Here is a 72089-nt window from a genome sequence, read left to right as displayed (position 1 = left end):
GCGAGCTCTCGAAGATTATTACCGTACGACCAGCGATGCCAAATTATAAGACTGGAACCCTATGCAACAGAGACGCATCTACAAGCAACACATGTTCGCTTTCGAGGTACTAAGCAATTGTATTGACAGCCCTGATCTACTACCTAAACTTCTACGTGCCAGCGTATTGATTACGCCAAAGTTCACTGTTCATCGAGACATCGAATAATATTCGGACAAAACCACCCGCTGGAGAAATGTTTTAATTTATTAAATAATACCGATGGTTTTGATTGTAATAAAACTAGACACCGCTTTAAAATTAGCATAAGATATAACTAGTTAAGGTCAGTCTATAAAGCTTGACCTGAAGATGAAGTGAAATAAATGAATGAAGTGTCCGCAATAGGAATTCAAGTTCTCCCATTTTCGGCCACCGCACCCCTTGGATAGCTACGGCTTTCATATTCACCTTCCGCAGCTCTCAAGTCAGGGAACCTGTGCGTGCTGGATCTAGTATAGTCCTTATCGAGTTTCCAATAGCCGTTGTCCTTTTTCGTTCGCCTAAGTCTATGCCGGTTATTCCGTTTCTTATTATCTGCCATACCAAGTCTCGCGACATGACTACCGTCTTAGATATAACTGGCGAGGTACCGCATTTAATGGGTCAGCCGCCCCGTTCCGGATCAGACGCTGTTGTACGTCGCCCCTAGCATGGGGGCACACCTCACTGCAACCAGAACCGTTGCTCTTTTGTGAGGTATGTCAATTTTGTTTGTCAATTGAATATGCTTTTAAAAAAACTCACTTTTGAACATTGAAGTGTATGATAACAGAATTTGATATAATTCTGTACTTTTTATCATTCTGGCATATCAAGAATATTACAGGATTTGTTATTCCTATCAAGTTCAGATATATTTGTTATACCCGTTTTTTATAATCCTTTGGTAGGGATGCTTATTATGACTTGTGTGTAAAATTACCCATCCTTTTACCAAAAACATCGTATCAAGAAGAGTGGGAACTCTGCCTGAGATTGAGCGACAGTTTTAGCAACGCAGTCTTTTGAGTAAAAGTGGAACTGTCGCATGGTGGTGTGTGTGCTGACGATGCGAACGCAAGCCGAACGCACAGGCTGGACCACCACATACGCACACCTTGTCTTCGCAGCGATGTAATTACCAGCATTCTCAAAGCAAACTTTCACCTTTAATAGATGGAGTGCGCTGTTTGATTTGACGCTTGTCATTTGTATGGGATCGATCCAGAGATGCCAGTCTTCTTGATATGATGTTTTTGCTTTTACACTATACCGAGCCTCGTCCATCCCTCTAAATATCGCCAATTATAATTCCCTGGAGAAGTTTCGTTTGGTGTCCTTCTGGCCAGTTTTGTTATAAGAGGGACCTATTTTGTATGAATTGTATTATTTTTATTGTATTATTTTTTTTAAGGTAGCGGGGAAATCTGCGAACAGACACCTGAGAAGAGAACTCAGGGTGTGGGGATGAGACTAGGGGAGAGATGCTAAGGGGAAGTTACACTCCCCCAAACACCTACTGGTCCCTGTCCCGACCCACTTAAACCCCTCCAGTCTCCAGCCCTGCTCTTCCGATTAAGCATTACGTCGGGGAGTGGCTTTTGTGCGTGATGCACCCTCTTTACTCTTATAACCTCCTAGCTAACTACCTAGAGGCTGGTAGTTAGCTACCATACCACTGGCGTGTTGGCTGTTGACCCGCCACACACGTTGCAGCTCCAGGACAATCTGGGAGGCGGCCGCACTGGTCGTGCTCCAGATGTCCGGGTCGTCGCACATCCTCCGGACTAGATTGTCCGGAGTAGTGCCAGGCCCACTCACAGCCATCATGTCGCTCCTCGCTCTTACGAAACGGGGGCATACGAAGAAGACATGCTCAGCAGTCTCCTCCACCTCCATGCATTCGGGACACATGGGGGACCCCGCGTGTCCGAACCTGTGGAGATATTGTCTAAAGCAATCATGACCTAACAGGATCTGTGTCAGATGGAAGTTCATTTCACCTAGCGCCTTCTGACTCAACCGGATATCTCCGGAATAAGTCGGTGCGTCCATCTGCCCTTTGTGGAGTTAGACCATTCCCGCTGCCAGCGGATCATCGAGAATGACCTTCTGGTACCTCGTATGCCCCTTGTGTCACGTTGGTCGTAACTTTGTCCTCCTTGATGGCGATGCTGATAGGTATCATGCCGGACAAGACACAGATTGCATCATATGACACCGTACGATACGCACTCGCAATTCTCAGGCACATGAGCCTGTAGGTACTTTCCAGTTTACCGCGGTAACTGTAAGTACCTAGCGCTTTGGACCACACTGGCCCACCATACCTAAGTAAGGACGAAACCACGCTGGCAAGAAGTCTTTGCTTGCTGCCATAAACCGCTGAGCTTTTGAACATCATACGAGATAGTGCTGCAATAGCCGATGAGGCCCTCTTACAGGCATAGTCGACGTGACTCCCGAACGTGAGCTTATCGTCAACCATAACCCCCAAGAGCTTCAGAGATCGCTTTGAAGTGATGGTGCAGTCACCGACTCTGACCACCGCCTGTTACTCCGATTTCCGGTTGTTCACAACCGTAACCTCCGTCTTATGATGCGCTACCTCCAGTTTCCTGGAGTGCATCCAGTCCTCGACTATGCGTATACAGTGCGCGGCCGTCAATTCGACCTCCTCGATAGACTCGCCGTAAACCTCCAGCATTATGTCATCTGCAAAGCCGACGATCACAGGGAACTACTGGGAACTTGAGTCTCAACACCCCGTCGTACATGACATTCCACAACACCGGATCCAGGATGGAGCCTCGCGGAACTCCTGCGGTAATTGGGATGCACTTCTGACCCTCCTCCGTGTTGTAGACAAGTACTCGATTCTAGATGTAATTTTCCAGAATCCTTTACAGCGACACCAGTACATGGATGCTCCTGAGCGCGAGCGCTATTGAGCCCCAACTGGCGCTATTGAACGCATTCTTCACGACGAGCGTGACGATTGCGCAATAGCGTATTCCCCTTCTCTTGCGCTGGAGTGCTACCTCCGCCGTCCTGGTGACGAAGGAGATGGCATCCAGCGTGGACCTGCCTTTCTGGAAGCCGAACTTGTTACTTGCCAGACCGTGTACACCCTCTGTGTACCTCACCAATATGTTGAGGATAATCCTCTCAAGCACCTTGCCCGTTGTGTCCAGCAGGCAGATGGGCCTATATGGCGGTTTCCCAGCTTTCGCAGTAAGACCAGTCTCTGCCGCTTCCACCTTTCCGGAAAGAGACAGTTATCCAAGCACCTCTGCATAACTGCCCTGAACAGCCCGGGGGCCGTTTTTATCGCCAGCCTGATTGCCAGGTTAGGGATACCATCTGGTCCCACCCAGCCAACAATTTGGTCCGTATATTTTAGTTGTTGTTGAGATATAAGCACCCTTGTACAATCTGATAAAGTCGTATATAACGTTCTATATGCAATATACGTACCAAAATGGTTCGCGCAGGTAAAGATATACAACTTTTTATTCAATTTTTTACAATTCTATAACAATTACCTTTTGCATAAAATCTGAGGCATGAACAACTCTGTTTGCTACTTAGTACGATACTTAGTACGATTTTGTATTGCTATAATTCAAGCATACATACAAATCCGTTTCACCCGTATTGTGATTCTACCACGATGCTCTACGAACTGAAACGCAGCAGTGTGTAACCTGTACTGCGAATAAATTTTGCATTATTACAACTTAAACTTTCCAAATAATAAAAAAACATAAGTTTGAGTAGCAACACAATTTCATTTATATTTTTTTTAATGAGAAGTACGCGTGTACCATTACATTTTTTTGGTATATATTAATTATTGAGGTGGGATGCGGCATTTTTCTCTATTATATTTTACAAGGCTGTGTTCAGCCTCGAACCCCCAACGTTCCCCGATCACTGCTTTTATTCCCTATCCTCAGAGTCATTTTACGATGCTGCATGTCAACGAATTTTATCTAGTACTGTTGAATGCCTCAAATCGTATGAACCTGTAAATCGTATATACAGTCAAACCTGTTTTTGTGCGACTTTTTTGTGCGAAATTTATTTTGTGCGACTTTTTTATGCGATTATTTTTTTTGTGCGATTGGTTTTGTGTGATTTTTTTTGTGCGGTATATGAAAAAGGACCACTTCCGACAACATTTCCAGCCATTTAGTTTTTCCGATTCTCGAAATGAATGTCAACGCATTACATGAGTGTTGCGTCAAAAAATTACTATTTGAGCCAGTTTTACGTAGGAAAAGTCAAGAACTGCTAGCCTACGAAGAAAAGCGGATGTAAGGATTAGGGGCCATCCACATACCACGTGGACAGCTTGGTCCTTACAAAAAAAAAGAAATGATATGGGCTTTTGTCCAGGTGGGGGGGGGGGGGTGGTGTGTAGGTTAAAAATCGTCAAAAATCTGTCCACGTGGTATGTGGATGGCCCCTTAGTACGTTTAAAAAAGTTACGTTTATCAATCCGATGTTTTAAAATTGTTCTCATAGGTATTCTAAATCAGAATCAACAACTTTCGAGTTATTTTTAACTGAGAATTTTTTTATGCGGTCCCTATCCACCGAATAAAAAAAGTTTTTTTTTCATTAATGTTGTGGAAATATTGTTTTGAAGCTGCACGTTAAGTTTCAAATGATTTTTTTTTATGCGATTTAGTTTGTGCGGTCCCTGTTCCTCGCACAAAAACAGGTTCGACTGTAATGTCACTTATTGTCTTCAACGTTGCCCCAAATCTATTTATAGACTCTGATGTCAATGTGTAACTCAATATAGCCTCATATACGGAGGAATAATAACATGCGATCTGCATCGACCTTCTTTTTAACTGTTAGGCGATTCGAGCAAATGCAATCAACAAAGATTAAAAATCATTCAAGGCGTTGCCCATGTTTATGTGAAACCCGACTGTATGTGCCATTTTTTTTCGGGTGATTTTTCTTTTAGTCAAAACTGCGTTCATGATTTATACCCAATTCTTCAAATCTTTTAGGAACTAGATTTTAAAAACCAGAGTTGCTGAAAGGGACATTTTAATTTAAATTAAATTTGACATAGAAATGGTATCTTTCTATACTATTCAACGATTTCGTGTTTCATAATAGACGATTTTAACTGTAACGAGATAGCAAATTGTATAAAATTCATTATGCAATCTTCTTACAACTGTTATAGGAGTTTTCAAGGAATATGAATATCAACGTTGATCACATAAATTAAAAATCCTACAATTTTGCACTGCAATTGAGTTTAGCACTGTAGACAACTCTACTGCGATGAAACCTGATTTTTTTTGTGTGCATTTATACGAGGAACAATATGCAGTCATATATCACGGACTGTACGACCCATATATGATGAAAGATAACTTGAACTGGTTATAACATGAACTTTATATAATTTCGATTGGAACTGGATGTTTATACGATTTTGTATTGCCATTTTTATACGATTTCTGGTTATCTGGGCAGTGCCTTGCTCACCTTTAGGGATTTGGCGATCACGATGAGTTCCTCATTCGTAACCCTTGCATCCTCCTCAACCTCGACACGGCTATCGTCGCTCACGGATTGGATGTTCGGCAGACTAACCGACCATCCCTGGTTTATGTCTGAGATACTGGAACGTCGGACGTGAGACTCGACCGCCGGAGGCCAAGGGCTTGGCTCGTGGCACGGAAATAGTCCCTCGATGATACGCTCCAGCATCGCTGGTGATCGCTCTGCAGGCGCCTGCGCGCCTTTGGTCTTAGCCATTACGATCCTGCAGGCGTCACCCCACGGATTCGTGTTGGCACTCGTGCATAGCCTATCGAAGCAGGCCCTCTTGCTAGCCTTTATCGCACTCTTAAGCATCGATCTGGCAGAACCGAATGCTGCGCGCCGCTCAGTTCTCTCTACTTCGTTTCGCGCACTCTGCATGCTCCGTTTCGCACGGAGGCACGCACTGCGAAGGTCGGCTATCGCGTCCATCCACCAGTAAACCGGTGGCTTTCCATTCCTAGGTTGACGAGTCCTAGGCATGATGGCGTCACACGCCCGCGATAGCATGGCAACTAGTTGGTCAGCAGTCGGGCGGAGCCAACTGTCCCCCTCGCGCTCTCTTCTCATTACCTCTTCGAATACCTCGGCATCGAAGTGTGATGTCTTCCCCTCGCGGACGGTCAGAGTGTTGGCTCTACCCGTCGCTTGCCGCCTCTCGTTGTTGTCTACACTATAGCAGACCGGCTGGTGGTCGCTAATAGTGTAGCCATCGTCTACCCTCCAGTTCTTGATCAGTCCTGGGCTGGAGAACGTCACGTCAATGATCGACTCCGCACCATTTCTGCTGTATGTACTTTTGTTCCCAACATTGGCCAGATCTAGGTTAAGCTTTGCCAAAGCCTCCAACAAGATCTGACCCCTCTGGTTCGTGAAGCGACTTCCCCACTCGACAGCCCAAGCGTTGAATCGCCCGCCACCACCAACGGTGTTAGGTGCGTTAGCTCCATGGATAACAGGTCGACCATCTGTGTGAACCTTTCGATAAACCAACGCGGCGGAGCATAGCAACTGCAGTAGAACACTCCGTTCACCTTAGCAACTACGTACCCTTCTTCCGGATTGAGACAACCTCCTGAACCGGGAACTTGCTCGTCGTACATATGGCCGCCATACTGGACTTATCCGCAACCCAGTTGCCGTTTCCGGGAGGGATGCGGTAGGGGTCCGATATGATATATATATATATATATATATATATATATATATATATATATATATATATATATATATATATATATATATATATATATATATATATATATATATATATATATATATATATATATATATATATATATATATATATATATATATATATATATATATATATATATATATATATATATATATATATTCTGCACACAAGTAGAATTACTTTTGCAGTTCCTCGTTTTTATAAACCTTGAGTTAGAATGGCTCAAATATCTGTGGAAAAGACACGTGTCCTCTAGTCGCAAGTGAACACATCATTAGGATCCAAATAAAAATTAACATAAAAAATGTTCGCTTCAAATTGCAGCAGTTTCAGAACGTTTTTCGTGGAACTACTCAACAGGCAGTGGTCTAATTCAAAAGCAACCACTTCACAAAACACATTTGAGTTGTGTAACCTTTTGCGTCAGATAGTTCCGATGGGGAACTCGCTAGGTTCCGTTGTCGGTTGTCCGAACAGACTGGCCACTTTGCAACAAAATACCGTGAATAGTGATTTTTTCCTCTGCTCCCAGAAAAAAGCATAAATTTGCGCAAGTATCGCTCGCAGCCAGCGAAGTTAATAATTTTCCTCAAGCATGCTGGGTGAAGCGAGAGCGAGAGAGAGAATATACGCGCAAAGATCACAGTCGGACTTCCCACGCGAATGGACGGGTGCGGTTCGGAAAGCTTTTATATCTACCTTAATTTTTCTCGCTTGTTTCGCTTATTTTTTATCGTTTGTTTGGGTTTTCAGCTGTTCTTACGAGTCACTCAATTTGGTTCTATTGTGGTTCGTTTTTTTTTTATTTTGTAAACTTGCATATCAGAGCGCTACTTTTTCCTTACGATTCATGCGATTCCACTTTGCTGCTTCGGAGGTCTTGAGTGCTTCCTGGGGAGAGTACTGGTGGGTTCTGTTTTTATTTTTGATTCGTTTACTCTTGGACTTTTTTCAGCCTAGTTTGAGTTTACAATTAGGTTTATATTGGTGGCAGTTTTGCTGTTTCGTGCTTGCAAATAGTTTCTCTGTAATTTATATTCCTGGTTGGCTCTCTATGTTGAACCACTTTTAACGTTCTTTACACCGCTTTCTACAACCGGCGATGGTAATATACGTATGCATAAAGTCGGTGTTACTGGAGAAAAATAGCTGAAAAGCTGCATTGTTCTCTGTTTCCTTCTATAAGAAGCCGGCACATCACGCATGCATACATTATCTTGCCGGGCATTCAACAAAGCTATTCGTGGAAGGATTGCTCTGCTGATGTACACATCTTGGCACCGGGATACTAACGGTGGATGAATACTGAGAGTTTTCTCGTAGATTTTTCCTAATTCTGCTATGTTACTTTTACGGTATTGTCTTCGAGTCGGAAACACTGAAGCTCGAAACTGTTTTCTATTCGTAAGTGTTCTCTGGGTTCCCGGATCACTGGGAATTGGAAATCTATCCGAGCTAATAATTTGGGTCTGGGAACGGATTCGATATCCGAACGGTGATGGATTCACCCACCGAGTCGACCTTTCATGAAACCCCACTGCTTGCTGTTGATTCCTATCGCTTGGCTCGTACATACGGAGATGAGCATACCAAGTGGGAAAACACCTGCCTTGGAAAACCAAAACCTCCCCAGAAAGCAGGGGTAAAATCACGGCACAGTAAGCAGCAATCAGTTATGATTATGGAGCAATATCTTCTTGTCTGCCAGAGCTTGGTTATTGTGTAGAAGATTTTTGTTTTGCATATTTTCCTACCTCTTCCGCAGCAGCGTTGCTTCGCCCCGGTGGAGCTGCTGCAGGCGGGGAAATTCAATTTTGCGGTGAAAATTCTGTGCGAATGAATAAAAATTACCCCTCCGGCGCGTAGCGGAGTGCAAGTTCGAAGAAAGTCGCAGATTCTATTTCTGTGACGAAACAATAGATTCCACAACAAAGCGGCTACCGTCGCTTTCGGCTATGAGAAGCAATTTTTTGTTGCTGTTACCCTCATCCGAGCTATTGAGCCTCGACGGAAGAGAAAATTGACTTTTCAGAACGAACGTCGCTATATTTCATGAAAGCGTGAGAAGATTCTTTAAACATCGCATACTTGATACGGGTAAGTGCATTTGGATAAGGACAAATGAGTGCATTATATAAAGATCCAACGGTGTTGACGACATTTGTTTGCCACTTCGTGGTGCCCGAATCTCTCCCTCCTCTTTGAAGGGAGGGCGATGTCAACATCTATTACGACAAAATAATTTCTGCTTTAACGACACTTCCCGACTTGTTGTGCATAAATTTCCAACACCCTGCTCGTTTGGTTTATTTTTGCTGCATGTTTTCCGAGTGCTTCCAGAAAAAGCCACTAGCTGCAATAAATCACTTGCGGCTAGCAAAATTTCAAATTCAAACAAACTTTGGTATATGTACTCCACCGCCCGTAATAGGACGCGGTTTCTCCGGGTTGTTGCGAGAGAGGGTTAGAGCGAGGGAGGAATTGATTATAAAGTAGCGCTTGAGACGACGGCGTTACGTTGAGATGTTTTTGGGGATGATCGAAATACTTCTGTCATTGATTCTGATGTAACTTGATTTTGTTTAGTTGAAATATGAAAAAACAGGCAAGAAATAAAAGGTAAAAGGTAAAAGGTAAAAGGTAAAAGGTAAAAGGTAAAAGGTAAAAGGTAAAAGGTAAAAGGTAAAAGGTAAAAGGTAAAAGGTAAAAGGTAAAAGGTAAAAGGTAAAAGGTAAAAGGTAAAAGGTAAAAGGTAAAAGGTAAAAGGTAAAAGGTAAAAGGTAAAAGGTAAAAGGTAAAAGGTAAAAGGTAAAAGGTAAAAGGTAAAAGGTAAAAGGTAAAAGGTAAAAGGTAAAAGGTAAAAGGTAAAAGGTAAAAGGTAAAAGGTAAAAGGTAAAAGGTAAAAGGTAAAAGGTAAAAGGTAAAAGGTAGAAGGTAAAAGGTAAAAGGTAAAAGGTGAAAGGTAAAAGGTAAAAGGTAAAAGGTAAAAGGTAAAAGGTAAAAGGTAAAAGGTAAAAGGTAAAAGGTAAAAGGTAAAAGGTAAAAGGTAAAAGGTAAAAGGTAAAAGGTAAAAGGTAAAAGGTAAAAGGTAAAAGGTAAAAGGTAAAAGGTAAAAGGTAAAAGGTAAAAGGTAAAAGGTAAAAGGTAAACGGTAAACGCTAAAAGGTAAAAGGTAAAAGGTAACAGGTAAAAGGTAATAGGTAAAAGGTAAGAGGTAAATGGTAAAAGGTAAAAGGTAAAAGGTAAAAGGTAAAAGGTAAAAGGTAAAAGGTAAAAGGTAAAAGGTAAAAGGTAAAAGGTAAAAGGTAAAAGGTAAAAGGTAAAAGGTAAAAGGTAAAAGGTAAAAGGTAAAAGGTAAAAGGTAAAAGGTAAAAGGTAAAAGGTAAAAGGTAAAAGGTAAAAGGTAAAACGTAAAAGGTAAAAGGTGAAAGGTAAAAGGTAAAAGGTAAAAGGTAAAGTGTAAAAGGTAAAAGGTAAAAGGTAAAAGGTAAAAGGTAAAAGGTAACAGGTAAAAGGTAAAAGGTAAAAGGTAAAAGGTAAAAGGTAAAAGATTAAAGGTAAAAGATAAAAGACAAAAGATGAAAGATAAAAGATAAAAGATAAAAGATAAAAGATAAAAGATAAAAGATAAAAGATAAAAGATAAAAGATAAAAGATAAAAGATAAAAGATAAAAGATAAAAGATTAAAGATAAAAGATATAAGTTAAAAGTAAATATTTATAAATAATTAACTCTTTTTATTCGGTATATTCATGTCAAATGAATATTTTTTCCGTTCTACAAGTTTCTTTAAAATGTCAAAGTTTCAAAAATCACATGACATTTTGAACATTTACTGACCATTCAGTTGGCTGTTATTCATTTGCACATTTCGGGTGTTTGTCATGCCAGTGAAATTATCCAAACTTAAGCGTTTATTTTTGTCTGCCTCACTTTGTGGTACAAAGTCTTGATAAAAGGCCACAGTCTTTACCGGTTCTTGCCTAGCGCTAACAGTAGTTTCAGTGGCAGCCTACACTGAGGGTGGTGAAATTTATTCAAGGAAGTGAAAAATTAGAAAACAGGCCCACCAATCTACATCACAATAGCAAACTTCTTGTGCATTAAGTTCGTTTAATTATACATGCACACTTTTCCGCCCTGTTGTGCGGAAAATGCAACCATAAAACCCCCAACCGTTGCAGAGTTTTCGGAAGTACAAATTTCTGTTCGTGGGCTCAAGTAACGGTGCCTTGGGGATCCGATGGTGATATTCAAGTTTTTATGTTATTCTGTGTAAGATGTGGGGTTATTGTATTGTAAGCTGGTAAAACATGGATTGTAGTTTTAAGTTTGAGGAACAACTAAGACTTAGTTTCATCTTATTTAAATTTTTAATAAAAGTAATTTCGAAGTTTTAGGTTAAATAACTTCAAGAGAAAAAAACCGCTCTGGTTGGTTAATAATCGTGTCATGCTGCTGTTATCACTACCTGAGACCTGTTTCCACTATTTCAAGCGTTTATTCCAGACATGGAAGACTCAATCTTGGTAGCATCTGCCGGTAGTTGGCACTTTTTGCGCTCATTCCAAATGGTTGCAACGACCACTAACGCTTGTCCGCCGGCTGGCGAAGAACTTAACAGACTGGTATCACCTAACGATCGACTCGAAAAATTCCGCTGTTCGACGGAGCCAATATGTGCATACTGAAATCTGTTCGCAAAGTTTCGTTCTCTGCGCCCCCTCCCACCTCCAGGATCAGACGCAGCTTGGACCACATGTGTGCAAATGAGGAAGAAAATTTGCATAAAAATTCGTTATGTGTCGTCACACCAACGGGGCGAAAAAACGAAAAATCCTCCAAAGACATTTTCCAACCGAGATCTTTTTTTCTCTTCCACCCGTGCTTTAAGCGGCGGCACAATGGATTCACCATAATCCGGTCTGGATCTTTTGTGTGTTTTTCCCGTGATGTCGTTTCAGGGGAATGTTTAATATCGTTTCGGGCCTTGTAATGACGATAACGATGCAATATATGAATAGACGAGAGAACACACATTCGGCGGCAGAGCCACTCGCATATCGACGGCAGAAAATCCATCCAGAAAGAATCATGCCGAAGACAGCGGAGAAGATTACCGTCACGTGTGTTATGATAGATATCAGGAATCTATCCAATTTGCATGATATCGACAGATTTGTTGTGTTATTCTCGAAACCAATCCTCCTGAGCAACTCTTTCCGGTCGGTGGAAACGATTTTCGTGCAGATTTCAAGGGGTATTTTGTTTTCGTTGGGTTGTCTTCGTGCCACTTTCTATGGTAAGCTGTGAACAGAAAATATGACAGTGATGTGATTTGCGATAGATGAAAGTGACCAGTTGGATAGATGAATATGCTTCAGTTGCTCTGACTAGACTGACTAGATTGAGTTGAATTTCGATTTAACGAAAAAAGGTCCTGATTAACAATTTTTGTATGCCTACTAAACTTAATTATTTCATGAATATATGAAAAAATGCAATCCAATTTTAGTATTTATTTTTCTACCCAACGTACTGCTGATGTTTGTAATTGTAAATAAATTCCCTTGACAAACACGTTAAGCCGGTGATAAAGCAAATTGGAATCAACACGGACTAGGCATATTGCGTTCTCCGATCAAGAAGCAAGTGCAGCAATAATGTATTACCGTTTTAGAAATTATCGCAGTCATTTCACGCTAACACATTCCAACCGTTTGCCGTTAATTGGAGTTTAGCGAGACCGGATGCTATGGAGGCAAAAGTGGCACAAAAGAGATCGATATTCCGCCCCTGGAATCTCTCCGTTCGGGATGATTGCTATTTATGCATGTGGACCAGTGTTGCGATCGACACAAGTGCTGCCTTCACTGTTCGAACGGGCAGCCCGGTATTGTTAGCCGGTACACGAACTATAATAATAGACGCAATAATCGTCATTGATCTATGGCCAGTAATTAATCAAGATGCTCCGGCAATAATCGGATGAAATTAAATTAAGCATAAATTTCACTTGTTCAAGAATATTTCGTCCTTGTACTACTGCCAGCTCCGAGCGTGTGTACCACGGTGAGAAATGGCTGCGGAAAGTGGCGAAGACGTGAAATTTATTGATGTGCACTTACTGCACTCCGAAGTTCGTGTACATGTAAGTGGAATCGAAGGAATATTTGGGTTTGGGGTAGTTTCAAGTTAGGAGGTAAATTCTCTTTTTTTAAATTTTTCGGTTCTTCACTTTTTTCTAGTTTTTAATGTTTTGTGTTCAGAGTTTGTCAAATTCAAAACTAGACGCTTGCATGCCATCAGACTGTTATACTCTGTAATTTTCTAATAATGTCTCGATTTTGCAACTTTCAAAAATTTTAATCTTAAGGTAGTTTAACATTTACATATTTTAATATTCTCTCATATTTCTGGAATTTTGATTTTTTGATAGTGACTTTTTCGTTCATTATTATTATTTCTTCACGACTCAAGACCTCAGAACTTTAAGACTGAATACTACTACCAAAGTTTGAATTTCAACTCTCCGACTTTTTACCGTTACATTGTTTGACTTTTAGATTTTTTGACTTCCTGAACAAAATCTTTTAGACTGGTTTATTAGATTTGTTATTAGCGTCAACAGTACGATATAATATCAAAATAATAAATGTTATAAAAGTTATTATTGAAAAAATAATCAAAAAGTCCACATTTAATTTAAAGCAATATTATTCAACCAACCACGAGCACACTTCCCATACACAGAGAAATGTACCAAATATTGCCTCTAAACCTCGTTTCTTCATCGTTACTACGTGATTGGTAGTTTCAACAATCATCCAACTATTTCTGTGGAAGAGATGGTCTTATTTGCATACACGAAAGAAGCACAGGCATGCGGCTCGCGTTCGTTTCCAATCTGGAACCATTAGTAGAAGTTCTTAAATATCTTCCGAGAGATGATGCATATGCAGCACATACAACTATACAACTTTTTCAAGTTCTGTCATTCTCGCTTCTACGTTTACGGAGCTGGTCGTTTTTTCTCTAAGGCAGTGAAAACGACAAAGTGAAAAGTGGCTGCTGTGAAGGCAGCAGGAAAAGTGCTCATTAATTACTAACCGAAAAGGTTAAAGATTGCTTCAAAGCAAATACTGTCCTCATCAGGACAAACAAATCTACAATTGAATAGTTATTGGGTTTTCTCTTTATAAATACATGTAATAGTGGAAAAATTGTTGGAGAATTCCCAAGTAACAAAATTGGTTTTATCAAAGTTTTATAGCGCTGTTTTGGCTGTATTAAGCGCTATAAACCTTTTATAAAACCAATATTGTTACCAGGGTTAATCATCTTCATTTCTACGAAATCTTTAAATTTTCTCCAATCTTTATTCTCAGCAAAATACGCCAATTTTCAACTGTAATCGGATAATGTTTCTTGTTATATAAAGTGAGCACGCAGCGGTTTTGCAGCTCATTCATTCAAATGCGAATGACATGGATGGTTTATTTTTATTCCGATGACTGGTGAATACAAATTTTTTTTTTAAAAATCGAAGTACATGCGTGCGAAGTACGTTCGTGTCCGCCGAAAGCGCCTCCGTCAGGAGCAAGGAATAATTCCTGCACCTGTTAAAAAAAGACTTGCGTTGACTATTGAAGCGGTGATGAAATTAAAACCAATTACATAGCAAGTATCAATTAGGTGGTAGTTTTAGTTTTCTACCCTCTTGCTCACTGTGTTGTATATGAATGTTCTCGTTGTCCTACGTCAATAATGCGGTAGTGTGGCAGATATAACATTCACCAAATTTAGGTTTTGGATATGACACTTCTAATTTTTAACTTTTTTAACTAAAAAGAATTCATAATTTCTCGATATTTGACTCTTTGAAGCTTGTAATTTTTGAATATTTCCACTTCTTGATTTAATGATCTCATTTATGGTTTTTCGATTTCATGTGTTTTCGATTTTATAACCTTCTCATCTTTCAGCTTTTGTTACTTTTTAAGTTTTAAACTGTTAAGTGTTTAAATTTGAAATTTCTGATAATAAACTTCCATTAACATTTTCACTGTTTGTTTTTCAGATTGTTTGTCTCTTTGTGGATTTTTGACATTTTATTTTGGCTTTTTAATTTTTTGATAAATCGGCTTTCATTTGGATTTTAAATTGTGGCCTTTGACTTTTTCAACGTAATGATTTTTTGAATTTCTGGCTTTTTATTTTTTTACGTTTTCGCTCTTTGATTCCCAATTTTTTTGTTCTTTTAACTTTTTGACTTTTCGGTTCACTGACTTTTGAATTTTCTATTTTTTGGTGGCCTGACTTTTTTATCTTTCCTAATTATTTTCTGTTCGGCCAATTTTTTTTATTTTGAAGTTTGGTTGTTTGACTATCAACTTGATAACTTTCGTTTTTTGGCTTTTGTAAGTTTTGGTTTTTTGATTGGCTTTGTGATTGCATGACTCTCATTTTTTTATCATAATTCGTTTTAAAATTTTTGATTTTTAAATCATGGACTTTTAAACATTTTTTCAACTTGTTGGCTTTCTAATTTTGATTTTTTTCAGTCTTTTTATCGTTTTGACAATTTTAATTTTTGAATTGTTGATTTTTTGACTTCTTAACTTTTTGACTTTTAAACTGTTTTATTTTTTGACGTTTTGACGTTTTTAATTACAAACAACGATATTTGACGTTTTGACTTTATTTATTTTTTATCCTGCTTCTGAACTTTATGGGTGCATAGATATATTCCCCTCTTTTGACCCTTTCCTTACTTTAAATTGAAAAAAAAAATAAAATAAACACTTCCTCATTAAAATTTTATATATTTATTTCGTCAAACTAATCTAGACTACATTCAATTACAATTAGACTACAATGTTTTACTTATGTGCATTATTCCCAATACTTAGATGTTTACTTACTTACTTACTTACTTTTACGGCGACAGACCGATTATCCAATGCCGAATCCAGAATAAGTCGCCATGTCACTCGGTCTTGGGCTGCTATCCTGCAATCTCTCCTAACATCTATTTCTCGGGCATTCTCGTCGATAGCACACATCCAGCGAGTGCAGAGCCTGCAACGGCCTCTATCAGGATCTCTGCTAAATATAGTCTTCGCTGTTCGTTCTTCCGTCATTCTAGCTACATGCCCAGCCCACTACAATCTGTAGTGTTTCTAGTTTGCTGCAAACACCATTTTTTAGTTTGCCGCCAAGCATTGATTGGAAAATCCTACGCTCAAAAATCCTAGAACTCGCCGATCCGGCCTCTTTCAATGTCCATGCTTTATGGCCGTAGAGGGCCACGGGAAGAATTAGTGGTTTGTAGAGTGCAAGTTTAGTACGGGTTTGCAGACTGCGGGACCTCAGCTGGATACGCAGTTCATAGAAGGCCTTCAGCACCTCAGCACCAACATCCGTCGGACTACCACGCTCTCTACCAGGCACCATGTATTTCGTTTTGGAAGAGTTAATGATGAGTCCTATTCTCGCAGCTTCCCTCCTGAAAGGTCCGAAAGCCCCTTTCACTGCTCTACGGTTGATACCAATGATGTCGATATCGTCCGCAAAACCTAGAAGCAAGTGAGACTTCGTAATGATGGTGTCGCTTCTTTGCACGCCGGCCCTCCGTATTGCACCCTCCAATACGATGTTGAACAATAAGTTTGACAGCCCGTCTCCTTGCTTCGAACCATCCAACGTCACGAAGGAGTTTGATATCTAGCCGGCTATCCTGACGCATGATGTAGAGCCTTCAAGGGTGGCACGTATCAGCCTAATTAGTTTTGTTGGGAAACCATGTTCGAGCATAATTCGCCATAATTCATTTCTCTTTACTGTATCGTACGCTGCCCTAAAGTCAATGAACAGATGTTGCGTTTGTAGGTTAAATTCTCGAAATTTATCGAGGATCTGTCGCAGGGTCAACATTTGGTCCGTAGTGGAGCGTCCCCCTCGAAAACCACATTGGTAATCGCCAACAAAGGACTCCGACAACAGCCTCAGTCTGTGGAACAGAATACTGGAGAGAATCTTGTAAACGGATTATGAGAAGGGTTATGCCCCGACAATTACTACAGTCCAGGTGGTGGCCTTTCTTGTAGATCGGACATATGAGACCCTCCAACCAGTACGAGGGGACTTCTTCATCGGACCACACTCTCAGCATGATCCGTCTTAGATATAGCTGGCAAGGCACCGCGTTTCGTAATTCAGCCGCCCGTTCCGGGTCAGACGCTGTTGTACGCCGCTTCTAACGTGGAAATACAGCCGCGTACGATCCCGCTTCCCAGTCAGCATACGACCATAGTTTCCACCGGGGGTTGGTTGCCCGATCCCCGCTAAGGTTGTTCGTATCCCGTTCGACACAAGGCCAGAAACAACGTCGTTGATATAGTATTGCATTACTAGTTTACGGCGTCGGATGTTTAATTTAGTTTATAGAGCGTATATAAAGAAAGAAATAATAATGTGGTCCCCGTGGCTCTGTGGTTAGCGATGTCGGTCGGCTAGCTCTCCCACACAGTTGTGATATCGGGTTCGATTCTCGAATTTTCTCGATTCAGCACTGGGGCACGGTGTATCGTTGTACTTATCCTACACATGCAAAATATGCCAAAAACAATATCGATAACGAATTCTCTCAACTATAATCTAGTTGATCGAGACCGCTATTAGCTCCAAGGTTAAGCGTGCGATATTGTTTGTTTTATAAAAGAAATTGTTTCGCATGGATTCAATGCGTTCTTCGTAAGTGGCTGTGTATGGGTTCCATACTACATTGCAGTATTCCAGAATTAGTCTTACGGATGTTACGTAGTATAATCTTATAGTATATGGGTCCAGAAAATTGTGACTAAAGCGTTTTATGAAGCTTAGTGTGCTGTTTGCCTTGTTAACAATTGTGTTGTAATATTGTATTGTCCAGAATTACTCCTAATTACTCCTAACTCCTATTTTGCATTTTTGTAGTTCTCTTATCGACCGTAAGGACGTAGCCGGCGCCGTTATCGATCTATGCATCCTTGTTGTACATTAAAGACAGTAAATTGATCCCAATTTAATGCATACCACATTAGATCAAACAATGGTCGCAGTGGTTCAGTCTTCTACAAGAGAATCCCAAATTAGCCATCTTACGGTAGTTATTTGTGCAACTTCAGAAGCTGAGATCCATCACGGAGGAGCAACTACGGAATGTGCGGTCGTTTAAAGTCAGTGGTTATCAAGATGGCTTTCAAGCAATAAGTGACTTGGCCAAAATTATGGGTGCAGTCGTCGAAAATCCAGGCTGATCGCACAGGTGGATCGCGAAATAGATGGGAATCTACCATACGACCGTGTCCCGTGTGATAAAATTGTTCAAGAAGACCCAGACGACCCAGTAGCGAGCTGGCAGCGCAAAAAAAGCGAAGACGACCGACCCCGAGCAGGTAAGGAAGGTCGATTTGGGAAGTGGCCAAAAGAATCAATTCTTTTGTCTGATTCTTCCAGAAGACAATCAATCGGGTCGGACTGCATGTCTTCAAGGTAGAAAGGCGCCTAAACGAACCGATGAACAAAAGCTGTACCGCCAGTGGTTGGTGCAGCCGAAATGCATCGTAATTGATGACGAAACGTACATTGAAGCGGACGTCGGCAAGTCCTTGGAGTTCCGGAAGAAGGTCTACAAGTTTGCCAAGAAGTACTTTTAGCGGCAGGTGATTTTTGGGTACGGCGAAGTCAGCAAACCGTATTTAATGACCGACACCATCAACGGCCTCATAGATTTTCTGTGAGAGACTGAACCACTGCGACCATTGATAGTAGATCAATTGTGGTAAATAGATAACGAAGAATGTCTCCAGAAGCGCCTGCTGCCCTTCCTCTAATCCCACTCTGTTTTGACCGGATCTTTTATCGTGCCTTTTCGCGAAACCGGTATTGGAGTAGTACGAAGACAAAGATGTTGTTTATGTGCCGAAGGAGGCAAATTTATCAAACTTGCCAAGACTTTGAACAATAGTATAATTCTGGGCCAGGCTTGTTACTCTCCTTTATTTGTGAAAAGAACAGCGTTAGTTTTCTCCGCTTACTTCTAGTCCAGTATGAGCGCAGCTTCTTCTTCTGTTTTGAACTGTGTTTTTGCTGCTCATATTAAAAATATTACACTTACTGTTTACACTACAACTGAGTGAAACAAGAGTGGTGGATCACTCTAATGAGAATACACAGAAGTACACCGCGGTAAGCACTTCTGAGATAAATTCTAAAGCATTTCAAGAGCAAACATTCGTGATGGCCGACTGCATTTTTTTCCAGTTTCGGGATACAAAGCAAACAAAGCAAACAACGCAATCTACTTTTCTATCTAGATGCTACCCTCATTTGATATATGCTTAAAGAAACACAGAAAAAACACTGCAGCGAGCTCTGTTCTGTAGTTTTTGAGCGTAATGCCCTTTCGCGTGAGAAAGCTCAAACCAGTTTATTATCTTTCTGGAGAGATATTTCAGATTTCACCGCGGTGTTTATTTTTGCAAGCTCCTCAGCTACAAACGATTCGCTGCTCTTTTTAAGCAAGTGCGTCGCTTTGCCCACCAGTGTGAGAGCAGTTGTTTTCGCGTTGAAAGATATTCTCCTAGAATCACTGGGATTCTCTGAGGAGAAACGACAAGCCTGTTCTGGGTTATAGAATAATTTTTAAGGGCATGCTCTGGAAAACATGGAAGGTCCATAAAAATGACCAGGATTGGAAGAAGCAGTCGTTTGTCTTTAGCAAAGTTAATTATTTCTTGTAGAAGTTGCAATTTTGTGATTAATCCACTTAAAAGTGAGAAACGAATTTTATTTTCCTCATTTTTGCATATAAAAAATTGTTTAATGTAATTTTCTCAGATGATACGGCTCCAAAGTAAGTTTTTTCGGGTCAAAATAATTTCGATCACGTTTTTGCAACTTTGGAAACAGTGCGCAGTAACCACTGGAATATTTTTCCTAAATACGTATTGTATACTTTTTTATTTACCCTAATAAACATCGTGGTCGTAACTAATTTTGACGAAAAATCGATCTTAATGGGCTGAAATTTATCCCAAAAGAGGAACACGTCGCGAAATTTCGCTTTTTCTATTTTGCATGGGTCAAACTATGCACTCGTGTTGTCAAAAAAGCATTGATTTGAACAGTTTGAAGTTTATTACGTGATCTTTTATGTTATGTACTTTTAGTGATTTTATTAGTTTTTTTTAAGAGCAGGTGATATGAAGAATATAAAAAAAGTTCATATAAAATGTTTTTCTGATGATCACTGTTTCTGTTGCATTTTTTTCGAATACGGGCTTTAATTTTTTGTTCGGTCAACTTGTTAAATTACAAATTTAAAATGCGACTTAAAATTTTTTAGACGTAGGGTAACTGACGGCTTCGTCAGGTAGTATGCATTGTGGGCAGGATTCAGTTTACCAAGCTCTACTGCATTTATTCCACTTAGAAACTCAATGTATGTTAACTTACCTTAAACTTTTAAGTTTTTTTGTTCGCATGGATGAATCACTTCATTAAAAACTGAAACATATTTATTGGTATTTAACAAAAATTAAACTGCAACTCTAACACATCCAGAAATTTCACCCGGCCGAAGGAAACATTCACGAAACACATCTTCGCCGCTAGCAATATTTGGTTACGATTTTCTCGAGAAATATACACTCATTTACTCTCAAATATCCTTAGTTCCGTCGCACTCGCGAAAGCAAATGACTCATGCACTTTGAACACTCACAATTAATGAAGGATACGTGATGAATAAAACTCAAATTTATCTAATACATCCAACAGGTTGGTTTACTTCGTCAGCAGACAGCACGGCTGGCTTTTTACGGTATTGCCGTGTTTTTGTTGCCAGAACAAAAGGGAATTGTTTTTGTTGCAAAACGTACCGTATCCTTTTTTAAATAGAGTTTATGACATGTGAAACCATGTTTTGATGTTTATTGCATTGCAAAAACTCTTTTTGCTATTTGCATATTCCTACACAAAGAAATTACTTTATAAATCAAATAGATAAAGTAATCAGATTTAGAGTACAAACATATTTTGCGGTAAATTTGGAGCCACTGCACACGCAGCGCACTGCGCAAATATCTCGATCTCTTTTGTTCTCTCAGAGTAAACGACAACATGTATCAATCCCTCGACAATCGTGTGTACAGAAGCGCACACAAATACATATACAAAAATACAAATATGACATCACTAGTATTAATTTGCTCGTACAACTTATGGCGTCAGAATTCTACTTATACTTTGAATGGTGGCATAACGAAGAACGTTTATTTGCAATTCATAGCAATGAAACTAGATGAAACGAGTATAGTTTTACAAGTTTTCTTTCTCTCTCTGCTGCTGACGAACTAAACCAAATGTTGACTAAAATGGAAATGGCTTGACCAAAAAGGAACTGTAAGAGTGGCTTTTTTACAATTAAATTTAGAAGCTCCGTTCAACTTTGAGTGTCTTTTCTTAATTTTCCCAATAAGATAAAAAGTAGGAAAGTATGAAAGAAAAATAATAGATGAAATTAGGCAGCTTACTAAAGAAGGATGACAGTTTAAAACATTACAATCGACATAGACTGACGAGAATTGGTAATTTACCCTATTTCCCTTTTTAAATTTTTAATTTCTCGAAGTTTTTTAATTTTCGACTTTGTGATGTTTAGATTTGGCTTTTGAATTGTTTTACATTGAGACTTTGATTTTTCACTTATTATATTAATTTTATGCTCTTCGAATTTTCGGTATTTTGATAAAAAGCTTTTTAATTTTTTTTACGTTTTGTTTAATGATATTTGTTTCACCTTTTTGATGTTTTGCTACTCTAACTTTTTAAGTTGTTGTTGTTGAGTTTTTATTTTTTTTTACTGTTCGACCTCTTGAATTTTTGATTTTTTGGAAATACGCTATGCTATGCCCAGGGCCGGATTGGGGGGTGCTGGTGCGTCCGGGGCATTCTCGTGGGGCACTCCATTTAAAAAAAAAGTTCGCTGGAAGGTGACGAGCAAAGAAAAGGACTCACTTTATCTTCAAGTCTGCTTCCGGACTAGGGGGCCCCTCGTGTCGAAAAGCCCGGGGCATTTGCCCCCCCCCCTCTAAATCCGGGCCTGTCTATGCCCTTGATTTTTTTACCTTCATTCGTGGTTTTATTTTTTCCAGTCTTTGAAAATGTAATATTCTTCTTATTATTTGTTTTACTTTTTTGTGTTTAGATTTTTGGATTAAAGTTGCGATATATATTAAGCGTTCGAATAGCAATAAATTTTTGGAATGTGACATTCCCAGATCTTTTATTTTTTGTGACCTGCGCACAAAGTTAACCGATTGTTATTGGAACGTCTGCAATTTTGCATCGTCACTATATCAAATGTTGAGCCTAGTCATGAACCAAATTTAAAAAAAACATCTGTCATTACTATCACTTACTTGTTGACAATATAAAGTTTTACCAAGAGGCTAATTTTTACACCAATTTTAGATGGAACAAAAAACGCTAGTATGTACTATAAAATAACAGACTCAATGCTTCAATAATCTATAATCTTAAGTCAGGTGGCTTCTGGTATTTTCAAAGGACATTCAACATGAAACTGCATGTTCAAAATCCGACGTATACATTAACTCAAATCTCAAATTTAGAAGAATGGCTCAATTTGTTTAAAATGATGATAAATGTTACGTTACTTCTCTGTGTATATGCTGAAACTTGAAACTACTAACCAAGCACATACGCACACATTCTGACCCGTTACCGGCACAACAATTTTCCGCTACATTTTAAAACCATTCTAAAATTGTTTAGTAACAGCTGTTGAATGCGGCGCAAATTTGCTCAATGACAAAGTTCCGATAGGACTAAAACTCTCTCACTGCTAGCTTTAATCGAGACCACAGCCACCACCTTGTCACATCCATAAAACAATTAAAACTGATTTGCCCGGTTGCTGTCCGAGGCGCTAGCGGATGTTGTTTTTTTGTTCTGCTTGGTTTCGTTGAGGGAAAAGTTAGTAGCATTTTTCCGTCTCCGAACGCTCTCGACTTTATCTGCCGACACTGACTGAGAGGAAAGCACATCAGGAAAAGTTCACCAGTAAACCATTTAATGCAGCGTTGCTGTCGTTTTCCACTCAACCTCTGTCGGTAGCGGCAGCAACGTCAACATCGATTGCACCAAAGAGGAGTGCTCACCCAGGATGGGAAATGGAAGATAAAAGTTCATCCTGCACCAGGAACACAGACCTGACTTTTTCTCTATCTCTCTATAGTCCAGATGGAGATGCTCTACATATGCTAAAAGAAACTACGTTTGGCATTAGCATGAGCATTATCAAACTATTTCGACCGAGGAAATGTTCCCATTTCCCCACAGTTTACCCCACCAGTTCTGCATCCCTAATGCGGCAACGGAACAGATTTGCAGATCCTCCGGGGGTGGGTGGCCAAACTTTCAGCAAAAAGCCCAAAAGTAAATAGTTGAAGCATATGAAATATGAAGAGCACATAGATAAATTTGCCTTTCTGAAGTTAGGAAGCGAAGTTGAACCTTGGCCACGAAATGGAAATGTTCAGATTCAGCGAACAAGGTTCGGGAAAATATGTTTACATGTATAGAAGGGGAAAGTTTGAATCCGTTGGAGCGCAAAGGCAACTACGCTCTTACTCATGAATGCTTCAGAAGTTCTGTGTTGATGGAATTCGCACCACAATTGGGTTATGCTAAAGACGAGTGAGCAATCGGTATTACCGGCGTGCAACAAAGAGTAAAAAGTTAAATAGATTCATGATAGGATAAAAGGAAGCTGTTGGTCTGAATAATGATATGTAAAAAATTAAAATCAGATTATTGTTATTTGTAGAGGTCTTACAGCAAAATGTGGCCACAATGCCAATATATGAAATTAATTCACATTTCATTGATAACCAATGCAAACCACATAATCAAACCGCCAATTCTATTTGGGTGTGAGTATGATATTGTACAATAAATTACCCTGCGAAACCTCGCGTGGCAAAACACACTAGAACAGAAAAACCCGAACATACCAGCAATGAAAAAAAGCAGTTGCAATCTACTAACCACACTGTTCACAACCCTTGTAGCTATGGAGCAGCGGGCAACAAAAACAGAACCATAATAAAGCACATGAGATATCACTTCATTTTCCAAGAGCACTCTTCAGTGCTGAATGCTTGCCAACATAAATGCAGTGCTGTAGTAGAAGAACCAACAGCAACACCAGCAAGGAATGCATTTTTCACCAGCGAGCGCCTTACACTGCGGTAGACATCCACACGGAGCAGTACTCACCAGCCCTCCCGCCACTCCGGGAGGGTGGGGGGTGCTATGTACCACCGTCGGGCTCGTAAATACCAACAAGTACATAGCACGTTCACCAAAGAGTGTCATCAACACTTTTGGAGTGGTGTCAATCATATGCAAATTTAAATCAAAATGAAACATCAGTCAAACCGCAGCAATTTGAAATATTTTCATCAACTTTTAAAAGCTAGCACGCTCAGGCTTGGCTTTAGGGAGTTGGTTGTTGCCGCTGGCTTCCTATTTTCCTGGCTGTTCTGGAGCAATGTTTTGCCTCCGTTCGGCAGGCGGAGAAATTTTCGGCATCTGAAAGCTATTCAACTGTGCCAACGCAGAAACAAAGAGCAATTAACTGCTGGTTGATGCGGCAGCCGGCCTTTATCACGAACAGAAACTGTTTTGCTTGCCGTTTGAGTTGTAAGCGATTTGGTTCGCTGCCCCAAAATAATAAAAAAATCTTCTAAATTTCATTATCATTTACAGATTATGAATTCATCTGATACATCTATATCTTATAAAATTACCCGTATTTAACCCTCTAGTACCCAGTGCCGCCTTTAGACGGCCTTCAGTTAAACCTCTAAACAGCTTCAATAAAAACTTAAAAAATGTTAATAAAACTTCATAGTGATTTTTTCGAAGTCCGTCTAAAAACTAATTTGGGCACTAGAGGGTTACGGTTGTAGTATGTAGAAGTTACCACATGGTCGACTACTTATTTTCTATGGCACAAGACTTGGAAATGGTTGATGCATTACCTATGAATGTGTGATATGTTTTCACAAACGACACATCAACTATAACTGAGTGCCTTTGAAAATTCGAAGTCGACCACGTGGTTTTTTTAAGGTGGACTTCCATCTTAAAAAAACATATAATGTTTTATTTATTGATTAGAAGCTTTGCAAAACGAGAAGAAAATCCAGGAACTAGGAATCAAATGATGAATAGACAAATGAATAAATCTAACAAACACAACACGCATTTTCATCGCATTTGCACCTTTTACGGTGGAAACAACAGGACTGCTTGTCAATTCAGCCATGAATACAAACTTTTATTCAAGTCGTTGTTACCTTGACGCTACTTTCGATTAACACTTCCAATAAACCTATGAAGTACAAATACCCCCATTAAACTATGCGCTATACTTATTCGTAGCAGCATCGTTCAAATTATCATTTCCACAATCACACGTGATTCCGTAGTCCCATTTACAGCACTAAAATCAGTTTTATTACCGAGCCGATAAAGGATTGATTGTACATTTCGATAAGCAGTGTTATTGATTCTTTTTCGTGTTTAATACTGTTTTACGTTGAAAATGTTTCATGTTTATGAAATCACTTTTTGGCTTTGAAATCAATTTTTATCAGTGTAGAATATTATACCTAATTTTGTGACGAAATTTTTAAATGAAAATTTAGACAATTTCCTAATAGTCATCCCCTGGTAACTTTTCTCTACACCGTTAGAAAAAGGTGCCAAAGTTTATGACGAATCGTATATAAAAAATTGCCCCCATTGCTTATGACAGGAATTTCCAGAATATTCCACGCAAATTCAAGTGGTGCAATATCACTAATTTAGAACAAAATCGTGGTTCACGTCAGAAGCAACTGAAATTTAAATGAGAGAATATTGTACGTGACGTCCAATATTCAGATTTTTTTTTTTACTGTGTATCTTTTGTCATTATTTTGAATACAATACATACATTGAATACATTGGAACGTGCTTTTTAATCGTTCCGATAATTAGTGATTTTTCAGTGTTTTTGGTGTTAAAATTCGATAAAATTATGTAGGTTTTTTCTAGTTCAGGTCGCGCCGCGTGTGAAATGTGCAAAGTTCATCCAAAACAAGCTGTCTTACAAGCGAAAATTGTATTCTAAGATGTGTTTCTTTCGGCTTGCCGGAATGTTTTCTACTTTTTTTCTCGTTTCCTTGGTGACGGCTCGTGTGAGGTGCTGGTGCGAAAGCCAGAGTGAGAAACTAAAAGTGAAATATTTTGGCTAAAAAACCGTTTTATATGTATATTGAAGGAAGTGTGTTCCACAAGTGTTTCTCGTCTTGAAAAATAGTATCCCCAGCTGAACCAAAACTGAAAACCAAAAGCTAAGTGTTCCTTTTTTCATTCAATGTGTCTTACTCATATTCGTCTTGTCATTTCTCATTCCAATATGAAAATATTCCAACTAAACGGAATCTTATTGGATTTTTTTTGCTATATCAGTAATACCGAATTTTGCCATAAATCATCAATCATGTTGACTCGCACAAAACAGATAATTAGTGCATGCAACTTAGTCGAAGTATATCAGTTAAACATTCTACATAACTTTTGAAGCATCAGCTTTACTGTGAAGAATTGAAGTATAGTGCGCGTTCTGCCATAACGTAGAGTTTTAGTAATTGGGCTGTTTCCCGCGGAATAGTAGTAGTTCAATTAGTGAAACCGCAAAGTTCCAGTTCCCCTAATGTCCAGGAAAGTGAAGAGGAAAATTAACGGACCGCTCTCGACATGATAAGAATCGATACGTTTTCGAAGTTTTTATTTGTTTTGAAGTCACTTGAACCAGCCACAAAACTCATCGACCGAAAAGTTGAATTAGATACGCTCTCAACGCCACCGCAGTTCACTGGCGGGTAAACGAATTAGCTGCCATGAAAAAGTCGAGCAGATTTGAATATAATACTAATATCGAGGAATTTTTTTCATTCTATACTCAACGAGATGGTTAGATACATAGCAGGAGGAGGGGAGGAACAAAAGTTGGTAAGATCGTTCTAAATTATATTAGAAACATTGAAGTTCTTATGACCAAATAATATTAAATACGAGCCACTAATGCAAATTAGTTCGGAAGTGTGAAAACAATGTTATGTCTAATAGATATAACAACGTGTTCATGCGGGGCTTAGTGTTTATGAAGGCGATCTCGGAATGTACGTGTGTTACCAAGCATTCTTGAAATGGATCGTTGGATGAACACTAGAGCTGTCACCTTTCATTTCCAGGACTAAGAATATTTGCATCTTTATATTATGTAATATATTAAAAAATAGAATATATATCAGCTTCAAATAGAAATAGATGCAGATAGTTTTTTTCCATAAAAGCACTGCCGGTCAGTGGGAGATAAATTGTAAACACACACACACACACACACACACACACACACACACACACAATACATACATTGAATACATTGATTGACAAAAGCGAAGAAAAGTTGTCTTAATGCCTAAATTGGCACCAAAATTCACATGAAAATGGTTAAAAAGCTATAATAACTTTGGTCCATTTTGAGCTCTAGGGCAAAACGTGTGTTTACCAGTGTTATCGATTAATAGAGAAAAAAGTTTAAAAACTTCAGTCCTTGCTAAATGTTAGTTTACAAAAAAAATTAAAATTTGGAAAAGACTCTTATAACTAAAAAAATCAAAAATTTGAACAGTCTAAACGTTGAAAAGTTTTGAAGTCAATATGTCACAAATTTTAAACAGTCATAAAGCAAAAAGGTTATGAAGTTGACTTCATTTACTTAAAAAAGTAAAAAATCTAAATCAAAAATCAAAGAGTCAGAAAAACAATCCAGAAAACGATAGTTCAAAGAGACCGAAAATAAAAAAAATAATAGAGTTATAGGTTATAAGAGAGCATACTTAAATTACGTAGCATTTTTTTTCATTATTTTCACACCTCCTCTACCCCGTCGTTGCATTTGGGCACGAAATCTCAAATCTCCCCCCAAAAAACGCAACATAAGATGACACCCAGCGTTCTCAGAAAAACATACAAACAAATTATTTGAAAAAAAGTAGGAGAAGGGTTGCCAGTCGATGAACGAAAGAGAAATTCAATTCGATGACATGCGCTTTTATAAGTGACTAACATTTGCCACCACCCGCTTTCTGCTGCTCCAGAAAGAACTTTCCGCTTTGCAGGTCGGTGCGTGTGTTTCAGCAAAAACCATTCAAACATGGAAACATCGCCTGCTGCGCTGTGGCTCTGGAAAGTCTGCTTGCTGCTGGATGATCGTATGATCAATGAAGACTAGATTGTTGTATTCTAACTTTTATATGTGACTAATGAGAGTTATACTTCCGGTGGAAGTGTCCTTGTGTGCTCGAGCGAACAAAGCAACAACAGCAACTACAAATCGTTTAAAAAGTCAAATCATTCGTATGCTTTAGTGTCGGCTGTGCTAGGGAAGTGCTTGGATTGCAACAGTGTGGGTACGCGATTGGTTGAATTATAATCAAGTTTGCTATAAATTTTAACTTTTTTACTATGAGAAAATAATAGTAAAAATGATTTTATAAACTAGAGTAATTTGTTTACTATCCAACGAGGTATCAACAACTAGAATCCGTTCAGTGGTAACAAAGTAGTAAGCGTTTACAATCTTTCATTCTGCCGTTTCACTCCATTTCGATTTTTTGGAATGCCACCCTACTAAAGTAAGACGTTTATCAACATCAAAATAATGTTTATTTCAATAACTTAAAAAAGCAAGAACTCAATTACATGCTTTTTGTGTAGTTGTTATCAAGGTTTTGACGAGTGACAGGAAAATACATAAACTCCTTTAATTATGATTTAGAGCATTTTTAATGTTGTTTTTTTCACGATAGAGACAATTTTGTTTTCTTTTCTCTGTGTACGAGAAACAGAAACAAAACCGCGCACTGAGAAACAAACACGAAAATTAAATGTAAGCTCACTGTGAAAACTTTACCAGTAATTTATGGTACTCTCTTTACCGATAATTTATGGCACTTAAAAGAACCTGTTTTGATCTAAATTAAATTTCTAGCAAATGAGTGTTTATCATTCATCGGCAGTATTTTTCCCTCGATTAATAAAGACTAGCTTAAAAAGTTTAAATCGCTGCTGTAAAGTCGAGTTTACAACCGTGTTTGTTTAGGTGCGTTTATATTATAATAAAGTGTTAATGAATAAACGAGAAAATATCAAATCTTCGATAAACACCCGCTATAGATACCCACACACGTGTTATAGCAACCCATACAATAATTTTGGAATAACTGCCACCATCCGCTTTCTGCTGCTCCAGAGAAAAACCGTCCGCTTTGCCGGTTAATGAAGGAATGAGAAATTCAATTCGATGGCGTGCGTTTTTCTAAGCGACTAATATTTGCCACCACCCGCTTTCTGCTGCTTCAGAAAGAATCGTCCGCTTTACCGATCAAGGAACGAATGAGAAATTCAATTCGATGGCGTGCGTATGATATCGGTACAGTTTTGGAATGAAAATGATGGGGTGAAATGTTCGAATGGTACCTTTTATATCAAGGTTTCGTCAGTTATTTGGAAAAAGGGTGGAGCCAAGAATGATATGGAATGGCAAGGAAAGTTAAAAAGCACCAGGAACAGAAAACAACAACAACAACATCAGCAAATCGTTTACAAAGTCAGATCGGTTGTCGACTGTGTTTGGGAAGAGAGGTAGTGATTGGTTGCTCGGCATGATTTAGACAATCGATGTTATTTACAATTTTTTTTAATAGTGTATCTTAAACAATAGGTTGTTTTTTTTTATAAATTTAACCGTAAAAGAATTTCTGTTCGGATGATGAAAAGAAATTACTGATATATAAGCGCTCTAAACCTGTCCACTCGATATAGACGTTAGTCCAACGTCAAAACTAGTTTTATTTACGAGCCGATGAAGGATCGATTGCGCACTTCGAAAAGCAGTGTTGTTGATTACTTATCATGTCTAACCATGTTTTACGTTGAAAATGTTTATTGTTTTCAAAACCCCTTTTTATTTTTAAAATAATTTTTCGTCAGTGTAGAATATAATACTTAATTTTGAAATGAAGTTTTCAAATGGGAATTTAGACAAAAGTCAAAAATAAAAGTTCGGTTTTTGTCAAAAGTTAGTCTAGATAAAGGTTTGAAAAATGAAGTATGCAAAGTTTTTTAATTTTGTAAGGTCTATACACACAAACACATACACACACACACACACACACACACACACACACACACACACACACAATGTTTTACTAAATTCTGGGAGGGTGCTCTGTCGAATTGTTGCGAAGTCCGGCAAAAACAAAAGAGGGAAAAAACCCGTATGACTAAAAAATTTAAGCAGTCCAGACGTTGAAAAGTTGGGAAGTCGAAAGCACACAAAATTCTAATAGGCAAACATCCATTATATATTCCAAAAAGATTGAAAGGTAAAAATTAAATTTAAAAAAAAACTAAAACGTTAAAAAGCCGGAAAATTAAGAAAACAATCATAAATTTATTAGATAAAAGGTTACAATTACGAATCAAATAGGGGGAGCTTCATAGCCGGTTACAGAGTCCGCTTTGGTAAGCAGGTGGTCTTGGATTCGAATCTTAGTAGAATCAGGCCATTTGGTGGTCAACGAACTCTAGCATAGGTTTATTCCCAGGCTTCCCACCTCGTACTCTTCCTTTAATCTGAATTGCACAGAACCCCTGTTGACTCTCCTTCCAACAAAAATAAGTCCTTGTTATAATAAAACTGGTGTGAGTAACGTATGAAAGTTCTCTCCAGGGAGTTGTAATTGAGCGATATTGATAGGATGGACAGAGGCTAGGTATAGTAGCCCAGTAAGCTTGAAACGGAGAGGTAAACTTACACACAAGCACGGATATGACTCATAAGCGTATCACTTACTTCAATAGTGATACTGCCAATAATATGAAGTGCGGAGTGTAGAAAACACCTGGGCAATATCACAATAGATCTAACCTCTGGTCGCAGTGATGAGTCCAGACAGGAAAAAAAAAGATATCAAATAGTGAAAATGTTTTGAAGTCAGAAACACAAAAAGTAAAAAATAAAAGCCGATAAATGAAGTAGTCAAAAATCAAAACATCGAATATTCAAAAGCCAAAAGTAAAAACCTCAAAAATCAGAAAGTCGAAAAGTCACTAACTTCTAAAGATCAAAAAAATCATAAAGACAAAGAGTGAACAAAAAGTCAAAATCGAAAGTCTTACCACGTGCACAGATTTTTAACGACTTTGAACCCCCCCCCCTCCCCATCCGTGGTTATCTCCCCATATAAATTCTAAAAAAAATGTATGGACTGTGGACATTACCCCCCCCCCCCCCAAAGCTGTCCACGTGGTATGTGGATGACCCACAGGTTGTTCAATAAGTCCGAATACACTTTAAAAATGTGTTGAAAAAATGAAAATATAAGATATTCATTCCTGAATAATTTTTTGTGCTGTAAGACGAGCTCGAGGCGTTTTTAACAAAAAAACGAACGCGGTAGGCACCTGGTCAATCGGTAGCTCGTCCCAGATCTTGGAAAATCAGTTTTAAAATTGGTCAATAGTGTTCACTTTATTGTCACTCCGCTTGGTCAGCATGTACAACTATGCATAAAAGTCCAGGGTATTAAGATCCGGGGAGCTGGGATGCCAAAAAGTCTTAATGAGAAAGGGTGTCGGTGGGTCGGTGTGCCGTCCTGTTGGAGGGCGTAATGATCTTTCCGGGGTGCCGGGGTCACGACCTTCTCCAGAACATCGAACTTATAGTACACGGTATTTCTCCTCGATGAGAACAATGTATTCGAACTTATTGAACACCCTGTAAAGTATTGCTCAGCTAAGGGCGCTAAGGGCCCGAGCAGCAAAAAGCCCCGGGACTTGGCTTGCGCGGAGCCCCCTGCACCGCGACAAACGTCAGGGGTAACATATAGGGAGATGCTGGAGGCCACGAGCCTATCTATCACAACGATAGACTATCCAGCCTCCCTACTTACCCCTGAACAGTTAAAAACTGTTCGAGATGCCATTCTGGACTGCATTGCGGACCAGGAGTCACCGGCCATCAGGCCCAAGTTGAGGAGCTGCCGCCTAAAAAACGGTACCCTACAACTTGACTGTGCCGACAACGACACAGTTAGATGGCTGGAGACCACGGCGTCTTCTCTCATACCGTGGGAGGGAGCACACCTTAGTGTCTTTCGCACGAAGGACCTGACGAAGGCCCTAAAATTTGTAGGGTACTTCCAGGACAGTGTGGACACCACAAATGAGAGAATCTCCGTCTTCTCCAAAATCAGAACGACGGTTTCTCCACACGTGCATGGCGAGTATGTCATCGCAACGTTACTGGAAAGACTGTCGAATTGATGCTGGAGCTGGACCAACAGTCTGCTAACCTCATAGCGGCACAGAGCTTCCTGCTGAACTACAAGTACGGCAAAGCACGCATGCGGCAGGTTGGCAGAAAGTCTTCAAACACAGGCGCGAAAGGTTCTGGTGCGAAGGCAGGAACGGTACGTTCGGAGACTCCCTCAGGGAGTGTACCGCTACCACCTGCTCGACGCACTCCCGCGTTAGCGAAGAAGGTTCCGCCGAAAAATCGAAAGAGGAGTAAGCGTGAGCATCTGAACAGTCGCGACCCTCAGAGCCAGATTCCGCCGCCTAAACGTGAGAGTAGCACTTCTGTCGCCTACCGTCTGCTGCAACGGGAGCCTGTTGCTGAGGGTATGCAGACTACCCATCCCAGCGTCACCGCTGATGGCAACCGTCCGCCAATCGGATCTCAACTAGATCCGACGAAGGACGCGCTGCCAACAATATGAGCAGCATACGCTGCGTTCAGGTGAACCTTCATCACGCAAAGGGCGCCTCTGGTGTTCTTTGCCGGAGGTTCACCAAGGATCAGCTATTCGTGGCGCTGATCCAGGAACCATGGGTCCACGACACCAGGATCCTTGGCTTAGCCAACACAAACAGTAAGTTGGTCTATTGTACTCAACAGTCAAATCCCAGGACTGCAATTCTGCTGTACAGAAACACTAAATTTGTTCCCATTACAGAGTTCATCCAACGGGATTTGGTTGCCATTGCGGTGGAAGTCCCGACAACCAACGGCACTCAAGAAGTGGTTGTTGCCTCCGCTTACTTCCCGGGGGACGAGGACGATATACCGCCATCCGAAGTCGCAGCACTTGTGCGATACTGCCGAAGCATCAACAAGCCACTCATCGTCGGCTGCGATGCCAACGCGCATCACACAGTCTGGGGCAGCTCGGATGTCAACACTCGAGGTGAGTACCTACTTGAATACCTTACTTCTAACAATGTTAATGTATGCAATGTGGGAAACGAGCCAACTTTCAGTAATGCTATTAGACAAGAGGTCCTAGATCTCACTCTATGTAGCGCCTCGATAACGGAGAAAGTCAAGAACTGGCATGTCTCCGATGAACCCAGTTTATCAGACCATAGACACATCAGATTTGACGTCGAGGCTACTCCTCTGAGAAGAGAACATTCCAGGAATCCTAAGAAAACCAACTGGAACTCTTTTAAGGAACATTTGGTCAATTCGAGAACATCCTGCCACCAAAATATTCGAACGCCAGGGGAACTGGACATCGCAGCAAGTGACCTACAGCACAGGATCACGGAAGCTTTTATGTCAAACTGTCCGTTAACAAATCGAACAGTCTGCCGTGATGTGCCCTGGTGGAATGAAACTCTCAGCAACCTTCGTCGGGAAGCTAGACGCTTGTTCAACAGGGCTAAAATCACGTCCAACTGGGAAGCCTATAGAGCATCCCTTACAAAATACAACGCTGAGCTACGCAAAGCCAAAAGGAGGTCTAGAATTCGATTCTGTGAAGACATTCAGACTCTACCTGAGGCATCGCGACTGCAAAAAGCGATGTCCAAAGATCACACGAATGGTCTTGGGCAGTTGAAAAAGGAAGATGGTAGTCTGACTGTCACCACCAAGGAAACGCTGGATTTTCTTATGAACATTCACTTTCCCGGATCGACAGCAATCTCCGGTTCAAACGTCGAAGAGTTACAGAGCCTCGAATCCAGACGCATAACGTCACGTGACTCCGCAGCGCTCGCTCGTAGAATTTTCACGGAGACTTCTATCAACTGGGCACTAAGCTCTTTTGAGCCTATGAAGTCACCAGGACCGGATGGCATTCTACCAATCTTTCTACAAAAACGGACGGAGTCGTTATGTCCGAACTCATCAGCCTCTTTCGAGCCAGCTTTACTATGGGACATATCCCGGTCAACTGGCGGAACGTTAAGATGGTGTTTATACCAAAGCCGGGCAAAAAAGACAAAACATTGCCCAAAGCTTTCAGACCTATAAGTCTGACGTCAACTCTTCTCAAGTTGATGGAGAAAATTACGGACAACTACATCCGCAGTGAGTTTCTGAAGGAGTTATTGCATCAATATGCTTATCAATAGGGTAAATCTACTGAAACCGCTTTGCATTGCCTAGTGACGAAGATCGAGAAGTCCTTGAAATATAAAGAGACAGCGGTCTGCGCTTTTCTTGATATTGAGGGAGCTTTCGATAACACGTCCTTTGCATCAATTTACACGGCTCTACAAAATAAAAGAGTCGACGATACTACAATGAGCTGGATCCAAGCAATGCTTTCGAGCAGGAAGATCACAGCTGCATTGGGGGATACGTCTGTCACAGTAGGGGCAGTGAAAGGGTGTCCTCAAGGAGGAGTTCTCTCTCCACTGCTATGGTCACTGGTGGTAGACGTGGTAGTCCTTATTGTTCGGGGAAAATGTGATGCAACTCTATCTAGTCGTATGCAAACGGCACTTAACACCACCTCTCAGTGGTGCTCAGAAGAAGGGCTGAACATTAACCCCGCTAAAACGGTCATTATACCATTTACCAAGCGAAGAATGCACACAATCATTCCTCCGCTACTGAATGGGGTAAGACTATGTTTCGGTAATGAGACCAAATATCTTGGAATCATTCTGGATAAGAAGCTGAACTGGACTGCTCACCTAGACTACGCTATCAAGAAGGCAACTTCAGCTATCTGGGCTTGCAGTACACTGTTTGGCAAGACCTGGGGGCTAAAACCACAATTAGCGCTCTGGTCTTACATCACCATTGCTCGGCCATGTATAACCTACTCAGCCCTCGCATGGTGGCCTAAAGTAAATGAAAAGACAGCTCAGGCGAAAGTTACCAAAGTCCAACGATTGGCCTGTCTCTCAGTTACCAGTGCCCTGCGCACAACACCGACAGCAGCCTTGGAGGCCTTGCTTTGCTTACTTCCTCTACATCTCCATGTGAAGAAGGAAGCAGAGCTTGGCGCACTAAGGCTGCAAAGAAATACAACGATGCTCGAAGGTGACCTAACGGGTCACCTAAGCATCCTGGAGGAGTTTAAGCTGACACCTTTAGTAACAACAGTCTCGGACTGGATGGAAGCGAAGCCAAACATGGACGTTCCATATATAGTGATCGACACAGATCGCTCCATGTGGAACAATGGAGGGCCGAGTCTTCCATCGGGCACAATCCGCTTCTACACGGGTGGCTTAAAAATCGGACCCCAGACTGGTTCAGGGAATTACGGACCAGGTATAAAGGCCACTATCTCAATGGGTAAGTGGCCAACCGTCTTTCAGGCGGAGGTATACCCAATATATATCTGTGCTATAACATGTCTACATCGCAAATATAGACATGCGAAAATCGGAATCTTTTCGGACAGTCAGGCGGCACTAAAGGCATTAAAGTCTGCTACATGTGTCTCCAGACTAGTCTGGGAGTGCATCGCAACACTCAGGGAACTCTCCCGCCTCAACAAAGTTATGCTACTTTGGGTACCCGGTCACTGCGGAATCGAGGGAAATGAACATGCCGACAGCCTCGCAAGACAAGGATCTGCTCAGCAATTCATTTGACCGGAACCGTTTTTGGGTACTTCCACATCCGCCATTAAAGGCGAACTAAGTACATGGGAAAAGCTAAAGATAGCATCTCAATGGCAACATGCGCAGGGTTGCAGGCAAGCTAAACAGTTCATCTACCCTAACCCTACGGTTACCAAACGGCTACTTAGTTTAACTCGTAGTGAACTACGCATCATCACGGGACTTCTCACTGGACACTGTCCTGCTCTTTATCATTTAAAGAAAATCGGCAAAAACCTAACCGACTATTGTCGCTTTTGCAACGCTGAACCTGAGAGCTCAGCGCATTTGCTTTGCTTTTGCGGGGCTCTTGCTTTATCGAGGTTTAACTTCTTTGGAAGTTACCTCTCAACTCCATACCAGGTATGGAGCACCAATCCCAAAACGGTCACAGGTTTCATCAACCATGTAGTTCCGGGTTGGGGCACAGGATTACAACCAACTAGCTCAACTCCATCAATGAGTTCGAGCATCTTGTAATCTGTGTAAAGTAATCGGGACCAGCCACAAAAGACAAACATTCCTGTCGCAGTGGCGCTTTCTACCCAATGCCCTTCAGGCATACAAAAAAAAAAAAAAAATTGCTCAGCTCCGTTACACACCCAACGCTTTTTAACTGAACGCCTTTTGCCTATGCGTTGCAGCACACTCTCTGCTGGCTCGCCACGCGATTCCTCTGGCTGAGTGTACTACAAGGCGTGCATTCGATTCATACAGCACATAAAATGCAGCGTTGTAATTTGAATGCTCGTCGCTCTAGTTATTCTAGTAGAAGCTCAACTTGGCCACATAGTTATGCGAAGAATTCGGCAAGTGTCTGCCTATAAGAGCAATTTAGGTTTAATAAACGATAGATTATCAGTTAGCCTTCCGAAGCGACTGGTCTACTGCAGTTGGTCTCAATGTTTTTGTAGACTACGTATTGTACACGAGTTGGCTTTCGTCATAGAGTAAAAAAATCAATAGAAAAAACACAAAAAGTATGGAACAGTCCTAGAGTCGAAAGGTCAGAAAATAAAAAAGAAGTTAGAAAGTTAAAAAATAAAGTAGTTAAAAAGTTAAAGAAATAAAAAAAATCGAAAAACTAAGAACTCGATAAGTCAAAATACCGGTAAGTTAAAAAGTAGTTGAAAAGTAGTGTTAGCACGGTAGATTTCGTAGAATGCAGATTGATAACTATCACATCCACTGTGATTGCTTGAAGAATAATGTTTGGGAGTAACACTCGAACCAATGCAAGCTGAAGTAGGCCTGCGAGACATCGCATGGTCACGCCCATCTTTACCGTTGTTTGGGGATATTAGAAAGGATATTGATGATGCGGTATTTACTCAATCGGAGACCACCGATTCAGCGACACTGCCGTAGGTACTACGGAATTGGAGGAAATCGGGGAATTAGATAGGATTCACATCAGGCAAGTGACTGTTGAGCCCATTTAGTGTTACGGGAGGCGGGGTCACCAGAAAGTTAAAAAGTTATAATGCCAAAAAGTTAAACAGATAAAGAATCAACGAGTTAAAAAGAAATAAAAGTCTTAAAGTCAAAGAGTCGAAAATTGAAAATGCCACAAAACTGGAAAAGTTGAAAAGTTAAAAAGCACGAAGTCATGGAGATCCCAATAAGCATCAAATAGATTAGGACGGTTCAACGAAAATCCTTCACTACACCACTACTCTTCAATACACCAAATAATCTAAACTAAATTCAATTCAACAAAATGTATGTTGAAAAAAAAAACCGTTTAAAACAATAGTGAAACTATATTTGTTATTTTATATCATTAGTTAATAAATTATGGTAAAAGTTATTCAGTGATTATTATTATTATTTGTTATTAATTATTCTGACAAGTTATCGTTTTAATGAATAAAAAATTAAATGATTTAAATTTAACAGATTAAGGAGCCTAGCTGATAGCAATTTCTGTTTATGAATATTTGAGGTACATACAAAATCGAACAGTTGGCTAGTTTTGTTGAAGGTACGGATTATTCCGGAGATTGGTTCAAAATAACCGAAAACAGAGCGATGGAACGGCATTGAAAGAAGAAAAAACGGACAAATTAATTGTAGAAACAACCTTCGTAAGAAGCAATTGGAGAGGGACATTCGAATATTTTCATTATTCTTTTCAAAAAGGGGGAAGGTAAGATGACTTTTAAATTGAGTTCAAAGTCAGCCGACTTCTGGCTTTGAATCCGACTCCACAGGTCTTCATCGGTTGGAGTCTATCCTAAGCCACTTTATCACAATGAAAATCGACTTTTCGAATTTCGTTTAGAAGTAGTGCTCAGAAGTTTCGTCTTTTCGAAAAAAAAAATCTTTATGCAAATTTACAGCTCAATCGGACCTTGAGAACATATGCTCATCAATTTCACCCCATTCCACGGTACTTTTATTTGTTATTTATAAAGACTTCACCACATTAGTGGTCCCTGTGGCTCTGTGGTTAGCGATGTCGGTCGGCTAGCTCTCCCACACGGTTGTGATATCGGGTTCGATTCCCGATCGAGTCGAGGATCTGTTCGAGCTGGAAATTTTCTCTACTCAGCACTGGGGCACGGTGTATCGTTGTACTTATCCTACACATACAAAATGTGCCAAAAACAATATCGATAACGAATTCTCTCAACTAATCTAGTTGATCGAGACCGCTATTAGCCCCAAGGCTAAGCGTGCGATATTGTTTTTAAAGACTTCACCACCCTCACACCATTTTGCTAAATGATGGTCTATGATAGTTACTATCGCAACTTAACCATTCCAATCACTTAGCGTCAAGACGTATTGCACGCAAACAAGTTAAGCAATATATTTCTAGAATCAGATAAATTAGATTTTTACGAAACTCCGGCGCCCATGGACGTGGTTATGCAAAAACTAGTGAGAATGTCTTAAATACCTGCGGAGAGAACTTACACAACAACTACGCGGGGCTGTGCAGGTGGTAGAAGGAAAGAATATGAAAAAGGTGACGGACTGCGCTGCATACTGTGATATAAATTTCATTAATCTATAAAAACAAGTAATCATCAATTCCTAAATTTGTAAAGTAGAAAGCTAAGTCGAATCTGAGGCCACAGGGACTTTGGTAATGTGACCGTAATCCACGCACTCAGTATTAATTTTACATAAACAGTTTTTGTAGCCTGACTGTAGTACTGACAATCCACTTTCAACATGGCAATGAGTTATACAGTTTTTGGTTCCCTCATGCATCAAAATTTCAAAAGCAATGTTTCTTTTTTCGGCAAACAAAATAGGAGATGCCGGATGAGTGAACCGAAACCTGGTTGATGCACGGAGGCTAAAGGCTAATTCATCTTCTAGCGAGTATCAAGCATTCGCCCTGCTGGATGCAATAGTGCAGAAGCTGTTCTCCAACCAGTTTTGCTCAACCAGCAGCCGACACATTCATTATGTACGTACGTTACACACTACTACTGTAGCTCGGAAGGACTTGTGTTAGATGTAGCACGTTAATATGAATAAGTGATTACTGTCAGGAGACAATTTATCAAGATACAATGACATAAAATGCTACATAAAATATCTCCTGCGAAAAAGGCAGAGTACACGGGTAGGGTGGTCCCGCAGCTTTGACTTGACGCGATAAGTTGTTGGTTATAGCTTGCAGTCAGGCAGGAGATTAAGATTGCGCTGCATTTTACCACAGAAGGAAAGCGCAGCCAAATCCGCATACGGAATATGCGGTAGGATGATGAGAACCACCTGGAACCTGTTAGCATTTCACGTGCGACAAACCGGCGTGACATATGTGGTTGAGTGTATGTAATACAGATTTGTGCTGAACCGTTGTGAACGAGTACATTTTAAGAGGATGAGTTGAAAAGGATTTAGTTGTATGTACATTTGAGAACTCAATCTGAAGTGTTTTTATCGTACAGTTGTAATGTTGGATAAGTAATAAGTCATATAGCTGTATACGTTTGATTTCAGTACTGGACGCTGTCATGACATGTTTGTTAATTGAAGCACCTTTTATTATTTGTACGTCGGTCTGAAAGAGCCTTTCAGATCTGGGCCTCTAATGAACTTCATATCTCAGTTAAGCTTTGCCTTCAGTTTATGATACTACTGGGTATCAGGATATCATATAATAAGTAGAAAATTGAATTTCTCGTGTATAACTTAATCTAGCTTGTTTGTTAGATCTGTGTCCCAGACACAGAATGTGGCACTTAGCATAGCATCAGCTAGTGTCATCGCCTTCAAGAAAACGCATCCACGCTGCACATATATTCGCTCGAGAATGTGGCTGTTGTTCCTCCCAGTCAGTGTATGTAAAGTGTAGTTTATGCAGGCGATTACTTGAGGGTGACGTTACTCGCCAGTTCCGAAGCGACGACGGCGACACGGTGCCTCCGGTAAATCGGAGGCAACAAACGTTCTGCGGACTGACAATAATGCAGGATTGTCGAGCGAGAAAGAGCAATGATTCCATGCGCTGGCGAAGAGTGATATATTCTTCAATTTAATTAATTTCATCCCGCTTTTCCCAGTTGGACCATCGTCACACACAATGTGAATGGTTTCTGGAAGCAGGTTTATGAATGCCGCCCAACACCCAGCTTGTTAGCAGCGGACGGGTTAAAATGCGTTTTAAAAAAGTTAATTGCATATTTTAGACGGCTTTGTTTTATCGCTATCTGGTGGAATATTTTCGTCCGCGAAGGAATGCGAACGATCTTACGAAACTATGCAAAAATAGGAAAATATGTGAACAAATTTATTGAGTTTTAAATTGCCGGAAACTTTACCTCCCAGTCAACATTTTCATACGTATGATAATGTTTCGATTCCAATATATCATACAAACTCGCATTTGATGCCCAAAAACAGCATATGCGTACTATTTTGGAGGAGATATACGTTCAATGAATAATGGAATGCAATATACGAATCCAATGAATAATGGAATGCTTATATACGAAAATTACCGACTGAAAGTGATTTGTTTCACACTATCTTACAATTCTAAGCATAAAATCGTAAATCGGTCAGACTTCACTATGATATACAATTAAAACTGAATTTCTGCGCATGATAATAAGCGTGGTATACGATTTTGATTCGTTAAGATATATTTGCGATAATATTCACACATTGATATACGATTTGTGGTTAACTGGGCTCTTTTATAGATTTCTCATATCTGTTATTCTTTATTTTTTCATCAATTGTTTACTTCCTGATGAATTTTGTTCGCAACCTGCAACTGAAAATAGTAACGATTTTTATATAGTATTTATATAATAATCGAAGACGACCTGGTTTGAGGTAAATTACCTTTTAAAAAAATCCATATCAAATGATCTGGAAACATGCAAAAATTATATTCAATTTTTTGGATTCGAATGCAATATTGCATACGTACAGGCCGTGGCAGAAAAAAATGCGAAAACGTTTAAGCTTTAATAATCCTCAAGCCTGAAAGCCTTATATTGTTCACTAGTCTGACCTCTACTTTAAAATTGCAGCTTGATTCGGTACCCTCATCAGTTAACTTGGTGTCTGCGGATGGAACGTGTTTAGAAGAGATTTATCTGACTTGCATTACGTGATCTATCCTTGCGTGATCCGGTAAATCTCACCAACTCTCTTTTTCAAGGAGGGTTTGTTAGTAGATATGGTATTTATAATAAATATTAGTAAACAATGAGTTTGTGTGGCCAATCACAAATGGTGACTGCTCAACTTGGTTAGAAATTTGTAATTTTAATTGTTAGGATTAGTTTACTTTCGCAGTTAGGTCTTATCATTCGTAGGGATTTGAACCAAGTCAAAAAAGGGAAAAAAATTTACAACTAATTTATTGGCTATAAATTTAGCAACGATTTTTGTCGAAAATTGGTGATAATTTTATTTGACATAGCTTCTAATGTTTCAACACCAGTAAGGCGACATCCATAAATTACGTAACGCAAAAAAAATCAATTTTGGTCCCCCACTCCTCCATATGTAACGGAACGTAACACCAACACCTACCCCCTTATGATAATTACGTAACGCTGTAGAAGAATTTACTTGATAAAAATGCTCGTTTTTGGAGAGTCTCTCCTGAGATTTTTTGTTACGTAACGCTGGTCTTACCTCTCCCCTCCCCTATGTAACAATCCGTAACGCCCAAGAATTCCATCCCCCCCTGTGAGCGTTATGTAATTTATGGATGCCGCCTAAGTCTAAAATTTGTTTAACGAACTTTTGATTTACAAAAAATTTTTTTAGACCAGCTGTACTGATCTGGTCTAGTTATTGTTGAACAAGGAAGAAACTGCTTCAAAGGATCCAGAATAAATTACTGAAAATGATTTTTTTTTGTTCACACAACATTTATTTGACACGGAGAAAATGATTTTGAAGCGTCCTTCTTGGTTTGGTACATTACATAGACCTAGGCGGCATTCATAAATTACGTAACGCTCACAGGGGGGAGGGAGGGTATCCTCGAGTGCCGTGCGATACGCCCACCGTAAATATAACTCTCAATAGTCACGTATAAACGCTAGCATGCAGAAATTAAGTTTACCGTCGGACTGCACTGGTGATTGGAGATCACCTTCCACAGCGCTACTTTTTGGACCTTCCGTCTGTGTGGGAAGCATCGTTATATAGGTATGTTTTTAGCACTGCTGAACATGTCCGGACTTGTTAGAGATTCCGTCCAGATTTGGTGCCTTCTCTTTCAGCCGTTTGGGCAGTGCTAATAGTTAGTTGTTCGTGTGCTGGTAGCGTGTGTTTACCAGTATTTTGTGTTGTTTGCTGGCTTACTGCTTGCTGGCTTGGTGTGTGATACTTAGAGAACTAGAATCATCTCGTGGCATCGACAGATGGCAATCCACAATGAATGAAATAACTCAAAACAAACTTGAAAACTAGATAGCGCCTCGAAATTATTTAGTTGAAGCAGTTATTATTTTATTGCTACCGCGCCAAAGCGTTGCTAATAGTAGGACAATTCCACAAAAAAAAAAACGGGCAACCATAACCATAATCCATAATCGACCATTTTTGATTTGGCTGAAACTTTGCATAGACGTTTCTTTAGGTAAAAAGCCATTTTTTGGACACGACACGACTCATTTTTGGGAAACTTTTGAAAAATGCTATTTTGGGAAGGTATTGATGATTACAAATATTTTTAGGACCAGAACGGTTTGTTTGATCGGTGTGACGTTTAGGGCAAAGTTGTAGAGAATAATTTTGTCGTTCCGAAAAAAATATACACTCTAGAAAAATAATTTTTTTTTGAAAAAAAAAGTTAAAAGAAAAATAAAAAAATAATTATCTGAAAAAGCTCTTTTTTTTAAATGTAATTTTTTTATAAAAACTACAAAAAATTATCTAGACAACGCAACCGGTCCGATCATGGAGAAATCAAGAAAAAAGAAGTGATTTTAAAAAAAAAAATGTTTAATTTATTTTTCAAGAGGCATATATTTTTAAAGGACAAAATTGTTATCTACAACTGAGCCAAAGACACTATGCCCATCATTCAAACCGTTTTGGCTGTAGAAATGCATTGAGCACTCTATGGGGAATTAAAAATATTATACAGTCAAACGGTTTGTTAGATTGGCATAGCCTCTTTGGCAAAGTTGTAGATAATAATTTTGTCCTTTCATTAAAAATATACCCTGTGAAAAAAAATTAATTTTTTTATTTCAAAATATCATAACTTTTTTCTTCTTGATTTCTTCATGATCGACTGCTTGCATTGTTAAGGTAATCTTTTGTAATTTTTATAAAAAATAAAGTTTTAATAGACTTTTAAAAAATGAGCTTATTTAGATAATTATTTTTAATTTTTCTTTTAACTTCAGAAAAAGAATAATTTTTTTAGAGTATATATTTTTTCGAAAAGACAAAACTATTACCTACAACTTTGTCGAAGCCGTCACACCGATCAAAGAAGCCGGCCCTAAAAATATTTGTAATCATCGATACCTTCTCAAAATAGCATTTTTCAAAAGATAGCACAAAATGGCATCTTTTGCCTATAGAAACGTCTATGCAAAATTTCAGCCAAATCAAAAATAACAATTTGAAAAAAATATCAGAACTGGGACATTTTTTGTTGAACTGCTCAGTAATAAAAAGAGTTATTTTCCAGTATTTAGTTCCAACTGCGCTGTTTTACAACATAAAACGAATGCTTCCGGGTGCTAAGAGGTGCCATGGGGTTGTCACTAGAGTGGTACCCGACAAGTCTGTTAGTTTTCTGGTCATTGCGAATTATCATTTGCATATGAGGCGGCATGATTCATGGTTTTTTATTATTTCCGACCCCTTTTTCACATTCCTTCATTTTCGCGGAATCATACATTGTTTCCAAAGCTGCAGAAACGTGATCGAAATTATTTTGACCCAAAAATAATTGATTTTAGAGCAACAGTGCCTTCAGTAAAGTTGTTACATTGATTATCTTCTATGTTACAGACGGTGCAGTTTTGTAATTAATCCACTTAACAGTGAGAAACGAGCTTTATTTCTCTTATTTTGGAATACAAAAATCCTCTTTGTTGGGCAAAGTTGTAGCACGTTTTAAAAGTAACATTTTTGTTGAAGACATCATACTTCTATCTACCTATTTGAACACACTTTTGTGGAGTTTTTCTATAGATCACCCTTAAAATGAATTGTTTTCAACCTAACTTTTTAGAGTGATTTTCTACAGTTCAATGTTCTACAATATTGTTTGCTATAACGAAACGAACAATATCTTCGAAGGAAGTTTCCTTCATCTCACATATTTCTATGGCTATTAACAATTTTTATTTATATAATGCACTACTATACACTAATCACGTTTTACTGAAAAAAATTGATTTTGGAGCCGTAGTGTCTTCAGCAAAAATGTTTTGTTATTTTGTCTTCCTTTTATGAAAGTTAGAACTTCGTGATTAATCTACCTAAACGTGAAAAACGAGTTTTATTTTTCTCAGATTTGCATAGAAAAAACCACTTCACTGGGTAAAGTTGTTGTACATTTCATAAGAAACAACTTTGTCGAGTACACCGTACTTCTATTTGCCAATTTCAATGAACTATTGTGGTGTTTGCTTGAGAATGCCCCTTAAAATCATTTTTTTACTGTAACTTTTAATTGTGTTCTTCTAAACTTTTTCAATGTTCTCCAATGTTATTTACTATAATAAAACACATAAGCTTACCGAAGAAAGTTTATTTTTATCTCTAATATTTATTTAGTCATTGACGATTTTTATTAAATTAATGCACTTATTTACTTACAGATATATACAAAGGAGACTGCGAGAGACAAATGCCCATGACTGGATTGAATGATGTTCTACTTTTATTTTAATATAGAAATGGTTTTGTCTGCAGATATTTGCAGGTTATGAAAATATCTGTTCCTAAATAAGTGCTCTGTTCAAATGAATAACGTCAATAATCAAAGAAATATAAGAGATGAAATTAAACATTCTTCGACGAAATTGTTTGTTTCATTATAGTAAACAACATTGTAGAACACTGAAAAATTGCAGAAAAACACTACTAAACGTTATATTGAAAAAAAAAAATCATTTTTAGTGCAATCCGTAGAAAACCCCACAAAGCTCCATTTAAATAGGCAGATAGAAATATGATATATTCGACAAAGTTGTTGGTTACAGAATGTGCTACAACTTTGCCAAACAAAGTAAATTTTTATACGCAAAATGAAAAAAGTAAAATTTGTTTCACACTGTTTAGTGGATTTTTCACAGAAGGGCAACTTCTATTGCATGAAGAACAGTTGATGGATCAACTTTGCCGAAGGCACTATGGCTCTAAAATCATTTTCCTTGGTTTTTCCTACTTTGGAAACAGTGTGCGTCGCTAGGTTGTGGCATTAGTTCTCTCCGTAGGTATTTAAGTAAACCAGACGAGGTTTTTCATCTTACAGATAGCGAATTTATAAGTTACAATGTTTATTCATGCTGTGCCGAACACGCATCAGTATCGGATGTGTTTGGTGATCGCTCCGATCGAATATAAAACAAAAGACGCGCGAGCAAGTGTTGGCATTGTTTGCCTGGTCGAGTGAAGGTTCAAGGTCGCCCGCCTTTGTGCAACTGTTTCGCATCGTGGCTGTTTGCTGGTGCGTAAGCCGATCTGGCTGCTGAGTGATTTGTGCTACAGCAGTGGACGAGAATCTCAACACAAAGGAGGAAAAAGAAGAAGCCAACAGTTGACAGCGAGTTGTGTCGCTGTGCTGAGTGATCACACACCCGGCTCGCTGCTGGTGGCTGTTTGGAGCTGCTGTATTGGTGCTGCTGGCGGTAACGGCTGCAGCTTCGACCGTTCGGACAACCAACCCTGCTGAAAGGAGAAGTAAAGAGGTACGTGTTCTGTCGGCGCTAGTGCGCTAGATTTAGCGCGATGGATGTAGATCCCTCGCCTCCCGTGCCACCATCCCCGAACCCCTTTGACCCTGTCCCTCCTGCCAACCCTTCCTCTGTTAATTCTCCAGTCCCCCCTCGCCCCAGGCTTTACCCGGACGGATCTCAGGGCAGCTTTACTGTTTTCTTTCGGCCAAAAGCAGGACCGAAATCGAAACCGTTAAACATCCTGCAGATTTCGAAAGACCTGACGGAGGGGTACAAGGCCGTGACCGAAATCTCCAAGGTCAGACCCAACAAGCTCCGTGTCGTGGTCAGCGACCTGGAACAGGCCAACGCTATTGCTCGCTCCGAGCTTTTCACACGCGAGTATCGCGTTTTTATACCCGCACGAGACGTGGAGATCGACGGTGTCATAACCGATTCGAGTCTGTCGGTCGAGTGTATCTTGGCAAGCGGTTTTGGCTGCTTCAAAAATGCTTTGTGTCACGACGTAAAAGTAAAGATCATAGATTGCAAGCAATTGCGGTCTGTGTCTCTTGTCAACGGCACAAAAGTGTACACTCCGTCAGACTCGTTTCGTGTTACTTTTGCCGGATCTGTTCTCCCTAGCCACGTCTCGATCGATCGGGTTCGTCTGCCTGTGTGATTGTATGTACCCCGTGTCATGAATTGCACCAACTGCAAGCAGCTAGGCCACACAGCCGCCTACTGCTGCAATAAGGCACGATGTAGCAAGTGTGGAGAAACTCATGCGGACGACTCTTGCAGTGTAAATGCTGAAAAATGTATTCACTGCGGGGAAAATCAGCATGAGCTCTCCACATGCCCGGTGTACATGCAGCGCAGAGATAAAATCAAGCGGTCACTTAAGGAGCGTTCAAAGCGATCTTACGCTGAGATGCTGAAGAAGACCGTGACCCCTTCTACCATAACATCGAACCCATTTGATCTGTTGTCCTCTGATGAAACCGATTCTGACGATTCACCAGCGGGAACAACTTATGCCAATCCTGGGGCGTCTAGAAAGAGGAAAAATATTTCCTCTCCTAAACTTCCCCGAAAAGGTCCTAAGATTTCCCAAAGTGTAATGAAAGTTACAAACAAACCAAACAGTGCTGCGGAAAAACCGAAGCAAACTCCTCCTGGGCTTGCAAATTTAAAGTCCCAGAAGGAGTTCCCAGCACTGCCAGGAACATCTAAGACCCCAGTTGTTCCTTTTGCACTCCCAGTTGATGAAACAAACTCTGGATTAGTGAAATTTTCTGACATTGTGGACTGGATTTTTGAAACTTTCAATGTACCCGATCCAATTAAAATTTTTCTTACAGCATTCCTCCCAACAGTTAGATCATTTTTGAAGCAGTTGACTGCCCAATGGCCCCTCCTTGCAGCGATTGTATCCTTCGATGCCTAATTCATCTGCGTATACGAAGGATTCTATCTCTGTCTTACAGTGGAATTGTAGAAGTATTTTACCAAAAATGGATTCATTTAAAGTTTTAATAAATAGAAACAAATGCGATGCATTTTCCCTTTGTGAAACTTGGCTTACTTCAAATATTGATCTCAACTTCCATGATTTTAATATTATTCGCCTTGATCGAGGCCCTCCATATGGAGGAGTACTTTTAGGGATTAAAAAGTGCTATTCTTTCTATCGTATTAACCTCCCCTCGATTCCAGGCATCGAAGTTGTCGCATGTCAAATGACAATACAAGGTAAAGAGCTTTGTATTGCCTCAATATATATTCCTCCCAGAGCACAGGTTGGGCAACGGTTGCTCTTTGATTTAATAGAACTTCTTCCCTCGCCACGTTTGATTTTGGGAGACTTCAACTCTCATGGTGTGGCTTGGGGTTCCCCCTACAATGATAACCGCTCCTCTTTAATCTATAACCTTTGCGATGACTTCGATATGACTATTTTGAACAACGGTGAAATGACACGTATCTCGAAACCTCCAGCGCGCCCAAGCGCTTTGGATCTATCCTTATGTTCGACGTCGCTACGGTTGGATTGCACATGGAAGGTAATCCTCGATCCTCACGGTAGCGACCATCTGCCTATTCTTATTTCAATTACTAACGGGTCAACTCGCATGCGACCAATTGACATTCCGTATGACCTCACACGGAATGTCGATTGGAAGTTATACGAGGAAATGATTTCAAAAGCGGTAGAGTCGATTCAACATCATCCACCACTAGAAGAATACAACCTCCTCGCGGGCTTAATCCTCGACGCCGCGTTGCAAGCCCAAACGAAGAAATATCCCGGCGTAACGATCAAAGAGCGGCCTCCAACTCCGTGGTGGGACAAAGAGTGCTCCGATGTCTACACGCAAAGATCCGACGCGTTTTTGGCCTTCCAGAAGGGAGGTATACCCGACGACTATATACGGTATTCGGAGCTTAATACCAAGCTTGAAAGCCTGGCTAAAGCAAAGAAACGCGGATATTGGCGTCGGTTCGTGAACGAGACGTCGAGGGAGACATCGATGAGCACTCTTTGGAACACAGCCCGAAGAATGCGGAATCGCGTAACGGTCAACGAAAGCGAGGAGTCTTCAAGTCGGTGGATATTTGATTTTGCCAGGAAAGTATGTCCGGACTCTGTTCCTGCGCAAAACTTTGTTCGTGATACGTCTCCGGGTCACGACGCGATAGAATCACCTTTTACGATGGCAGAATTTTCAGTTGCCCTCCTGTCCTGTAACAATAACGCGCCTGGGTTAGATAGAATCAAATTATACTTGTTGAAGAATCTACCCGGCAATGCCAAGAGGCGCTTGTTGAACTTGTTCAATAAGTTCCTGGAGCAAAACATTGTACCGCAGGATTGGAGGCAAGTGAAGGTGATCGCCATCCAAAAACCAGGGAAACCAGCTTCTGATCACAACTCTTATAGGCCGATTGCAATGCTATCCTGTATCCGGAAATTGATGGAAAAAATGATACTCCGTCGCTTAGACCACTGGGTAGAATCAAATGGTCTACTATCAGATACTCAATTTGGCTTCCGCCGTGCCAAAGGGACGAATGATTGTCTTGCGTTGCTTTCAACAGATATTCAGCTGGCGTATGCTCGCAAAGAACAAATGGCGTCTGCGTTCTTGGACATTAAGGGGGCTTTTGATTCCGTTTCTATTGACATTCTTTCGGGTAAACTTCACCGACAAGGATTTTCTCCAATTTTGAACAATTTTTTGCACAATTTGCTGTCCGAAAAGCACATGCATTTTACGCACGGCGATTTGGCAACTTTTCGCATTAGCTACATGGGTCTTCCCCAGGGCTCATGTTTAAGCCCCCTTCTTTACAACTTTTATGTAAATGACATCGACGAATGACAGTGTAATCTCTGTTACAGGAGCCAAAGCTGCCGATTTGCAAGGACCATTGCAAGATACCTTGGACAATTTGTCTGCTTGGGCTTTACAGCTAGGTATCGAATTCTCTCCGGAGAAGACTGAGATAGTAGTTTTTTCTAGGAAGCATGAACCTGCTCAGCTTCAAACACAATTAATGGGTAAAACGATTTCTCAGGTTTTGGTACACAAATATCTTGGTGTCTGGTTCGACTCTAAAGGCACCTGGGGTTGTCACGTGAGGTATCTGATGAAAAAATGTCAACAAAGAGTGAATTTTCTTCGTACAATAACCGGACAATGGTGGGGAGCCCATCCAGGAGACCTTATAAGGCTTTACCAAACAACGATATTGTCTGTCATTGAGAACGGGTGTTTCTGCTTCCGCTCCGCAGCAAACACACATTTGATCAAACTGGAGCGAATACATCGTTGTTTGCGTATCGCCTTGGGTTGCATGCAGTCGACCCATACGATGAGTTTGGAGGTCTTAGCTGGAGAACTACCATTGAAAAACCGCTTCTGGAGCCTGTCTTCTCGCATTCTTATTAAATGTGAGGTCTTTAACCGTCCTGTGATTGAAAATTTTGAAAGGTTAATCGAACTTAATTCTCAAACCCGTTTTATGACATTGTATTTCAATCACATGTCCCAAAATATTAACCCTTCTTCGAATATTCCAAATCGTGTCGACTTATCAAATACTTCTGATTCTACTGTGTTTTTCGATGCATCCATGATAGAAGAAACTCGTGGAATCCCGGATCATTTACGCGTGCAGCAGATCCCCAAATTTTTTTCTAATAAATACCGAAATATCAACTGCGACAATATGTTCTACACTGACGGATCACTTCTCGATGGGTCCACTGGCTTCGGTATCTTCAATAACAATTTAACCATCTCCCATAAGCTCGATAATCCTGCTTCTGTTTACGTCGCAGAATTAGCTGCAATTCAGTACACCCTAGGGATTATCGATAAAATGCCCACGGACCATTATTTCATCTTTACGGACAGTCTCAGTTCCATTGAGGCTCTCCGATCGATGAAAGATGTTAAGCACTCTCCGTATTTCCTGGGGAAAATACGGGAACATCTGAGTGCTTTATCCGAAAAATCGTATCAGATTACCTTGGCGTGGGTCCCTTCTCACTGCTCGATACCGGGCAAAGAGAAAGCGGACTCTTTGGCTAAGGTGGGCGCAACAAACGGTGGAATTTATGAAAGACCAATTGCCTTTAATGAATTTTTCTCATTTGTACGTCAGAATACGATCATCAGTTGGCAAAATGCTTGGACCAGAGGGGAACTGGGAAGGTGGTTACATTCCATTATCCCCAAGGTGTCGACGAACCCGTGGTTCAAGGGGTTGGATGTATGTCGGGATTTCATTTGCGTGATGTCCCGGCTTATGTCCAATCATTATAGATTTGACGCGCATCTCCGTCGTGTTGGGCTCGGGGAAAGTGGTATCTGTACCTGTGGTGAAGGTTATCACGACATAGAGCACGTTGTTTGGTCATGCCCTGTACAGCTTCCCTGCAGGCCGAAGGTAGGCAGTCGGCTGTTCCTGTTCGTGATGTCCTGGCGAGCCGTGACCTATCCTACATGTCCCTTATATACGTTTTCCTGATATCCATCCACGACCCAGTTTAGTCCTACCCCCTTCCGCCTGCATCCAACCAAACGACAAGAACACGTTAAGACCCCGGATCCGGAAACAGCAATCAGACCCGCACGATACTCTCAAGGCCCGAGGGAGACAACCCAATATGCCAGTCCGTAATCTTGGCCCAGCAGCGGAACATGTGCTTACCTATGGCAATGAAAACCATCATACAGTAAACCAGTGCTTTTAATGCAAAATATTATAGCTTTAAGTTACATTTAGTTTCAGCTCGTAGTCGGCAGCGAGGATAAAAAATTTGCTTTTAGTTATTAAGATTCTTTAGAAAGTAAGCTACCAGATATAATTGGCGCCGTTAAACATTAAATTGTATTTGTGCCGTGTCAAATAAATTATAGATGAACAAAAAAAAAAGTTTATTCATGGCATAGAAAACAAAGTCAAGGGAAAGATAAAATCCCGTTCCTCACTTACTGGGTTTCAATTCCCGTAAGTCGAATTCATCGTCTGCTGAGAAATTCCACAAAAACGGGCAACGAATTTAATCGACCATTTTTGATTTGGCTGAAACTTTGCATAGACGTTTCCATAGGCAAAAGATGCCATTTTGTGCTATTGGTTTAATTTTTTTAGAACACGACTCACTTTTGAGAAGCGTTTGAAAAATGCTATTTTGGGAAGTTTGTTTGATTGGTATGACGTCTTCGGCAAAGTTGTAGATAACAATTTTGTCTTTTCGAAAATCATGCACTCTAAAATTTTTTTTTTTATTTTGTTTCAAAAAAAGATTTTAAATAAATTAGCTTTTTATATAATTAATTTTAAGGGCGGGGGCCTAGCGTGGTTGGTAACGTCTCCGCTAACCACGCTCGACGCCTGGGTTCGAATCCCAACGCCGACATAGGTGTCGATGGTTGTGGGGAAGCGTGATCCACTCACAACCAACCCAACTGGTCTAGATTCAATCCTAGCCGACAACGGGAGATTTTCTGAGGCGACAAATCTCCGGGATCACGCCTTCCATCGCATGAGGAAGTAAAGCCGTTCGCGCCGGTCCGTTAATTAACGGGTCGTAAGAGAAGGCCTGGGTGGAGTCGCCTCCCTGGGCGTCGGTGATTGGCACAACAACAGTGGCGGAACTAGACCGACGGAAAATAAGCGAGAATAAAAAAATAGTTTTAAGTTTTTATTTTTAATTTTTTAGAGTGTATATTTTTTTCGAGAAGATAAAATTGTTATCTACAACTTTGCCGAAGACGTCATACCGATCAAACGAACCGTTTTGGCCCTAAAAATACTTGTAATCATCAACACCTTCCCAAAATAGCATTTTTCAATAGCTTCTCAAAAATGAGTCGTGTTCTAAAGAACTAAACCAACAGCACAAAATGGCATCCTTCGCCTATAGAAACGTCAATGCAAAGTTTCAGCCAAATCAAAAATCACAACGAAAACAATTATTTAAACTGAGACATTTTTTGTGGAACTGTTCTGCTGCGTAATGGAAATTATGCGCCTTGGTTCTGGAGTATCTATCGGTTGTAATGGATTTACCTGGCTGCAGAAATATTGGAATTGGCGGGGAACTCCAACCACAACTGTGTTACAATAGCCTTCAACATTATTTATGAAGGACTCCGAGTCAATTGAACAACGCTTCTATACCAATCATTTGATAATAAAAAGATTTGAAAGATAATTATTACTGAAATTTACTACTTCACACCATCAAACTATTTTCCCCCAATCGAGTGTATTCCTAAACCTATTGCAAGAAATAAATTGATACAAGACAGGGTGCCGTTATTCTACGTGAAATTGCGTTTGTGTCTTATAAATCACCCGCCAATTTGTCTAGATTCATTGCCTGTAAAAAAACTATTATTATTATTATTAATATTTATTTATTAAAGAGTGATTCTAACCATTTAAAAAAAATTCTAACTACAAATTTCAATTGGAATTTTAAGTTGGAGTCTACTTACACACTTGAACGTTTGGTAGTTGCTCCTTTGTGATGGATCTAAGCTAGTGAAGTTTCACAAGGCACCACCGTGAGGTAGCTAATTTGGGATTGCTTTACCATCTTTAACGTACAACAATTCAGTAGCTTCCGCTTTGTTTAGACCGGTAATGGCGCCGGCTACGTCCTTAAGGTCGAGAATAGGAGGGAGCCTGAGCCCATGAGTAAAAGTTCCTCTGACACCGAACGGTCTGAATCTATTATAGTTTGAACTCATGACCAATCGTATGTCAAGGCGGACTCTGTAACCTTGAGGGATCCCTATATGTCGAAGTATGCCTACACTTGGACAAAATGACACACGCAGATAAACAAAGCTCTTCCACTTCTCCTCCCACACAAACTCAATCTGAAACTCAATCTGAAACCGTTCTCTCGCAATATTCTCGCTTTCCACACACGCACTCAACTTGGTTTATTCGACGTAATTCAAAAATGGATAAGCAAGGTTTTTAAACCTACATTGTCTATATTTAGTCGGCTTGTCTATCAAAATTTATATTTTTTCCCAAAAATGAGGACGCGAAAAAAGACGCCTGCTAGCATTCTTCTGTTTGTACTCCCACCTAGCAAAATTCGTTCATCCAAAATAAAGTCTGCCTTATTCGACCTTTGGACGAATGAATTGAGGGGCACTCTGGCCGAAACAGTGGCAAAGTGGGCGTGACAATCGCCTGCTGTCGTTACGAGCCAAACTTGTTGAGGTAAAATTTAGAGCAATGTTTTTCTTCCCGTTTAAATTATCATGTTGTTCTTGCGAAGGAACCGGGCCCACACTGGCAGAGTCTACCAAGCTTATTCTAATGAAGGTCCGTTTAGGAGAAAAAAACTATCTTCTTGGTTCCGTGCCAAGGAAATGGAAATGGGCAAACTGTGCTCTGGCCGACCAGACGCCCACACGACGACAAGAAATGGTTGGTAAATTGAGACGGCAACATTTCCACAATGGCACATTTCTTGTACGCTCAATGCTACACTACTCCTAGAGAGCATAGGAGGGTCATATTTCGGCAAGGAAAAAGATACCGGGGAGAAACTCAAAACCATAACCCCTCCGTTAAAGAGCGAGATTTTCTTTTGCTATCGCGGTAGACTCTAGCGCGAATGGTGATAATGGCCAAAGGGCGGACTGGTAATGCTGGAAAATTAAATTACGCCCGCTCTCGGATCCGCCGGAGCAGTGGGAGTTTTCCGGACAAAATCACCTGAATATCTAACAGTTTATTGAATCATGTTCCAACCACGAATGGTAGGTTTTAGTAGCCTTTTCGGGTTGAAAATGAATATGCAACTTTACTCATTTTACGTTCTGACAAGGCTTGTCGCACTGTGCGAAGCCACCGACTTTTAACATATTTTCTGTCAGCGTTGAGAAGTGCGAGTGTGTGGGAAATTTGTGTTCGCTACATTTATTTTAATTAGTGAAAATGGTGGTACAAGCACTGATATAGTGGTTGCAAATAAATATATCTTCCGGCCCAGCTGCCGTCCTTAGCATAACCGCAGGATGTAAAGATGTATGTGTGTGTGTCGGGATAAGTTGTGGCCGGAACCAGCCAATCTACCGCTATTTGGTTGGCCAAATGCCATCGAAGATGTTTCTGGAACAGGAGGAAGAATGAATTCAACCTTACACACACAGCAGAACCCGTTTGATAAAAGGCTGGAAACGTTATAAGACAAGAAGGCTGAATTATGTCAGACATCAATCAGGATTAAATGTGCCCCTTACCCGTTAAAAAATGCTTCAAGCAAGAACTGTTACGAATTCGCCTAGAATTCCTAATAAAAATTCAAAACCCTCCCTTATGGATCTTTTTGCTGGATTTTTGCCGTGTTTTCCTACACCAATACGTCTCCGAATGAGGCATAATCCCCAATCAACTTTAATTCCGACAATACTCTTTACGCTTGCATGTTGGAAGGGCCAATGAAAAGATGGCTCTCTTGCGTTGGCCGGCGTATTTGCCGTTCGTTCGCATGTTTGGCAATGGAGGAGATTGGAAGAGGATAAGTCCTAAAGTAAACAGCCAGTTTGGATACTACTCAAGACCTGATAGCGGATCGGAAAATTGATGACCTACTTCTCAGTTCAAAGTTTGGCGCTGTACCTCGACACAAGCCCTGGGACGACGGAATTTGAGAGTTCCTTTTCATGGCTATATTGGACGAATTTTGTAGAAGAAAGTAGCGCTGCAAAAAAAAACTACGACAAAATAATAATCCTTCTGCCGACATGCTCTGGCCGGTTTCGAGTTTCGCTGACGGTGCAATATGAGAAAGCCAATCATAGCACAGATTGGGTGATAATCTTGACAAGCTGCGGGATATTTTCACTCCGGAGGACGTGGCTTTGGCTTCGGCAAAAGGCTATAAGGCTGAACCGATGCCGGAGATGGAGCGGTTTGCTCGTCTGAGCGATTTTCCATTCGAAATCCAATACGTTCGTATCCTTGACGTTATTTATGGGCACATCTGCAAATTGTTAACTAAGTTGCCAAGCGTTTAGGTGGTACAGACTCTGTGTACAGTTCGATTGTACAGGTTGTAGATTACAATATAGGAAGTATAACGATTCATTTAGTTTTGCGGTTGTCATCTGTATCAATCCTACTGCAGGAGGATAAATAAACGTTTGAGTTAGTTTTGGTAGCGAAACGTACGTGTTAAAGAGATGCAAATGCTGTTTTCAAAATGGTAGAATTATTTTTTATTGGATGAGTTTTTTGACATCAGAAATGTGATGAACCGAGAAGAGTTCTAATCAACCCCAAAAGGTAATGAATTGCACATCAGTCGTAAATTGTCGAATATTCCGCAGGTTTGTAACTATTAATCATAACGAATTTTTGGAAAAGGCTTGTGTACAAATGATGTTGATGATGAAAAAGTTTTTATACCCAAAATTGTTTGTTTGATCGGTAAGTTGTAGATAAGAACGAAAAAATGTCAACAATTGAAAATCTTCAGTTTTGTTAATTGTATATTCGGAATTCGAAAGGTGTTAGCTGAAATTGTTAAGCCTAGAGTCTCTACAGTTTATAATGGCTGACCAGTTTATAATGGCGAATGTACAAGATTCATACAAAATTTTTAGAATATATATGAATTGTTATCCACTGAGAGAGAAGGTGGTCTAGAACCATCAAAAACTAGTTCACGAGGAATATGACTTATGAAATTAGCCAATTTGTATGTTACTTCACGTCTTGGGTTTTTGTTAAGAAGAAATATGTAATACGCTGTGGAGAATATTGGGACTCAACATTGCCTTTGAGGAAAAACTTGCAAAAACAACAATAAAATATACTGTTATAATATTTGTTCATCTTAAGAACTAATCTGGGAACAAAATAAAAAAACTTTACGTATTGCAACTTGTTGTTGTGAATCTGCTTGAACCGATTGTTTGTATGCAACAAAAATCGCCAAAAATACACTTTATTTTCAATTAATATTTTAGCATGAAAAACACTCTTTTAATAGCAGGAAATGCATGAGTAGTAGCAATGCGAACATATATTCACGCATTCAGTGAAGATTACGACAAGTCTCAAGCACTACGAGCGCTTTTTTACCACATTTTCAAAAAAGAGGTACAGTGATCAAAATCACCCCGGTGATCAAAGTCACCCCAGTTTACGGTACCTACTTAAAGAAAACAGACTTATTTCTAATGAAAATACATTCACTATTAACGAAAAAAAAAAATAAATTAATAAACATTTTATAAAGGTAATTAATCAGTCGTCGATCAGGTGAGGGATCTATAGGGATCTGAGAGATCTGAGAGATACTCCTTTTCGTATCGAACGTCCAGGACCCTAAAGTGGTGGAACGTCCAGGACCCTAAACTGGTGGAGTTTGGGCGATCGTAAACGCTGTTTGAAGTTGCAACCGTAGCTGACCGGACTCGTCCGTTCTTGCTTGGATATACGCCCCACGCTTTGGCCAGCAGTTCCTGGGCCGGTTGGCGTCTACGATGAGCACGATGTCGTCCAAGGCAGGGCTTCACATTTATGAACCATTTCGTCCGCTTGATGATTTCCGGGAAGTGTCAGTTAACCAGTGCTTCCAGAATTCATTGAAGGCGCTTGCGATGTTCGCCTGCTCTGTTTAAAAAGGGTTCCGTCATCGTCTAACGAAGTAGGTAAATGGTTTTGAACCATCGGACGACCCCAAAAAAAGTGTTAAGGTGTGAGCTGCCGGTACCCGCATAACTGTCCCATACTGATTTTGGTCACTTTTGAGTTATCATCGAGAATCGACTTAATCGTTATCATATTTTCTGGAAACAAATTAAAATTGATACTTTTGTATGGAAAAACATGGAAAAAATACCAAGTTGTTTTTGTCCCATATTGAAAGTACCCGCATTACAGTCCCACTGCATAGTGGTACAAACTGCAAACATACAATTTTGCTCCAGATTAGTGTATATCGGATTATTTTAGGCATATAGAAGTATGTCATTTAATTATCTAGACTAATGATGTTTTTCTGTAGTACAATCTACGTTGCCAATGATACTGCCGGTTGCTGGTTGAATTTATATGTGATGGGACAAAATATGCGAGTACTTTTAAAATGTACCCGCATATTTTGTCCCATTTTGCCTTTTTTCAAGTTATATAACGTAAAACCAATTCCATCCATGGTTTTTTGTTCTCAACGATAAACTTGTGGTGCCATCAAACTGTTATGGTCATTGGTTCTGGATGTAATTGCTGGAAATCCGAAAATTCACGGATAATATTAAATCGCCGTTTTCTCAACATGTTGTTTTTCATTATGGGACAGTTATCCGGGTACCGGCAGTGAGAGCGGCTGTCGATTCGTTGTCAATAGGCACGTGAGTAAGCGGCCGGGAGTTAGAAGTGTTTTCAATCTCTATGAGTACGCTCCGAAGAACTTCTTCGGATGGCTTTTTTGATGGACAGATGGTTTTTAGGTTCTTCTTCATGCTTCGGATCAGACGCTCCTAGCAGCCACCCATAAGGGGAAGCTCCAGCACGTCTCCGAATTCACGAACTCCTTGATCACTTGGAGTTTTCTGAGCTCTCGGCTAGTGGTTCCTCAATAGCTTCAAAGTGTTCTTGGGGTACCGCAACGACTCATGAATTTTCGTAGATCTATATTACACGAATTGGTCCTTAGTGAGTTAACTAGTTCGAGTTGAATCGCCCGCGTCGTAAAGCAGGTGACAATCATCGCATCGTCCACGTGATGGCTTTATCATGTCAGCTGCTTCCGAGAACTCCCCGGCAAATCGATCGGCATTAATGTTCTTAGCATACTTTGCACTACACAGGGACAACTTGCTCTAAACGTCAACACTGTCGTTAACACGTAAACCTGGATCTCGCCAGTTTCGTCCCACTAGAAAAACCGTCGATATTGTTGATTTTCCTGCCGCATGAGAATCTGATGGAACATCTCCCTTATATCTTCGGTAACGCCGACTCGGTATTCACGGAATTCCAGTAACATCGCCAACAGGGAATACAGCTGATCGGGGCCCGCCACGAGTGCTGAATTGAGGGAGACGCCAAAGGCTTTCACCGCTGCATCCCACACTGGTTTGATTTTCCCGGGATTGTTCGGGTGAAAGACCGGGAAAATTGGCAGGTACCACACTCTGGGATAATGTTTGGCCAGTTCTTCTTCGGAGAGCTTGCATGCGTATCTTTTGTCGGCGTATTCAAGTATTTTCTATTTCAGGGCATTGGCTAATTCCGGATCCTACTGCATGCGCTTCTCGAGGCCGTAGAACCGTCGTAGAGCCATCTTCTTGCTGTCCGGCACGTGAGTACCGTTGTATTGCCATAGTAGACCGGTCTTGGGTTTGTCTACTTTTTATTCTTACCCCTACTTCGTAATCGATGTCGGCGGTCAGTGAGACATTTCAGCGGTCGTCGATCAACCGAGGAATTTGTTGGATGATGAGATGCATGGCCAACTAGGGATGGCAGATGGGAAATTTTTGCTTTGCTTTTTGCTGAACGGTTTGCCAAGATTTTCGTGCAGTTCAGTTAGAACTGTACAATGTGTTTTCGCAATGCTTCTAGTTTCGACGCCATTTTGAACAGAACCCGAGCATACATAAACAAAACAAAAAATTCTGGAACAAAGAGGAGAGAGAGTGCTTACCTATACATTAGGGTGGGGAAAAGTGATCGATTTTCCAGAACCAAGTTTTTTTTTGGTTCCTTTTTGGGGCCTTAAACAAACTAAACTAACCTAAAGTCGATTGGTTTTGTCTCCGCTTGGCGCATTTCATTTCAAATTTGTATGCAAATTTATATGGGAAAACCTACTTTTTTGCATTTATATACCTTTCTGGAGAGCTCAATAATGCTCTAATAATGCCTTAAATAATGTTAATATAATATGTTATTATACATACTTTCATTAAATAGGGGAACCTCAGAAAAATTCCAACATTCATCAAACAGTGTGCTGCTATGACAACACTGGTCAACACAGGTGTGACCCTAAAGCTCCAAGTGGAAAAAAATAAAAGATTGTTGCTTTTTAACCATTCCTGTGAATTTTGGTGTCCATGACCACCAACATTTTTGCAGAGACTCAAAGGAGTACCATTTGTAGTGGTAGCGGATTTAGGATTGTAAGGGCCCGTTGGCCAAGTACCTTGTGAGGCTCCTTTTAGTTGTCACAATTTCAATAAAGAGATATATCATACATATATAGAAGTTAAAGCAGAAATGTGTTGAAATTTCAGTTATTTTACAGTGCCACGATTTTTTTTTTCAAATTTTTTTTGTATGTTCTATGAGAAGTGAACTATTGTGTGGGCTCCAAATTCGGCTTCAACCCAATGAATGGTATTATTCACACATAGAGAGGATTACAAAAATCGCCAATTGATGTGGGAGGAAGCTCAATGACTCAAAGTAAGCTCTGTGAAAATTTAAACTAGGAGTCACACAGTAGGGCCGTTTTGAAAAAAAAGACATTTTCCTTACATTTTAGGGGTTTGGTGTCTTCCGAAGAGTTATTCAGAATACTGATTAGAATTTTTTGACACTTCCATTTGATTGCTTATTAAGCTTGCTCGGGTGGAACAATGAAAAAATCTTTGCAAATCGACGCTCCTTTTATTGATCGATCAAAGCTAGAAACATTTTACATTTAGTTCTTTTTTTTTTTCTTGAAATGATAACTGATTGATTTTGGCTTACAATTAGTTTTTCGTAGTCCTTACCTCTTTCTTTCTTTCTTTCTAAGTTGATATCCACTGTTTCATATGTGAAAATTATAGGTAATTTTATTAATATACTATATGAATGTACCCGGCCTTGCTCGTGCAAAAATTTCTGCTCGTTCTTTAATTTTCTTTAATTTTATATTATTATTATTATTAATATTTGTTTATTAGGGAGTGATTTTAACCATTTTATTTTTTATGTTTTCAACAACCTGTCATTTCAAATATTTATTTCTGTTTTAGTTACAAACTTGTTTATGTACCACGTTTTACGTTTGTCCATCAGGAGCTAAAGAAAATAAATTTGCAGGTAAGCCAACCCTCGAGCAAGCGACATATAATTGATAGGTAGATCTGGGGGCATGAGTAGTATCAAAACTGTTTCACCTTCGCACTTTCCTGTTAAGATTGTTGCTTCAAGTATATTTTTGAGCACCTTTTTTTTCAATATTAACAATATTAATATCAATATGTTTGAACATCAGTCTTCACGCATTGATTAATAATTTGGAGATGAGGGAAACATCTTCACATTTTCCTCAAGTTTTGAATCACTTCCAATGCAGAAAACAAACCCTCACCATACTAAACGTTCGAACACCTATTTTCGGTTTTGGGGAATCAACTCTGATCTATAAACCCAATATCAGAAATTATTTGAATATTTTCTTCTGCTTTTCACAGCTTTTCAAATACCAGAGGTCGAAATCTTGAATTTGAAAATAGTGTTGGACACCCGTTGTCATTTTCTGAACATAGTTCTCTTTCTAGAAATATATATTATTTAAACATTTTACTCATTTTTACACAGCTTAGCAGGAAGCAGAAATCGTGAAATTGATTTCAAAATAACGTTTCAAAATGACGTTTAAGCCTTCTTTACTATTTTAGCAAGCTTTCCAAAAAATGTAAGTCGTCATGTGGGACGGATTTTGGACATCATCTCGATATCGAAAATATACTTATTGCAGAACATACATTCTACAACTTTGCGAAGACAAAAATTGAACACCTCGTAAAATAAAAAAGTTAATTTTTCTAAGTGATTTACAAAGCAAAGCCTTGGTGCCACATTCCGTATCGGAACTAGATTTACTGTTTTGTTGTACACAGACTTGGCAGCCAACTATCAAGTCTACAGGACAATTGCGGGGATAGCGATACGATCCTACTAACACTAACAGTCTCTCCTGAGTCGGGACTCGGGCTTTATTAGGCCAGCATCGTACCTCGAGACCATCTGGGAGATAATATTTCTAAGTGTAAGCTAAATAAGCAATTAAATGAAGATGTCAGACAATTCTAATCATTATTCTGAACAACTCTTCCGAAGACACCAAACCCCTAAAATGTAAAGAAAAGTAAGAAAACACTTTTGACCGTCTTTTTTAAAACGGCCCCAGTGTAGGTACACGGATGGATTTTCATTCAGAGCCTCTATCAAATGCTGGGTAATTCATATCAAGTCCAACTTTACCTTACCTTAGAATTCAAAAGTTGACGTCTCTGCAGCGTAGAAATTCAGTTCCCAAGCATAGCAGGTAATTCAATTTCATATATCAGGACCTTCGCAACGAGGATAATTTTTGCATAAGATCTCCTTCACTCCAACGTTTCAATCCTCAATAACTTGCAGCGGTGATCATAACTAGGCAACCTCGTAGCATCATGTCAAGGAAGATGCCTTAGTGTCATATGCATAATTTTTTTCTGAACAGCTTCCATGCGATCAATTCACACAACCAAGCGACAACTACTGATTAGAGCATCGAACGTACCAGGGCACAGTACAAAGTTTTCATGCACAGTTGATCGCGGAATCCATCGACAATACTGAAAATGAATCCCAGCTGCTTGTTGACTCTCGAAATGACATCTTCGTAATGTGTTCGGAATGTAAGCTTATAATCTCCAAACAGCAAAGAAAAATCATTGTGGTTTTAGAGAGATAACGAAGTTTATGGAGTTAATATGAACTTCAATGTGATCGACAAGATCTACGATCAGCAGGTAGATAGACTACACGAAAAGTAATATTGCAAGATGGCAAATTGATTTTAACCTGATGCGGTTCTACTGTTTCGCCTATGACGCAAGGTCAATACAGTCAACTCAGGCGATTGGAAACAGTTGTTAGGGCACCACCACCACGCGTCTATAAGGATGATTACGATCAAGTCGATAGACTGCGAAGAAAGGGTGTGGATTCAACATGCTAGTCGAACCAGGTCTCGGTTAACGCTATAACGTTGTGGTCACATTCGGTAGCAGTCAAGGAAAAATCCTCAGTTTGGTCCAAAGTCCACGGACATTTTCAAACAACTTGCAAAAAATGAAAACCTATCTACAATAGCCGAAGCAGTTGCTCTAATAAAGAGCAGCTGGACTCTATAGTGCGTCTGAAAGGTTAAGAACATAGACCGTTTTGAGGGTTTTAACTAGATGCGGACAATTAGTGCAATAGACCATCGCACGGTGACGTCACGCATCTGAGTTTGACAGCTACTGGTAACTTTGAATACCTTCGGGCGGTGTAGTTCGGATCTCAATTATAGCAGATCATGTTAATTGTGACCAAAATGCCCTTGAAATGTTGCGATTGACGTGCCAGTACACTAAGAACAATTAAAAAAAAGAACAATTTTCCAGTACGCACACGATTGCTCTATTACAAAAAACACAAAGTCCAAAATGTAAACAAAGCTACCACTAACTGTCAGAAAAGTGAGGTTAAAGAGATTCGGTGAGATGGTCTATTTTTGTTTTCTAAACACCAAAAACTATCGGCGGACTTGTTATATACACAGTAAGAAAACTTTATGTCGAATCGCATATAAAGAATTGCCTTCATTGTTCATGATAGAAAATTCTATAATATTCCACGCAAATTTAAATGATATTGCACATAATTTTCAAACAAAATCGTGGTTTAAGTAAGAAGCAACTGGAATTTAATTGACATTGCACATAATTTTCAAACATAAAAAAAAAAACTGAAATTTAAATGAGAAAATATTTTACGTGAGGTATAAAATTCAGATTTTTTTTACTGTGTATAATAAACTGCACTAATTGCAAGTAGCCGATACCCAGATACTTCACTTTAGCACGACGTAAATCGAAAAATACAACCGGGGGAATGGGAAATCACTCAAAAAAGGAGCTGAATCACGGCGATGTAAATAAACTAAACATAAACACTATACGCAAAAAAGTATATTAAAGTTCGAAGGGCAACAATCTGAAGCGATAACATAACGGAGGATCGGCTGAAATCGAACACCGATTTGATTTTTTCATTGATCAACGTTTTCAAGAATAACACATGCGCGAATGTTGACCCTTTTCAATCTACGTGTAAGAATGTTTCTAACGCCCACGGCTGGAAAAAAAATAGTAGCATGTAGAAACCTTTAATTAACCTGAGGCGCAAGTAATTGATACACTTTATATTGGATCGAAGAACGTATCCTTCTAAGTAGGTAGGATAAATATTTCCAATTCCAAGTTCACGACCTTGGTGCCACGCAAAGAGTACAAAGTCGGCAGAAATAATCTTCTGGTTGTTGTATATGTTTCCCAGAAAGGATTGTATTTCTAAAAATATATTGAACTCAATCACAAATTTCAATATTTATTCTGGCCTCGTGTCCTGTGAGCTTTTGTCTGTCACATCCGGTTCAAACAACGGCAGCGTATGTCAATTATATTGTATTGTTTGAATTGAAAAATTCATAACGGTTGTATTTATGGTGCCCGTACAACGAGCGGATGCTCCTGAAGCATCCGGAATTTATGTGCACAATTCCGTTCTGGAGCGATCCTTTGTGCGAATTAACTGACGCGCACGAGTGGACTGAAATTGAAGTTTTTCTCTCGTGGATATAAGAGATGCCACTCCACGCCGGATTCAGGCAAAGGATTATTGCGTTTAGCTAACTTATTTATAATGAAACTACGTCTCCATTTGCTTTGAAGAAAAAGTTGCTCAGCTAGCTATTGGTTAACATATTACTAGCCTCAACATTGCCGTAGTTATTAACTGTACTATTGAGCAGAAAAATTTCTCACCCCCCGTATGTGCCTTTTGTACCGCCATCGACATTTATCTCAGCCGGAATCGTTCTGCCGGCCCGAAACAACTATCCGAAAATACGTCACATCCGTTCACAATCCGTTTTACTGCTTTTTCCGGTTCAGCAGACAAGCGAACACCCGAATATAGCTCACTGTGCTGCCACTTTCAGCCCGTCCCAATTCACGTGAGTGGATGCTTGCTAGTGAGTGATGCATTTAAATATATATTTATTAAAACATTTCCAGCGCGAAACGAGCGCCTCGGAAAACAACGCCAGCGCCGGACAAATGGATAGAGAAATAAACGAACCGATTCAGAAGCGAATTTCAATGGAGCACAACACTGAGGCAAAAATTGAAATGAGTGTACGAAAATAAAATTTCAAGTATGCAGAAAAAAAAAGTCGATCGAAATAAACAAAATGACAGAACACAGTTCAACGAGAAAACAATTTACTGAGTGCATCAGTTTTTATGAGCATTTTCACGCTTTTAACTCGTGTCCGTTAGCCGCAGTGCACGCATGGGAGGCTGGGAGAGGGTGGTTGTGGGTTTTTAGGACGGTTCGTCGTCGAAATAGTTTTGTGGCTGACCGGCATTCGTAACAGTGCATCGCATGGCGATCAGAACCCTAGAAGGGTATATCGTGCTGACAATGGTTGAGTTCTTGATTTTTATTTGGTCTGTCATGTTGATTTAAAAAATGTCACCCCGGAGATCCGCTGCAGTAGGGTGTAATCAGACGAGATTATTTTTTGTTGTGCTCATTTTGTTCGCTGCCTGACACCGAGGCAGAGTGCACTGATTTGGAAAGCCAATGTGTAAGGATTAAGCCACTGATTGCGCTTTTCGTTGGGCTTTGGGAATCGTGATTGAAATAAAGGGCAGAAGAGGATGGACGAGGCTGCTGTGTTCGGAGATTGTGATTGTAATGCAATCCACGAGCTTTTAATTTTAATTGTGTGTGGGGTTTTCTTATCCAGCTGATTATGGAATCAAAACCGGTGTCGTGGAATGACATGATATGGGGGTTTTACGTGTTCAGTGGAATTTGGCATTGTGTTGAGGTCGAAATGGTGCGAAAAATGTCACCCGTAAATGGGATTTGGTCCAAATCTTTCAATGTGTTTCAGACGAGTCAAAAGCTACATTGATTAAAATTTTGTTTCGTGATTCGTGAACATGGGGGGGGGGGGGGGAACATGTTTTTGTCCTGAAATGTATTACACTTTCTCTTACGAAAGCTGCTCTCGTGGCTCAACTTATACGAATGACTCCACTCTTCGGTTTTGCGATGTGCATTGCAGCTCTTTCAAAAAATCAAAATTTCTTCTTGCGTTTCTGAAAAGTGTTTGAGGATGGTAAGAACTGTTGAAACTTTATATGTTAGCAAGCTAAAACAAATGGAATTGAAATATTATATGTTGTTATGCTCTCCAGAAAACAAATTTTTAAAATATACAGTCAGGTTTTTTTTTACGAGGGATGCTTTTTCCAATAATTAAAAAACGGTACAAGATATCGACCTCATTCCAGTCACGTTTTCCGTTTTAGGACACAAGTAATCATGTTTTAGGTTGGCAAATGGTTGGACACGTGTAACTTGAGACACCATTGGGGTCATTCACCTCTGTCCAGCAACTCCTATCCTAACCTCCACATGGTGCCAACCGGGATACGAGTAACCTTAGCGGAGATCTGGTAACCAACCCCTGGTGGAAACTATGGTCGTGTGCTGACTGGGAAGGGGGTCGTACGCGGCTGTATCCCCATATAAGGGGCGGCGTACAACAGCGTCTGACGCGTAGCGGGCGGCTGAATTATGGAATGCTGTATCCCGCCAGTTACACCTAAGATGGCAGCCCCATCAGCAGGATGTAAGTATCGCGACCCTGGTAAGGTAGCATACCGAAACCTTTCTTCAACAACGAACAACAAAACTAGGAATACGGAGCGGATCAATCGGCAAAGACCTAGGTTACGAAACGGAAAAAAGGTTAAGGTGAACGATAGGAAATTGGGTACTTGGAACGTCCTAACTCTCAATCAACCGGCGCGGGCTGGTTTGTTTGCTCGAGAACTACGGCGGCTGGGAGTCGAAATCGCAGCGATTCAGGAGGTTCGGTGGTCAAATTCCAGAGAAAGGGAATTCCAAACAGTTGACCCTATTGCACACATTTCTTTTAAGTACCACATCTACTACAGTGGCGGCAAAGCAGCGGAACGGGGCGTCGGTATCGTAGTTCTGGAGAATCAGAAAACAAGAGTCATCCGGTGGAGGCCCGTAGATGACCGTATATGCGTGTTTAGGATTAAGGCCAAATTCTTCAACTACAGTTTAACCAACATCTACGCACCAACAAACGACAAATCCGATGAAGTCAAAGATGAGTTCTATGACAAGCTTGAGCGAATCTGTGACGAGTGCCCAAAACACGACGTAAAAGTCGTCATCGGAGACGCAATCGCACAGATTGGGAAGGAGGACATCTTCCGTCCGGTCATTGGAAGGCATAGCTGCCACTCGTCAACCAATGAAAACGGCCTGAGACTGATAAACTTTGCCGCGGTCAGAAGAATGGCCATATGTAGCTCCTGTTTTCCACGTTTGAATATGTTTCCGGAAACACACATGGAGGCATCCAATGGAGAAGCCTGCTCCCAGATCGATCACGTACTGATTGACGGTCGGCACTTTTTGCATGTTACTGATGTAAGGTCTTTTCGGGGACTAAACATTGTCTCTGACAATGTTATCGCGTCGTTTGTAAGATCCGCACACGGTTGTCGAACGTGCTGAAATCTCGCACAGAGAGGACGACACGTTTCAACATTCAGTGGTTGAAAGTTGATGTCGTGGCAGCAGAATACGCCAGAGAGCTGGATCAACGGATCGCAGAACAACAGGAGGAACGAGTGGAAGACATAGTTAAATGGGCTTTGGAGCAGTATCCACGGTGCCATCGAAACGGCTGCGAGAGAAGTGGTAAGTACGACGTGTGGAAGACAGCGTAACGGCTGGTTCGATGCCGAGTGCCAGAGAGCGACAGATGAGACGAACCGTACCAGGAGCCGCATGCTCACAGCGGCTACGCGTTAGAACAGAGAGAGGTACAGGAGGTCAAGAGCTGCCGAAAATAGAACCCACCGTCGGAAGAAGCTCGAATACGAGGAGCAGGTGCTCTCCAGCGCAGAAGACAGCTATGCTCAGAACGACGTGCGGAGCTTCTATAGAACAGTCAACAGAGTCAGAAGCAGGGAAATGACAAGGACGGCAACCTGATTATTGATAAACCGACGGTTGCAGGCAAGTGGAAGGAGCATTTTCAGGCACTATTGAACGGTGAGGAGCCGAATAAGCAGAGCAGAAACAGGATGACGATTATGGCTGACGCACAAGCTGTGGAGCCACCAATGCAGGACGAGGTAAAAAAGGCGATTAGTGAGCTGAAAAACGGAAGGACGGTATCCCGGCCGAACTTCCAAAATCGGGAAGCAAGTGGCTCAACCAGATCATACTCAGGATCTGGGCGGATGAACAAATGCCGAACGACTGGTTGGAAGATCTCATATGCCCTATCTATAAGAAGGGTGATCGATTGGATTGTTGCAACTATCGAGGCATTACGTTGCTCAACTGCGCATATAAAGTGCTCTCCCGTATCCTGTTCTTCAGATTGAGACCGTTAACGGAATCCTTTGTTGGCAAATACTACGCTGGATGGAATGTGAGGCCAACCGAGCGATCACGATTTTCAACGCAGCCTACAAAGTGCTCTTCTAGATCATCCTACGCCATTTCTCGCCGAAGAGGCACATAGGGGAATTGCTCCATTATTCATCTCAGCCCGTATATTCATCTCATACAACACAAAAACACAATTGAAAACAGGAAAAGCATATTTTCTTCATAAACTAATCTGCTAATCCATTGAATGGATTCTTCTTAGTTCACTTCAGATTCCTCATAAAGTATGATCCTCAAAAACTCACTTAAAAGCACTAAATGTGATATTATAGTCGAGCATCTGCACGCGAAAACTCATTTATTTCAATCACCTACTTCAGAAAACAAAATCCGCGCATTTTTTTTTTATTCTCGCTTATATTCCGTCGGTCTATTTCCGCCACTGTTGTGGCCAATTACCGACGCGCAGGGAGGCGACTCCACACCCAGGTCCCTAAATCACGACCCGTTTATTAACGGACCGGCGCCAACGGCTTTACTTCCTCATGGGATGGAAGGCGTGATCCCAGAGATTTTTCGCCTCAGAAAATCTCCCGGTGTCGGCTAGGATTGAATCTAGACCAGTTGGGTTGGTTGTGAGTGGATCACGCCACCTCACAACCATCGACACCTATGTCGGCGGTGGGATTCGAACCCAGGCGTCGAGCGTGGTTGGCGGAGACGTTACCAACCACACTAGGCCCCCGCTCTTGTCAAAATCCGCGCATTGTTCTATATGGCTACAACGGGACTCGTTCAGCAGCCAGCCAAAGTTTTTTTCATAACTAGCGGGCCACTTTTTATTTTAATAACTAAACAAAATCACTCACTATACTAAGAATACTTCAATCTTTGAAATGTTCACCTCAAATTTCCTAAAACAAGCTTGAATTAGTAGAAATATACGAGATGAATTTTACAATTCTTAATTTTCAACTGTATGTATTTTCATCTGTTTTCACTGCGTTGAAGAAAGTCAAAAGTTGTCAAATCAGTTTCTGTTATTACGAAAAAATCATGCTGACAATGTTAAATTATTCCGACATAATTGACATAGATCGACAGCATTGCAGTGGTTACGTAGGTTACCAATTTTGCACATAAACAACTACAGCGGATATCTAGGTAACCTACTACGACGGGCTGCGGTTACGTTCATTCATGATAATTTGATTCATTCATGATTAACAGTGTGATGAATATGGGGGCGTCGTAAGATGAATAATTGAGCAGTGATTCAAGTTTTGAGATGGATATGGAAGTGTTGTGAAAAATTGTTTGTTTTTCAAAATTCTGAATAAATCTAGCTAGTTTTACTAAATACACAATGCTGAACGATTCCATAAGAGCACGTTAGCATATTTTGTTTATTTGCTTAATGATTTCGCAAAAATTTGGTTTTTAATCCGTGCATTCTTCGTGAATATCGGCTTAATAAGATGAAAAATGGAGTAGTCCCCCTACCTATTATTTGCAGCATGTTGAAAAACGGATAAGTTGATTTGTTTTTCGCACGCGTTTTCTTCTAATACGCTGTGTAAATAAAGCAAAACACGTAACACGTAGCACTCCAAAGCGCATGTGGCCCATCTGATAACAAACACACCACGCAGGGCATTTCGTATTACCCTTCGTCGCGAGCTCAAGACAAAACACTGGAGAGCCATTCGTAAACACGCCAACCGAGGGTTTTTAACTTCGGCACATGAGGCAACCGAGAGCTTGTAGTTTCGGGGAACACAAAAGGTGGATGTTAGCCATCGCATACAACCACATGCAAATTTTTTTTCATATGTACTTCTGAAAAAATGAAGCGTCTGAGAAAACACGTGTAGGCATGCGGGCTCCCGAAGTCTAGAACACTCGGGCCTATGTTTGCCGAATCTTTTGAAGGGCTGTTTTATCTAGAACACTGCGGGTTTTTCGTTTTATATACGCACTGGAGGGCAATCTAAATACACTCCGCGGCATCATCGCTTGAAACACACACGCGGTGATGTGGTGGGTTTAGACATTTTTTTTTCTTTCAGGTGGAGGGGAAATTTGCAACCAAACCCCTGAGGTGACCAACCTCAGAGAGTGTGGGGTTGGTTTGAATCAGTGACCGGACCCACTAAAACCTCTCCAGTCTCCAGCCCATAGTACTCCCGAATCCACCGCTAGGTATTGCTTCAGGGAGCGGCTTTTGTGCTATGTGCACCCTCTTGATTCTTTAGGTCTCTTTGCTAACTTAGCTAACTAACCTGGAGACTGGCCGTTAGCTACCACTGGCTTGTCGGTGGTCAACCTGTCGCCTGTTTTGCAGCTCTAAAACTATTTGAGAGGCGGCTGCACTAACCACCCTCCAAACGTTAGGGTATTTACACATCCTCTGAACTAGGTTGTCCGGAGTGGTATCTGGCCCACTCATTACCTTCATGTCACTCCGCGCCTGCGCAAAACGAGGGCACACAAAGAAGACATGCTCAGCAGTCCCTTCCGCATCCATGCACTCGGGACAGTTGGGGGAACCCGCATATCCGAATCTGTGTAGATACTGCCTAAAGCAACCATGACTTGACAGAATCTGTGTCAGATGGAAGTTCACTTCCCCATGGCGCCTCCCGACCCATCCGTATACATCCGGAATAAGTCGATGCGTCCATCTACCCTTCGCGGAATTGAACCACTCCTGCTGCCATCTGGTCATCGAGAATGATCTTCTGGTACCTCGTATGCCCCTTGTGTCACGTTGATCGAAGCATTCTACGTCCTCCTTAACGGCTATGCTGATAGGCATCATGCCGGACAGGACGCAGATTGCGTCGTATGACACAGTTCGATACGTGCTCGCAACCCTCAAACACATGAGCCTGTAGGTACTTTTCAACTCAGGCGTCGTCCACAAATCACGTAACGCATGAAGGGGGGGGGAAGGGGGTTGAGTCTGCGTTACTTATTGTTACGTAGGGGTGAGGGGGGGTAGTAGAGGCAGTTACGTAACTGTGATGTTTGCTCGAAATTGAAAATTTCGGAGGGGGTAAGGCTGATCAGCGTTACGTAATTTTAGGGGGGGAGTCATGTCGAACGTTACCTATCGTTACATAGGGGGGGGAGGGGGTCTGAAATCTAGATTTTTAGCGTTACGTAATTTGTGTACGACGCCTTACTCCGATGTTTACTAGTACCTAGTGCTTTGGACCACACTGGCCCGCCGTATCTCAGTATGGAAGAAGTCACACTAGCTAGAAGTTTCCGCTTGCTGCCGTACACTGCTGAGCTATTGGACGTCATGCAAGATAATGCTGCAATAGCCATTGAAGCCCTCTTATAGGCATATTCGACATGGCTCCCGAAGGCGAGCTTGTCATCGATCATCACCCCCAGCAGCTTCAGGGAGCGCTTAGAGGCGATGGTGCAATTCCCGACACTGATCAACGCCTGTTGCTTTGACTTGCGGTTATTGACAACTGAAATCTCCGTCTTATGATGCGCCAGCTCCAGTTTTTTGGAGCGCATTCAGTCCTCGACGACGCTCATAGAGTGCGAAACAGTCAACTCAACCTCCTCGATCGACTCGCCGTAGACCTCAAGTGTGATGTCGTCCGCGAATCCAACGATCACAACCCCTTGGGGGAGCTTTAGTTTCAGCACTTCATCGTACATGATATTCCACAGTACCGGGCCCAGGATGGAACCTTGTGGAACCCCTGCGGTAATTGGGACATATTTTTGACCCTCGTCTGTGCTGTAAACTAGCACACAATTCTGGAAGTAATTTTC

The sequence above is a fragment of the Wyeomyia smithii genome, chromosome 3, assembly GCF_029784165.1.
Source record: "Wyeomyia smithii strain HCP4-BCI-WySm-NY-G18 chromosome 3, ASM2978416v1, whole genome shotgun sequence".
Lineage (NCBI taxonomy): Eukaryota > Metazoa > Arthropoda > Insecta > Diptera > Culicidae > Wyeomyia > Wyeomyia smithii.
This window is presented reverse-complemented; position numbering follows the sequence as displayed.